Below are 60,948 nucleotides of genomic sequence, written 5' to 3' on the forward strand. Positions count from 1 at the left end.
CAAAGCTTGAATTTCTAACAATGTATTCAGTGTTCCAGTTAGACTAAGACAAATCCTCCCAACAAGTTGACATGGTACGCAATAAAAAAATATCCTGCATTCTCCAAACTGACAGAGAATAAAGGCATGTGACATCCAACATATAAAACACTGTAACTTTTTTATATACATTTTATTGAAAAATAAAGATGATGCCATAGTTGGACTGCTTGTATCAACAGTATTGGACATGAACTGCTTTTATTGCAGGTACTGTTGGCCAGAAACATACAAAATTAGGAGGGAAATAATTATTCAGCCATATGTCCGGGTCTCTTTTCAAAAGCATTTAATATGCCTACAAACAACCTGTACGGTATGTGCCAAGTTGGCATAGGTTTCTCCTTTTCTATTAATTACACACGTGTGTTGTCAGTTATTATATGACTATGTCTACCTTCTCCAGATAGTATAGAAGATTTTGTTGAGTTCCCGCCCCACTTTGGGTTCCATGTGAACAAAGTGAAAACACCAGTATTTAGATTTCACAATATCACACAGATGGCATGTAAAACATTTTTGTTTCTGCTGTGAGAAATAATAACACATTCTTTTTTTTAAGTGAGAAAAAAGCTTAATTATTAGAAATAGCTTAGTTATTTTAAAGACAGGCTTGTTCATTTTTGAGAAACTAGTAAGAGTACATTAAAAAAAGTATCCAACAGTGTTGCCAACTCTTTTCCAATACAAATAATTAGCAGCACTAGCTCCAAAAGTTACTAAACCAAGCAAGAAACGTATAGAAGAAAGAAACCAAGATGACAACGCCAATAGTTACATAAACGTACACATCGAACATGGCTATTTGTTAGTACTCACAGCTGTCAAGCTAGCAGCTTGTGGAAGGATGTGGTGAAGGGCAGCGAGTGCAAGGGTCAATATGTGGTGGCAGGCAGGTCGCCTGTCCAATCATTACATTTGGCAGACTGAAATAATTGGACATCCTTATTACAGCTCTGCAATAGCCACAGATGGCAGATTTGTTTCCCTTTTCTGTGAGTACCATTTGATTCATCGATTACTGTCAAGGCGTAACGAGCATTTTAACAAAAATAATCAAAATGTTTTTTGAAGAAATTTACCAAACCTGCCTTTGAATACTTATGTTTGACTTGTAGGATGTTGTCACTTCCTTTGTAGTGAATTATTATTTATGTTATGTGACTGCAATAGTCCATATTTGTTTATTTCCTTCGTGAGTAATACCACTACTTTTAGTTATTACATCTGAGTCTCCTGCAAGTATTTTTTTCCTCAGAACTGTCTGTAATTGCTGCTCTCTGGGGCAAATCCTTGACTCAGTCAGCCATCTCCCAGAGGGGGTTCTGCTATAATACTATATTAAATAAGTGCTTATTCTGTTTTCTGGCTTCCTGGGGTGGTGAGCCAAGCGGGTGGTGTTCTCAAGCTGCATCGCTCACAAATGTTCCAATCACAATGATGGGGGCATAGCTTTTTACATTTTAACATCAAGTATAGATTGGTAGAGGTTATGGGATTTGTGAAAGGGGGTTAAGGGGTTTAGAGGTAGCGCAGAGTGTATAGTTAGTAGTGTTATTTTACATGAGGCTGCAAGTCACATGAATATTTAGAAATGTGTCTGTGAGCATCCACGAGAAGCTCAGCTTTTATTAATGGAGATCAAAAGGAGAAGCTGTATCGAAATAGACCCATAATATATAGAAAGGTGTTAGCAATGTTTGTGTGTAATATGTTCAAAGGTATCCTGATATTTACTCTAGACTGACAACTGTCAGCTCGTCAGAAACAAGTCACCCCCTGTGATGTAACTGACAATATAGCATCAGTTCATTTTCAAACCTGACCCAATTTGTTCACCACATCAGGCATCCATTTATAAAAGTTTTATTATGCCAGCAGACATTTTGCATTGTTCTTCTAATGTCAGATGTATAAAAACATGTTCCGTCGCTGATGAGCATCTATAATCAACATGGATTTACAAGGAAGACAGAACAGCTGGAAAATACAAACCAGCTTGCTACTCTACTTCCAACCCTGCAAAACAGACAAGCCATGCTGTACACATTTCCCCAGGCTTCCATTTATTCTTTCTTTTTTATCACAGACGAGTGCACAATCAATAACTGCTTTCAGCTGCTGTTCATTGTTAAGCTTGATTTTTGCACACATGAAAAAAGCAGTCATCTCCCCATTTTGTATTCATGAGACAGTAAGATATCCAGAACTCTTGATTTAACCAAATCAGGTAATACCACACCTCACAATTAAGTTTAAAATTCACCCAAAGTGTTGAATGTAATGTAGTAGATTAGCAATGATGTATTGCTGCTTGTTGCAACTGTGTCGGTCACAGACGCTCATTAATTTGCACTAGACACACAAGCAGTGGGTTTTGATTGTTTTGAAAGGGCTGGTATTTGATAATGCATCACGTGTGCCCTTTCATCAGCAGGGCACCAGCAGAGTTTGGCGTGTTTGTTATATAGAGGTTCTCACTATTTTGTACTGTGGCTTGAAGTCAGACTTCTTTATCAACTGACAACCATAATTTGTCATACATACACTGCCTTGAGCCAGCGTTCTGCTCATTCATAGGAACTAGTGAGTTACAGTGTGCAGCCAAGGGGACCTGAGGATGATAACCAATAGTAATGGCTTCTCCCTATGGAGTCTACATGTATTGACTAAATTGATCCCAGCTGCTGCAGTTAATAGATCAGGGACAAGTATGCTGAGCTCCACAGGGAGTATAGATAGGCTATATTTCAGGTCAGAAGCTACCTTCAGCAGGGCGTCTTCTCATTTGTCACATACTCACAAATTTAACACATTGTTCGAGCATCAAAATGTGAAAGCTTTAGTATTCATCAAAATGTCACATTATTGAGATAATTATCCATATAGCGGAGAAGAACAGTCTTTAACATGATATTGGGATTGTTATGGATGTGTTTTCAAACCCTTTCTACAATGTGATTTAACTTTCAAAGTTATTTTGGCTGGTGGTAAAACACACTTAATGTGTAGCTGAACAAAGGCTGTTGAGTGAGTCACATTATGTGGCAAGGTTATTTAATTATGTCCATAACAATTTGCAAAAGTTAAATACGGTGTTTTGTACAAAAGCTCTACATGGGACTCGGGTGAGTGTACTTTCATTCCACCCACATTTGATGCTGTGGTTTGTTCTCTCTGGTCACGGCTTTCCTGTTCAAGACATCGAAGATCTTGCTGTCCGAATGTCATCACATGTGGATCACCATATGCAGTTCTCTGTTAAACAATGTTACATTGCATAAGATGTTCAGCACCAAGGACAGCAACATGGTCCAGGTTTATCCCATGAACCAATGGGGGTGATCATGTCCAAATGTTCTAATAATGAGAACATGCACCTGAACATACCCAGGACCAGTTCCCTGATTACCAACACAGAGGCTTTAACCACCTCTCTCTGTAGGAGCCAAGTATCTTTGCCCTAGTGGAACTCAACACTGTGGAGACCATACATGAGAATGGACGCTGCAGGCGGTGGGTAAGGGCACGCTAATCAGCCAAATGAGCGAGGAGGTGGGAGCTTTGTTTGTGGTCAGTAACCAATGCATCTCTCACAAAGTCTCTCTTACACCCTATTAGTACTACTGTAGCTGATGTGGACTGGTCTTTTCATAAAACGTGGTTGTGCAAGCTTATGAAACTCTCCTTGTCTGTGACCTTTCTTTCACTTTAAAGATACAGAACACACACAAGTAGAGAAAGAAAACAGAATAAATACAGAGGGAATGAGGGTTCATGGAGAAAAAATGACAGAGCAGTCTGGGTGGCTTACGCAACTTATCCATGTCTGTGTGTACTACATTTCACCATGGTTACAGGCTCTTTTTCAACTTTTGTAGTAATCTAAACAAGCTTAATATAATTCTAATCAGATAAAATATCTGCAGATATGTTTCACATATTCTCTAATGTTTGTAGTGGAGTGTATATCTTCAGCAGTTTTTTTTATCTTGTCTTAACAACGGATAAGGAGGAGTTGGTTTGTATGTTTGCATATCAGAAATGTTTCATGATAGCAATGAAGCTGTAAGATACACAGTAATGAACACAGTACATCATACAACTGTGTTGTATCGTTTGACTTTTCCTTCCACAGAAATAGTAAATAGCTAGATAACACCTATAATACATTTCCATAATGTGTGGCAAGATTGATGAGGCTTAATTACACCATCAAAACAAATTGAAATTCTGCTCTCCATCTCCAGTAATGAGAGGTGTGCCTTCCAAAAATGCATTATTGACACCAGAAGGAACAAGCTGACTCATATATCAGCTTCTGTGTGGGGCTACAAGAAAACAGAACAGGTGCCAGAAATACAACACAATAGACCAATGTGTTCATATCTGTTTCCATGCAGTATATGTCTTCCTGTTTTTAGACAAATGACAGTGGAAAAAAACACGGGAAAACAACATGAGAAGGTCTTTCCTACATTCTGGAGCTTGAGACAGAATAACTGTCAAAAATGATCAGCAGGCCACAAAACTTGGTTGGAAACATTTTCTCTCTGGACCATCTATCAGATCTCAGACTTATTAGGTCTTGAATATTGTGTGTTTAATCATCACCACTAGTCTTGTTTTCTCAGTGTCATTTTGACAAATGAAAAACAGAAAAAGCAGACCGTACTTTATTGTGATTAATTCCGCTATTGCTGCTTATTTTCAGCTCAGCATTTGCTGACTGAATGATTCCCGGCAGGCAGTAGTGATCACAGTATTTCCACTGTTTGCTCACTCATTACATGTGCATACTTCACCTCCAACAGTTCGTCACAGTGAAACTAAAATAAAGGTACAAATGAATGGTAATTACTGAAGAGAAATATGATAGTTTAGTCAGTCATTAGAATGTCCAAAATGCCAATTCAGTGCTAATTGGTGAAGTACTTTTTCAAGCGTAGGCCGACAGCAAGTAGCATGTGTTTATCTTATAATCCTTACTGTAAGAAATAGATGATGCAAGGAAATATCAGCTCCCTCCATCTCCTGTAGCCCTGAGCAGATGTTGCCTCTGTTGCCTGTGGGCCCAGACGGAGCCTCAGGGGGAGGAAGTAGGATGCCACAAGCTTTAGCTTTCTCGTCTCCCCTCCTCACTTCTCCTCCTTCCAACCGTTCCAGCGCAGGTGAACTGTGGTGAAATCATATCCTCATTACTGGCATGTCTATACGTGGGTCTTGCAGCATCCTGCACCAATCTACACAAGTGATCAATACTTTCAAACTGCTGGGGAAGGACCAAAATAAGGAACATCGGGGCCTTTCTGGGCTGATTGAACAGAAGCGAAAAATGACTTTCATAAAGCAGCGACACAAACAAACAGTCGAACGTGCTTCCACTGCATGCAATTAAAATACGTGCACAATGTTGATGTGATTTTCAAGATGTGGCAGTCTGTCGCTGATATTCAAAGGTGAGAAGTTGTGATTGCAGTGTTGTTGTCATTCAACAGTTCTAACCAAAACACATTGTGTGCATACATGAGGCTTAATGAACAAGTCGACCAGATGATGTATCATAAACCTTTAATTCCTCAAGCAATGCTTTGTCACTAGTGGTTACAATCTTCACTTGGAGTTGTTGATCTCTATTCACACTATGGATTAGCTTTTATTAGTGGATCCTTGTTTTGTTTGTCTCGTGCACATGCACAATCTGTATTCACATGGGAGAAGTATCACCGAGGTCTGACACTCATCCACTGATCTGCAGGTGGAAGTCAAGTCGAGAAACACAGCCAACAAAGGCAGAGAAAAAAGAAGACTTAGCGAGTAAACAAAATACGTTTGAAACTGTGAAGAAAACATAGCGCTGTAAAAACAAAAGAGATTGTTTCAGTATTCATCTGCTCTGTCAATCAGTGTAAGGGACAGCCAAACCTCCTCGATGAATCAACATCCAATCAGTGATCTTTTTAAGGCACGTGATTGATGGACAAACAAGTGAATGAATGAAGATGGATCAATCTGCGGTCCCATTTCAGATCCATCTTGGGGAACAACACATTACAGCAACCAATTGAAGGCATGATCTTGGGTAACACAGTATGTTTGCTAAACAGACTGGAGACTTGGAATAAAACACATTGTTTAATAGATTATTCAGAGACACCAAGCTCTAATTTGCTCCCTAGGATGAAAACAAAAAGAAGGGGGATAAGAACTCACTGGACAAAGAATAATTGGCTTTCAATAGTTTGGCTCTGAATAGGCACCTCATTACATCTCATATATGATTTGCAAAGACACAATATAGCCATTCAATGGCTGCCTTTGAGAATCGTTAACACTGAGGTACAAAAAAAGCTCTCAGGCTTGTCACAGGGAGTCAACCCAAAGTGGTAAATTCATTCTGCAGCAAAATATTCCCAACAGCAGCAGCTGTGCAGACACACCATATACTGAATGCGTTATACAAACAGTGTACGTTATACAAACGGTGCGAGACAATAAATCATTTTCCATGGCACCTTCAACAGGTCACCTAGCTATCTGGAGTTGTTTGTGGAGGACGCTGTTTCTTCCCACCTTTGTGTGTCCTTAGAAAAAGTGCAATGCTCTTTTGTATGGGGGCCCAATTTATTTATTTTGTTGTATCCATGGCAGATGGAACCTTGTCTGTATTCGCTGTGTTTACTGCAAAATAGTTTATTTGGAAGAGACACATGAACTCCAGACATGAAATTGATAACTTTCAAAACGAATGGGTCTAGACTCGGATATTTTTAGGAAAAATAGTGACAGAAAATGGCGACAAATGTGAATGGAATTGACACAGCTCTTCAACTTTTTTCAAGGACTCGCCCAACTTGAACCATGACAGAAGAGCACAGACACAAATACAGCAGATTGTGCAGATACCGGCTGATTAAGAAAAGGCTTTAATGCTTGTACCTGTTAACAGGAGCCGGTGAAGGAACAGCAAAGAACAACCATGATGTGTCTCCAAAGTAATAGAGTGACAGCCTTTTAAGCCAGTTCGGCGCTTGCTTTACTGAGCAGTAATGTTGTCACTTCATGTCAACCAAAGACCAGCAGAGTAAGTCAGGAGGCTGTGATTTCAATCTTTGAAATATGTTGATTAAGACGTAAACTCAATGATGGAATCATCCTCAGTGATATCCAGTATTTGAAGTATGTCACCGCTGTGCCCTCCAGTGCTCTCTCCGTCAGAGGCTGCCAGGCTGCCGTTCCATTAGAGTCCAGCCCGGTCAACATGAAGAATGAGCCCTTTGCGGTGCTGACCACAGCCCGGTCAGTGCCACTGAATTATCCTATTCATCATTTGCTCAGGAAAAAACAGTCTGGTGATTAACTTTTGAATTCCCTCCGTCTGCCTCTCTCCATCTATTTATTTCTCGGACGTTTTCTATTTTCATTAAAAAAAATGTTGACAGAAACAGCACATGCAGAAATTTGTATTCCCTTTCTTGCTCTCTTTCTGCTTTGAAAATATGTTTCTGTCGGTATAATTGTTTGCGTTGGGTTTCAGTGTTGTTGAGCAGCTGACTTGAAGGTTATGACTGTTACCTTGAATCCTGAAGACATAAATACAGCATAATAAAACGTAACAACAGAATGACCAGAGAAACTCCCACAGCCACATTTCTAACCAAGCATTATAGTAATCGAATGCATGGCGCAATTCTTTTTGACTAAATTCAAAATTTTAAAAATAACCCCAGAAGCAAAGCTCCTTAAAACACTAGCATGGCAACATGTTTCATTTTCACCATCTTGTTTGTTATTAACTGGATTGCTATCCGTCATAGTAATTGGAAATAAACCAAGATGATCAGAGCCAGCTAAGGTGTTTGGTCTCCTCTCCGCTCAGATACTTCCTGTGATTACATTTGTTGGACCTGTAGCTCAGCAAATGAAATGCCAAGTCTGGGCTTCATGGAAGCGTCTATATATTCTGAGACAGTGGTTAGGATAAAATGGGCTTTACTTCGCACTAATTTAATCCTGCCAAAAGCTGCTGTCACACAGCATTTCAATTATTCATGGGAAAAGGCCACAGGAAAAGGTCAATTTACTGAAAGAAAGCACCCATTGATTATTTAAATGTTACATCTAAATAGTTGATACAATAATACATTTTGATCAGTCCCCCAAAAATAACTCTGAAGTTCATGTTTAAGATCTGCTGTCTAGTATAATTTAAGTAAAAAACAATCTGGATTAAGTTGATTAAGTATCTGATTGACTTTGACTGGATGAGGCCTGATCATTCTGAGCCAGAGCCATGTATTCAAAATGCAGCATTCCTGAAGGAAACACTCGCTCTTCTGATTGTAGTGTGTCATCATTCTACTGAAGAAATATGACATTATGGGACAAAAATCACGAGCATTATTTAAGACCCATAAATGAATTGAAGTGCAAATATACAATGGTATTATTAAAAAACTGGATGACAAAGGATTCTTGGAGCCTGAGGTCTCAACAATTGTGCCTACCTGATTATTCACTGAGGAAGAGCAGGACCGAGAACCCAATTAGGAGGCAGAAGCGTCTGTACAATCAGAAATGTATTAACTAAAAACAATCTGAATTGAAAGCTCTGCTTTAAGCTGTTGGGAAGTTAGAGATGAAAGACAGAAAGAGACAAAGACGCTGAGAGTTAGAACAATTTTCCAGTGTAGGAAAAGTCTGATAAGAGACTGAAGAAATAAATTGGAAAATACAAAAAAGCCACATGAACTAAATCACAACAGAGATGACATACATAATATATTACATATCCAGCCATTCCTCATCACCTGTGTCATTTTCACAGCTGCAGACAGATTGCCTGCTATTCTGCTGATAATGCTAAATATGTAGAATATGTATATGGTATGAGTACAAGGATGATTGTGTTTAGTGTATCAACAGAAAAACACACAGAACTAAGGAGCAAGATATTGATTTATCCTCTCGGCAAGCGTTTTCATCTTTCTCGTTTTTCATCTTCTCATTATGTGCGAGTTTATGTCCGCGCCCACGTACACTTGCTGGGATTTCTGTGTGTGTTTATGTACACCTTGAATCACTTTAAGACAAACCATAAACACCTTTATGGCAGATCTCGATGGCTAATAAAAGCTCAAACCTGTCTTAGGTAGGCTTAATCACGACATGAATCACCCAGATATTGTGAACAAAGCAGACAAACAGCCTATTCACACAAACAATCCTGATGGATTAGCACAGCCTCATTTGAGAGGGCCATACATATTAAAAAAATTATTTCATACTTTGTCTAACCCCACCTGGAAGGGGTTGGCTCTGTGAGATAATGATAAGAGCCCAAGGGGTCCCATTAAGCCTCTGACTAATTCCAATAAATCTGCTTGCCTCTGCAGTACAGTTCAACTTGACTCATCTTGCTCCTAAATAAAAGTGACAGCTGCGGCACCAAGACATTTGTCCTCGTTTCCTCATTTCCTGTCCGACCTGTCACTCATAGAAGGGATTGCGCAACCCTCGGCGTGAAAAGCACACGAGGGGCACGTCTGTTCTTTTCACGCCGCGTGACACCGCACGAAGCAGGTTTCAGCACATTTGATAAGATCACCATATCGGTAAAACAACCCAGTCATGAGAATGTGTTCAATATGACGCTGGACTCACTTTGCTTTGCTGCAACAATAAATTCAATTTCCATCGACAACCTTTTTATCCGAGGCTGTATATTTTTTTCTTTCCCGTCACCTTAGTGAATGTTGATGAAGCATAACAAGAAAAAAAAGAAAGTGTCTAAATGTGGAGCGATTTGCATTTTTCATTCATAGTGTCATACACTGTGGCGGGCAGGAGGATTTATATTATTCTCAACAGACGCGAAACTATCTAATGTGACACGTTAATCCTCTCAGAGGACGACTCAGGAAGATCAAAGAATAGACTCGGAGAATTTCAAAGTTTCTTCATGTTGTGGCGACAGTCTGATGCTCTAATTCTGGGAGTTGATGAGTGAGGCATGAGGTTGTAAAATATTGCTCAGGAGACATTAATACCATTGTTTAGATATATTCCTCCGTACTAAGTATTTACATCATAGCAAGTAACCTTTTCCTCTAAATCCACACATCAGATCATGTATGAAGACCTATTTAAATGACAATTAATGTGACGGCAATGTGTTTTATAATAAATGATATTAACATAACATTCAGAATAATGAATCTGTGTCTGACCCATGTTTTTCTTTATTGTGATAAATATTGTATACAGATGGAAGAAGAATATCAATTGGACAATGCAGTTACGTTTGACTGGAATACATGAGAAATATAAAGACCTGTAAAAATAATGGTTAAAAGGCTTTTTTTAAATTCCCAGTTCTCAGCATGGACTCCCTGCTAAGCCTTGTTACAACGAGGCTCTGTAGACTAACTATAAAAAAGAGAAACTTGGCTGAATCCTGAAATCTCACTGTATAAACTCCCTTTGAGCGGTACCACAGGGTTTAACGAAACTCAATGGAGTGAAGGACTTGCTAAGATCCTCCACAAATATATTGTGTTACGTTTACCAATAGTTTATGTTGTAATCCACTGTGCGTTAACGTATTGGCTTTGGAGGAAAGTGCTACATAAATGCACTAAATTTAATTTGCCTACTAATCTATCAAAAGCATGTAATATAGCTGTATACATAAATATTAGAACCTGGTCGGGCATTTAAGAAAATGAATGAACAAGTCCTGAAAATGCAGTATAATATTGTCTTTTATGATATTTCTACTGCCTAATAAATATTTCTACCAACTGTAATGATCTATGTATTACTGATCTGCATGTTGATACACAATTCCAGTACATCTTAATCTCATATTATATTTTAGAGAGACAAAGTCTGGACACCAAAGATGAAAAATAATTGTATTTGGGTTAGCGTTCGGCACATTTACAGCATTGTGTATTAATGTGTACTCTATATACAAATAAATGAAAAACGCATAAATAAATAAACAACCTTGTATGTATAGTTTGGCAGGCAGGCAAACAATGTTATATATCACTGAAACCTTTACAAACGCGTTGACTGCAGGGGTCCAGCCATCAAAACAGTCCACTTGTTTTCAATTAGTGGATGTCCTAAAATGTGCACCATGACAAAAAAATGCAATCCAAATATCACAAAAATGTGCATCCCTCCTCAAGCCAAATTACTAAACGTTTTGTTAAACTGTTTTCTTCTGCTTACATCTTCACAAATCCACACATTGTGATACAAGCTCAAGGAAAGAGGGAGACAGAAGGAGAGAGGCATAAATTACCCACATTTAAGTGGAGGCGGGCTTTGTGTTGCTAAGCTGAACATCTGGCCCCCAGCTTCCACATGGCAGCCTCTACGTCCTGGTTGGCTCCTTCGCCATCTGTGAATCCAACTCTTCAAGCTATTTATTACCCCGTAGTGATTAAGAATGGGTTATTAGAATGCTTATGAAGGAAGCCCAGCATGGCCTACATATACCAGCCCTGGTGAGTAACACTTAAAAAGATGTAAGAGTCACCAGTGGTAATTAGGGCAAGTTTGTAAGACATGGCTTCTTAAGCTGTTAAATGTGAGAACACTTAATATTCGCTGGATGCCTATAACTTGCATATGTATATATATGAGTGTATACCAAATAAAAAATGTAAGTCTACATTTGCAAATGACTGCTATTAATAGAGCATGGAAGCACATAAGAAGTACCAACATTGGCCCACTGCAGGCACGGTGTTGTGGCAGCAATAACATTTTATTATTTTTATGTGGAAAGATGTGTGTGTGTGTGTGCTTTTTAATAATCCCATGACAAAAACTACAAGAAGATCGAATATATGTATTTGTACAAGACTCATAGCTGACTCCACTGCAGCACTATAACCCTTAGTCTGAACACTTTTATGCACTCTCATTTTTTGTCCTACTTGTTTCACCCTCTGCTTTCGCAAAAGTATAACTCTTAACCTATATGGAGAATTTTTACCAAAACGCAGTGAAGGATTGTAAATAATAGAGCAGAGAGATAAAAGCTTTGTGGCAAGGACTACAAAGACAATCTGCTGTGTCTCCTGCACGTGACTGAGGTAAACCAGTTCAGGTGTATACTTCATTGGGAATGATGAGCTCGTCAGGTTTTATGTGATGAACGATTTGACATGAAATAGAACAATGATTTGTGAGCTTTCATACAACTAATTATAGTATATTAATCTGAGTTTTTCTCACACACACACATATAGTCAGAATACACTAATGTCTTAAACACTCATTACTTATCCACCACATAGTTTGATGCCATAACAACAATGCATGTAAAAGAAGATCTTCATCCTTTTGGAATGGCTTATTGATTGTTTTACCTGTTCATGCTGCTTTTCCCTTTTTATGTTTTAAGCTTGTGTAAGACTGAACGCCGGTCACGTCTGAGGTCGTAGTGACCTAAGACCAGTGCAATGAAAGGGGTACACCTTCACACTTACTGACACTGCTGTATCACGTTTTTTGAGCTGATGTCTTCAACGTTATCGTCACTTTGTGTTCTTAAGTGGTTCTCTTAACAATAAACAATTTGATAAACTGCACTCCCTTCCACCATTTTCCTTATTTGAACACACGCTGATGTGTAAATGTGTTGCGGGGTGGTAAAATAGAAGAGAAAAATGCACAATTCAGTAGAGCGTCTTCCTTGAGGCTGATATGAAGTGTTACAACAATGAATATGAGTCTTTATGGTGGAGCCAAATTGCTTCACTTTAAATTTTGACAGCTTAGTATTCTGCTGAATGCTCTGACTGCAAGCTAAGCCAAAATGCAACTCTGTTTAGACAACTGATCTGTGTTCACCTGGGGTCTAAGACAACAGACCTGAATGGAGAGTGAGATAAATGAATAGCCAATCAAAGATGTGTGTGTGTGTGTGTGTGTGTGTGTGTGTGTGTGTGTGTGTGTGTGTGTGTGTGTGTGTGTGTGTGTGTGTGTGTGCTTTTTTTGTAGGGGCAGGTTTTTCAAATCATATTGTTTGATTTACATTTTAATGATCATAATAATGCACTCTTACTCAATTATAACTACGTTAGTGTTTTGGAAATGTATGTAATAGCCTATGCACTACATTCCTGCACTCACCTGTAATATGTGTGATTGTTATACATTGGAGCACTTATTCAGACCTCTCCTACCTCGCTCCTCCCCTGTGGCTGTGTGGGTCAGATAGTGTACGTATTCCTTCGGGAGGAGCTGTTGCTGATGAAAAACGGGTTTGGAATATAAAGGGAAAAATCCTTAACAGTAAGTCCATTCAAATTACATTGAGAGACAGGTCCACACACGTCTCCTCTGGTGTGCTATTTATTCCCAAATATGTTTGGCTGCATTGCATTCATCAAAGAAAGCAATAGACTGTGAATGCTTCAAATCTACCATCTGCCCTGCCAGATTTGTGGAAAAGATTATTGGTGCAATCGCATGCTTGAAAAGGACATGAACAGAACGGGGAAGGCTTCACATGTTTTCCACTACTGATCTTAGTTTACGCATCTAAAAATATAACTGGAAATGAAACTCAATGGTTTAGTCCAAATCAGGGACAACCAAATTACAAATTACAAATCGCAGACCACGTCAGAGGAGAGCTGGTAGCTGACCTGGAGAGTGTGTTCAAGATGGCTTAAGCCACGTAGAAGTAAGACCTCAGACTGGCTGCTGCTTCATCTCCTTAGACCCCAGGTTCAACATGCACTCGACCCACTGTTTGCTTCCCAAGAGAAGGGGTGTGTGAAAATGCCAAAACTGATTCATTGAATGCTTACATGCATACTGTCATAAGGCTGCTGTCACTTACGAGTAACTGTCTATTTATATATATATATATATATATATATATATATATATATATATATATATATATATATATATATATATATATACATATATATGTGTGTGTATATATTTGTTTTTACAGTATTCACTATTCTACTGTTTTATACTTTTTAGGCACCTTTTGCTGGGCTGTAAGTGACTGGCTTTGTTATAGCCGTATGCACATTCTGCATATCTGTTTATATATTTAGTTTGCATTTTATATTATCCATTTTATCATTAGTCTTGCACAGTTTTTCCTTTTTAATTACTTTTTAATCACCTTGCATTTGCAATACCTGATCTGTTAATGACCTTACATCTCCATTACCACCATCTATCTATCTATCTATCTATCTATCTATCTATCTATCTATCTATCTATCTATCTATCTATCTATCTATCTATCTATCTATATATCACAAAAATACTGTACAAAAAGTTGCTAATTACTCTATGCTTGCTCATATTTAGTTATATACTGAGTCATATGAAAAAACTAAAACAAATAAGCAATCACAATATGGTCAGCAGTAATGAAGAGTACGTGATTGTTACTAAACTGTTAAAACATGCAAAATAATAATAATAATAATAATCATAATAATAATAAACCTTTATACAATTAATGCGGTACAAAGTGATTTACAATAAATGAACATAGAATTATAATGAACAGGGATAGCTATTATGCCCGTTACTGCACTACTGATTAGATAGCCTGAATATGTTTCATTGACCCTTGATGCTCCTCGTGCAGATGTAATGTTGGGTTGAAAGGTTTCAGTCAATTCACCACCAGCACATTCGACAAAGGTAAAACCACTTCACGGGCGAAAGTAGGACTCATATAAAAAACATTTTTATTTTTAAATAAAACATACGGCGAAATTAAATTAACATGTATTTTTAAATATAATTATTTCTCATGAGTTAATATTTTAACAACGCAGACAAATTGTCGTAAGTGCGGACTGGATACGCGAGTGCATTTGCTTCCTTTCCAAGATGGCGACAGACGGCACGTAGAATTTAGTTTTGGGGTACAACATTACGGATTATCGTAACATTTGGACCACATGCAAGCTATTTAGTTATCAGAAACCCGTCACTATACTGTAATAACTATTTTATTTCGCTCGTCGTTTGGTTTTCACGAGCAATTGGGCGATGTATCGTCGCGGAGCGGCAAAGAAGGACCACAACAACAAACCCGTGAAGAAGGATGTGAGTGACAGTGATAAATACGCCGACCTCTTGGTGTTCGGATATGCCTGCAAACTGTTTCCAGACGACGAAAGGGCGCTTTACCATGAACATGGAAAACATCTCATCCCATGGATGGGGGACAAGAGCATCATGATTGATAGGTCGGTTGAACAAACTTAGACCGAAACATTATGCTAACCTTTTATCCTTACAGTTGGCCTCAGAATTCAAGGGACCACTTGGAGTTTGTCTAGCGGAAGCTCGGGAATACCTGCAACTGGCGACGAATGTGTCCTTTCTTTGTCTGTTCACTTGCTTTTTTTTGGATGTACTGAACTGACTGCGTGAAGATGCAAACTCCTGATAGTCGTTGCTAACAGTAGCCATGATGCAAAACTATATATACGGTTATGTAGTTACTCAGTTGCCAATGTATCAATCACACCAGCACAAACCGCTGCAGTCCAGTACAACATTGATGCACATGTGGTATACAATGTTTAATTGACTCCACACTGTTTGTTTGACTGTTTAAAACAGAAAGTAAACATTCACTTTATTTTGTTATCTTGCTGAATTAGTTTGTGCTGTGTACCTAATACACTGGCAATGGCGTCTATTTTAGAGACAAAAGCCAAGATATGTAAATTCCATAACCTACCTAAGACTACAAATGTTACCTTATGGTGGGCTTTGCATCTTGGCATGTTGGGGAAATTTTCCTCTGAGAACTTTTAGCCTCGGCACAGGCCTACTTAATAAATAATGAAGTCATAATGAAGTACAACATAGAAGATGTTTCCTTCTCTTTGTCCTTTTCAAATTGAGTTTTGCAAAGCGAAGAATGTGGTTTTTTTACTATGCAGTGCCACAGTCCACAAGGCCAGAGCAAATTCTAACCAAGACTAAAGTTACAGCAGTTAAGGTGATTCAAAATATCACAATGCCAATGTGAATTGATGGGATTCGACTGACTAAATAACGGTTTATGGGTGCTTTTAACATTGCTACAAAACTGTGGCTGCATGCGATGCAGTAATGTTTTATTGCCACCTCCATGCAGAGCACATAATGACTTACTCGAACCTTAAAATAGTGCATTTATCTTTTTGAATCACCTTGATCTGCGGTGGCCCAACTTGTGTTTCATTTGTACAGCCTTTGTATGTGTGTCTTTATCACATAACCCAGTTTTCCCCCAGCAAGGTAGGCTAAGGGGTCCTGCCAAACCCCGAATGCCAACCACAGCACCCCATTTCTTTGTCTTCGTGAAGAAACTGCAACTGAGAAGTGCCGTAGAGGGACGAACCCTGGAAAATGTCGTCCATTTGGGTTCTTGCGGATAGGTATTTATGTGCTCGGGTTTGTGTGAATGTAACTCTCTTTGCAGATGTAGACATAGTGATGTGTGTTACAGGGGGGAATTGAACCCTGTAAGGTAAGAGGCGAGCTGCTTTGTTTGTTTCTTTTTTGTTTGCTTTTCTTTTGCTGTAGGGTTGTTGGTTTGTAAGACTTGTTCAAGAAGGAAATAGCAGCAGTGAGCTTGCTAGGTATCTTAAGAGCACAATTAAGCCCAAGGACTTAAATAGTGCATTATTATATTGTCTGTATTTTTGATACATTTTAAGCATTTTACAAGTATACTCCTTCAAGACAGGCTTACAGAGGTAGAGTATTGTTAATGTAAATTTGTTTTTTTTTTCCTCCCTCGGTAAGTAGGCCCAAATTGTGTATAAAAATCTTTGTTGACTTCCTTCTCTCTAATCCTTGTTATCATCCGACAGATACGATGGGCGTGGTCACTTACATGACCTCTCAGAGTATGACAGCGGGTCATGGAATACATCCTACCAGCTGTCGGAGGAGGAGGCCAGGATTGAGGCGCTGTGCGATGAGGAGAGGTACCTGGCTCTGCACACCGACCTGCTGGAAGAGGAGGCCAGACAAGGTGGGCGGGGTGCTAGTTCTGACAAGTACACTTATGGCAGACATCAATGTGACTCTGCTCTTAACGGCTCCTGCTGGATGATATTGATGTATATATCTGCCTTTATTTCCTGAATTAGTCATCGTTGTTTGATGAAGGCAGCTAATTAGCAGATGATGAAATAATCCTGTTAGAATTATTGTGCGCCCATCAATCATCTGTCATTATGATCATTCACCCCATCATCTCATGACGTGACGGGGTAATAAGCCACAGCAAAGTGCTGAACAAATGTAATTACATGTATTTTAAACACAATGTGAAATAACTTCATTACGCATGCTATGGCTCTATAACTTGTAGTACTAAAATTAGAAATTCAAAGGGAGGTAATTGTGACAGAAATTAAGTAGGTCATGTCTTCTTAAAATGAACCATTGCCGTTTACTGTGGACAATATATTCTATGTACATATACTTATATGAAAATATTTATTCATACTATTCATTTACCATTCAACGGAACTTTATAAATTGCTGCAACAAATCTCTGTGTTGTTTCAGTGGTATATAATCGTAAATATTGGCAAGTGATGCTATTTTCTTACTTGCATAATGTTATGATGCTTACAAATTGGCTCGATGCTTGCCGATATTAAATCCCATTGGCAGTTAAAATGGTCACTCTCTTCTCAGGCAGCCAGTCAGTGCATTCGCGTCCCAAAAATCTTTAATCTCAGTGTCCTCTATTAACACTTTTAAATTGACACCAATTTGACAAGCCTGTCGGTACAGACAAAATCGTGGCAACTCTTACCATTTAGTATATGCTTCAATCTATGCTTCCAAAAATCATGATTTCTAGCCCCCCTTTAAGGCATTTCCAGCTTGTCATCTCCCTAAAAAAGAAGGCTTTGACGCTGAGCTCAACAGCTGTCATTTCTATGGAAATCACTTTCAACCCTTGGATACTTGAATTTCGGTCGTTTTACATTATGATGAAACAGGCTGTTTTGATGACTACGCACCCTTCTGAATGGCAGACTTAATGACTAATTGAATTGATAAGCCACCGTTTCATGTGAAATATAATGTCTCATGTCCAAACTGACAGGACAGAATGAGTCAGCTAATGATTTGTGTCACACATACACACACACACACACACACACTCACTGCAGAAGATTCATCCCCAGGCTAGTTTGCCCTTGAATTTGGAGGCCTGACCCCATTCACTTAGGCTATTACCCATCTGTCCACTGAAAGGACAGCAGGAGGAAAGCATTAGAATATTGATATCTTTTGTGGCAATGTTGCCCTTGCTTCTTTGATAAGATATAGTTTGTCATGAATTTCTATAGGAAAGGGTTAGTGTTTAGGACCAAACAACCATGTCTATTTGTCAACAGTTGTTAGCAGCTTGCCAGAATAAACCGGGGTCTGAGTTGGGCTAGCAACGCAGGAGGTTGCCTTATTGATATTTGGGGAAATGCAACCTTCTTCAGGACCTTCTTCCTCTTTGGCTTTTAGCATTGCTTCTTTTCCTCTTCTGAATGAAAAGATACCAAACCAAGGGGAACGTGCCCTGCATTTAACAACTCATCCACTGATTCAGGCCAAACAAAACAAACTGGAGGTTTGAAAATGCCATAAGATTGGCATCAAACATTTGGTACCAACTTAATAAGTATTATACATAATAACACAATACATACGATAATACATCCTTCCAAATTGGTGGATGTTATGGAGTAGATGTTTTTGAGTTATCCAGTGCTACATCAAAATAAAGAAACACTGTCAATTTCTGCTATCAGATAAAACATATTATCATCAACCTTGTTGTAAATGTTTCTTCGTTGTGTGTTTTCTTGTTTTCCTCAGAGGAGGAGTACAAACGTCTGAGTGAGGCTCTGGCTGATGAAGGCACCTACACTGCAGTGGCCTTCAAATACAGTGCTGACTACTATGACCCCTCTCAGCCCACCGTGGAGGAGGATGCTAACAGGGAATGTGGTGAGAACACATCACTCACAAACGAGTCAGATAGTTCAGTTAGTCGATCTCAGATGAGTATCATTCACTCTCTCACTTTGTGTAGGAACCATGCGACAATACGCAGCTTTTAACTGTAGAGCTAACTCACTGATTAGCTGTTCAATGAAATCATATGACTGTATTCCATAAAAATGTACTTTTGAGAACCTGGGATCTTTGAAAAAACCCTGTGGTGGGATCTGTGCCAACGTTTTTAGCTGCTTGACTTTAATTTTTAGTTTTTTGCTGTGAAGAACAGGTCTGTCTAATCCACTTCTTATCCGTGTCTTCTTTTTTACTATTCTTTTTTTTTTTTAACTATTCTAATCCGTGCGACCGTTTGCAAATATGTGACCTCGAGGGGGCTGCTGAAGTAAATATTTTGCCTGCAGCTGACACAGTGAACGTGTCAAACATATTTATATTTAATTTAATATTACAGAATGATACCATAAAACCTAACTATAACTCTTTGTAGTAACCCTCTATTGAGGCCCTGGAGTTATTGCATAAAAACGTGTTTTTTTCGCCATGAGTGGGAGGAGGTTTGACATTTAGACAGCTAATCACCTGTGAACTTCACCTTCAACTCTGGTTTTCATCCATTCATATCTGACTTGACACACACGCACACGCAAAACACACACGCAACTTTTAATATTTGATGTAGTGATAGCTAGAAGCACTTTGTCTCAGCCAGTGGCCTGACAGTTATGCAGACTAAATGCCTCTCTGGGGAGATTGTAGAGCCATTCCAGAGTATGACTACATCTGCCAAAACTCCCGATGCGAGCAGAATTTGTCCTTTGGGAATAAGTAAATAAGGGTCATGTCGCACTGGGCATTAACTTTTTGAGCTGGTTTTCAAAACATACAGTTTGTTGTCACGTTTCGCGTTCCTTCTTTATTGTCCTCGACATTGTCACAAATACAAAATCATGAAAATATCCCCCGCAACAATGCTAATTTGTAACATCAAAGGGAGTTTGATTTTGATGGGATAGTTGTAATGTGTGATAACCACTGAAGTTTACATAATATGCACAAAAATATGATCAGGGATCTCTAAAAGTTATATTTGCTCTCTTTTTTTCTTTTGTGCTGATCCTATCTGTGATCCGATCCTTGACTCTGATCCGAATCGTGATTCATGATCCGTTGCACCACTAGTCAACCATGATAATAATAATAATCTCATGTAACTAAAGTGGCAATGAAGAGCACGTCTTCTTTCAAAATGGGGACACCATTATATTATCACTAAATTAGAGTGGAGACATGAAATAAGATGCCGTAATCGTGTGGAAACTGATTGGCTTTCTGGCCCTGCCAAAAGCTGATTTTAAAGCTGTACCCACGTCACACCTCACATGACAAGCCAAGTGAAATCTGCAGGAATGATTGAATTGTTCTCATAAATGCTATGTTTTAAAATTGAGGAGCTTGTCTCCTTTCTTGCTTTGCAAACCCCCCCACAGTGCAACACTATAATGTTAATCTAGATTCCACCGAACCTGTATATTTTGATGGAGGGCAGGTGAAGTTTAAGAATAGAGTGTTGTACTTTTCTGTGCTATATTTGAATAATGGATAACATGTGGTTCACCCACTTTTAAAACATTTTAGACATACAAAATGTGTCTCAAGTTACTGCTCAACTGGATTGATATCCAGCAGTGTCTATTTACTTGTCATTACGAATGACTAACACAAATTCATCTCATTCTTTTTGCCCTGCTATCTCTTCACATGCAAAGAAGATGCAGAGCCCGAGGAGAGTGAGGAACCGTTTGTAGCTCCCCCGGGACTCGCGATCCCTCCTGACGTGGAACTGGTGAGTGTTAAACATCCTTACTGATGTTAATGCACAGGTTGTGCGCTTGTAGACAGTTTATTTATACACGACATATAAACATGCATATGAACAGTGGGTATCTACTTGGAGTACGAGCTGAACAAATTGGTCTGATAATTCTTATGAGAGTCAGGATCAGGATGTCTAAAAGGATGTATATATTTCTGTGACTCTCTGACTCTGTAGAATGGTTGGGCGTACAGGGTGTACACCAGAAATAGTTTGAGGTACAAAGCCACCCAGATCCTGACACATTGCAGCATTAGATGACAGTCTAATCAATAGCCATTCAAGCATTTGCTCTGTGAAATAGCACCTCTTTCTCTTTCCTCATAAAATGAGAGGTTTATGTCATCATCATTCTTGTAGGATGTCACCACATCTTTGCTATAAAACAGCACATATTTGCCGTATGAAGAAATATGCATATAGGCAATGTTTCATATTGACATAACATCCAATGATAACAACAGGCACACATCAATAAACAGAAATATTTAAAATGCATTGCTGTTTTGTTCCATCTGGTGTTTTAGTGTCAGGCAATGTTCCCTCTGGACAAAGCCAATCCGCGACCAAAACCCTCAGTGACACTTCAGCTGCTTTCTTATGCATGAGAAGAAAAACAAGTTTAAATGGTTGTATGGATTGTGTGCATATTCTGTATATGGCATGCTGGGTAGGAAACAGTCAATACACCCTTGTGCATACATACAGAGCACAACATAGCAGCTGTACATTAGATGCATATAATATAATAATATATTCATTTATAATAATAAAGTGTTTACTCCCTAGATTGTGAGGGAACATCCTTCTCTATTTTTTATTTTCTTATCTAATAGGAATAGATAGCAGAGAAAGCAAGTGTCAAAGCTCTTTGGCCAGAATCTGACTAACAAGTATGCAGAAACCATTTATTGTTGATACGATATTCTCTAAAATACGATTATTGAAATGGCATTTCGACAAGAAATATATACAGTTTTTTTGCACATTAAAACTTATTTTCAATGGTTATGGAATCAGATATGTTCCATTTATTCATAAATGCTCTTTTTCTTTCCTTCTTTTGTAGCCGGCAACAATCAAGACCAATAACATCATCGAGAGGACAGCCAACTTTGTATCCCAGCAGGGGGCTCAGTTTGAAATAGTGCTGAAAGCTAAGCAGTCCGGTAACTCCCAGTTTGACTTCCTTCGTTTTGACCATTACCTGAACCCTTATTACAAACACATCCTGCGGGCCATGAAGGAAGGGCGATACAAGTTCGTTACCGCCAAGAAGCAAGAGCAGTCGCAGGGTGAGTTATAGAAGAATGATCATGTCCTGTAATGAATTCAGAATCTGTTGTAAATCAGCAATCGAACAGAAACACGATGAAGCAGTAAGACGCTCTGCATTAATTATGATGTTGAACGTTTTTTCATACATAGATTCATTACTTCTTCTTTTTTTTGCTTTCTTGCTGTAGAATCCCACTCTGATGATTCTGATGAGGATGGGGATGGCAGTTACCTCCATCCCAGCCTGTTTGCCCCGAAAAGGTGCTCACGCCTGGAGGAGCTGGTGAAGGTAATGCAAATAGAATGTCGGCCACCCAGTGTGGAACTTTACCTGTTGGACACAGTTGCTACTTTATATTGTGATGATGTCCAAAAACAATGTATCTCTAAAACATTTTAATAAGTCAAGAAAAAGTCAGGCAATTTTTCATGGTTGTTGTTATTGAGATATAGGGGTGGGGGAAAATGTATTGTTATGCTGCGTTCACACCAGCGTGTGAACGCAGCATAACAATATAAGTTTACTCGCCCTACGATTTGTGGTTTATTTGCACCTTTTAGAGTGCCTTATCTCCGTGGCTTTACTCTGTACACAGTTATCATTTCCGCCATCCACCATGGAATAAATAACCACTATTTCTGCTACTTGTTGTGGACATCCCACAAACGTCGTAAAACATCTAACGCCCTTGTGTCTGGGTTCATAACATCACCCGTAGGCTCACACAGCTCTGGGAATTTCACCGACTACTTCTCGATAACTGCCACTTCCAGCGCTACTAGAGCAGCCAGTTAGATTCACCAACGGCACGACGTCAGTGATGACGGGCGGAGCATCTCAACGCTGATTGGCTTTGGAGTTCCATTCATACATTGTCATATTCTTGTAATGTGTTTATGTAACTTTGTAATGCTGTTCATTCTGTACACATGACATCTATTGCTTCTGTCCATCCGGGGAGAGGGATCCTCCTCTGTTGCTCTCCTGAAGGGTTCTTCCCTTTTTTCCCTGTCAAAGGTTATTTTGGGGGAGTTTTTCCTGATCCGATGTGAGGTCCTGGGACAGGGATATCGTATGTGTACAGATTGTAAAGCCCTCTGAGGCAAATTTGTGATATTGGGCTATACAAAATAAACTGAATTGAATTGAATTGAATTGAACTTTCGCACCTCAGCGTCATGTGAATTTTTCGCTTGGCTGTATTCGCGTCTTTCGCCATTAGCGCCTCAATAATCTGAAAAGATTACAGATGAATCGATTATCGTTTTATAATCGCACCTCTGAATCGAATCGTGAGATGCCGAGAGATTCCCACCTCTAGATATGTAGCTTACAAAGTAAAGAAGTGGTTTTCATGGGACAGTGTTCTTCAGCTGATCATCTCAAGGAGAAATATTTTTTAATGTTGCACAAGTATGCTGCAATTTTAACTGTTAGGCGACTGCTGCCTGCCTGAGAATAACATTTACATGCTGTTAGTACAGCCCATGTCTGTTGCTGCATTCTCTTAAAATAAGATAATCTTTTATTAAGGACAAGTGATATACAAACAATAACTTAATAAGTATTTTCTGTTTCCCTGTCTTCATGTTGTTAGTTCTCTTGTCAGTGCTTTTATGTGCATTGTCAGGACAGTCATTAGTTTTTGACGGAAGCGTGTTATGTTTTTAAAAACACAATGAGCTCCTAATAGTCAGCTGTCAGACAGTTGCTTCCCGTCAATAGGGCTTTCCACTTCTCATCAGCCACTCCAATGTTCTAATCACTATTAAATTATGTATCTAATACTTAAATATGACTCTGTATTTCATGGTTTCTGGCTTCAAAGCTTTGAATATTTAGTGTGTGTATGATGATATTACTCTAAAATGCTTCTGTCCCTCCTATAATACGCACAATGGTGTGATACTGTTCTATATACCAAATCAGCTTTCTTCTTCTGCAGCCTCTTAAAGTAATGGACCCAGACCATCCTCTGGCAGCACTTGTACGAAAAGCCCGACTGGAAATGAACGGCACAGCAACAGTGGAAACCAAAGCCGAAGAAGTGACAGACCCAGCTGTCTCCAGCATACCAGCGCAGTACACTGCTGACCGTGAGTATGGACCGGAATTTTATTGCTAGGCAACACCTTTGGTCGATGTTACCTTCTTGACGGCTGATGTCATTCACATACACTGCAACAAGGAATATAATGAAAGAGGGAAGGGTGATAACGTCATTGTGACTCTATTCCAATTTTGCATCGTTGCCAGTTCCATCAAAGTAAATAAGTCCCACTATAAACCATCAACGCTGTCTTGCGTTATGCATTCCAGTACCTAAAAGTGACGTCTGCCCTTTGGCACTCACCCCCATTCTGATTAGGTATTTTGAGAAACACTTAAAAAACAACATCCCAGCCTGCTTGATACTCACCAGTTTACCTACAGATCCACTGAGGATGCCGTTTCCACGGTCCTCCACTCAGCGCTCACGCATATTGAAAAAGTGAGTTGTTTTTGCATAAAGTGTTCTGCCACTGCTGGTTGTTCAATTAAGCTCCCCACTAATTAATGCCGACCGTAGTCTGTTATTGATACGTAGGCATTCTAAACATCTTTCAGCAAAGTAGTATTGAGCTGAGAGGTGCTCCGGGGCAAACGGCACCTTCCGAAAGCCAGAGGACCCGACATAAACCATCTCTCGGGTCAACACTTTCTTATCCACATGGGCTCTGGGTCAGATCAGACTTCAATTGATGCATGCTCTTGGTGTGCAACATTAGCCAGTTTCTAATAAGGTTTGTTCACATGAGCACCATGTACAGCATCTCGACCAAATCACAACAAATTACTGATTTTAACTAATCTTGTTTGTGTTAGAAATTGTGTATATTACATCAAAGGTATAGTCGGGTCTTTCAAGAAATTGAAATTTGCTCATCATAGTCCCACATGCTTTGACAAATGCCTGACATGCATTGTAAGTTAAATGGATAGACAGGAATATGAAGATAAGGCAAAACCCATACAGCTCAGAACTACAATAAGTGCTCCCAACCTTTAACCTATTTTACTACTTGTAAAGGTAAAAGGTAACATAATGGGTTCTATGGGTACCTACCAGTCTCCCCTTTACAGACATGCCCACTTTATGACAATCGCATGCACAAACCATGCTGTTTTTTGCATGCAGTGTAAATGTGTTATTTTTGACTATTCAAAAAAATGTTTTCAGTATACCTGGGTCCCAGTCGATGAAATGCACACATTGAGTATGTTTGTAAAGCTGTGACTTGTGGATCCAATGAGCCCAGTTGTATTCATGTGTGTGATGATGTTAGTCCACATGTATAAAGTGACACGTTGTGACCTCTAAGTCAACATGAAACTTTACAACCACAAACTCGAGGTCGAGGGCATGCAGAGGATGCATGGCTTCCCTATGTATATTGATAATAAGGGGGTTTCTACGACCTCTTTCCTAAAGGTTTTGGGGTGTTAATGTGGGATTTTGGATAATTTATTCAATCATTACCTGGTCCAGAAAGGTTAAATCTTGCAGCAAATACAATCTGAATCCTGAATACACACCTCGACAAAACGCAATGTTTATTACGGATTCATGACACATTTGGCACACAGTGCTGAGCTGCAATTTAATCTCCAGATTACCAGCTTTCCAATGATGTATAGCACTTAGATGTTGAAGTTGAAGAGGTTGCAACGTGAGTTTAAAATGCTCAAGTCTAGGAGTCACTTCTTGTACTCACTAAATACGCGTATGATGAGACGCATCCTCCCCCCCCCACTTTACATTATTCATCACACTTATGCTTAAGTACTTATTTCATTTATGACTCCATCCTCCCCCAAAATGGTTGCTTAATTTTACCTATGGCCATTGGCCCCTGCTGACCTGTGAGTTTTAACTTGTCCATTACTGCAATGTATTCATCCCTGAGACAGTTGTGGAGGATATCCTTTAACCTGATCTTTGCTGCAGGTAAAGGGCTGTTGATATTAGTAAATTGGTTGTGGATGACCTCGCTGCTTAATGGCATTGATATGCATTGTTGCTCAAATGGGTCAGCTGATTGGCCCATCCACTGTGCGGTGCTTGGTCCAATGAGAACGCTTTCTCTTGTCCTTTTGAGCGATTTTGTCTTGCCACTTATGATGTTAATAGAGTTGCTCCATTATCTCTTTTGTACTAGATATTCTCTCTTAATTTACTGTATTTAATCACTCACTCTGACCCTAATAAGAGCAGCTCCAAAGAAACTAACTAACTTTAGCATTAAAGTCAATCTATGAAATAAAACTAGCGATCTGATCATCCATCTATGTGGCCATCTATCTCTCTGACAAACCATTCAACTAAATGTCCTTTGATCTCAACTGTAACGCATGTCAAGTTTGTAAATGAAAGCTCCTGCCGTGGTTTTCCATTTTCCTTACAGGAGAAAATTGGATGTGTCATTAAAGTCAACTACCTCAGTGACTAATGTGTTAATATCACACTGTCTCCATTTTGACACTGACCATTTCTTTTGTCCTTGACCCTGTATTTCACCCCTCATCCGCTTTTCAATGAAGAAACTTTGTAAAACAAACTCACTGATAAGCCAGATGACCCTTTCCCACATAGGTCACAACTTGATTTATGGTCTCGCCCCACTGATATACATTAATTACTGCGACAGACGTATTAAACGCAACATAACAACAAAAACGTAGCTTGACACGGAACAGAACAAAACACAGAAAGCTTCAGCATAATGAGCACGTCTACACCATTTAACTAACCACACGGATGTGCTCCAGTCCTGTGGCCAATTGAAGCCGCTTACATTTTGCCTCCACTCTTAGAAACATGCAGCTCCTGCAGTAGCACTTGAGGTTGTCGGCTTAGTTTGATTCATTTGTCTCACTTAGTTTCATGTTAAATTTGCAGTTTGTGTGCCAGTGTACACAAAACACCACACACATAGCTCACTTTTATGTTTACAGTAAGGAGAGAGAAACCATGGGTGTGAGGTCAACTGAATATCTCAAAAGGGAAACCTTGCTGCATCATAAAAGGCTGTATCTTTGCCATGCGATGTCATTTCCAGTGACAGATGACTTTTCCTTGACCTGTTGAAATGGATACAAATAAATAAAAAGATTGCCATGTCACTCCGGAATGAATTAGTAAATCATCAAAGCATAGATGGCCCCTCATACAACCTTGCACACACAATCCCTTTCATGCTTTGTGCATCAGGCCCAATTAAAGCATTTATGGAAGGAAATTCATGTAATACTGTCCCCCTCATGTCTTTACAGCAAATGCAGCAGCAATTTACTACGGGTACTACATGCTTCCTGATGGAACGTTCTGCTTGGCTCCGCCTCCCCCAGGGATAGATGCCAGCTCCTACTATAACAGTATGCCTGCAACTGTCATGGCTCCCCCTACATCTTCTGATTCCTTGCCTAATCTCGGAACTACACCCACCCCAGCTGAAACTATGGCCACGGCACCGGCAGCGACATCCCCCGCTCAGGTCGCCAGCTCTGCTGCTCCTGCTGCTCCAGCTGCTCCTGCTGCTCCTGCTGCTCCTGCTGCTCCTGCTGCTGTACCAGAAACCAGGTAGGAACTAATGGACTTCCGTGTGTGATACCAATCTCTTCTGATAGATTTTGTGAGATTTGTAGATTGAATTTGTAGGGTTTTTGGTATTTTGCGTGGTCAAGTACCATTAACCTTCTTTTTATAGCATACTGTGTATCAAAACGGTAATTTTATTGAAGAATCTGATCAAGACAAACTAGTTTCCAGTGAGCTTAGTCAATATATTTGACTAAAAAACCTAATTTGCATTATTTTCTCTAAATATAGGGTAAGATATGTCACTGAAATGAAACACTGTAATGTCATAGAGCAATTAGAGAGGTGAATACAGATTACATGTGTGATAAAGGCTGAAACGTCTCCCTCATCTTAACATCTTGAATTCCCCCCCAAAACAGCTCGAAACCCGAAGTTCAAGTGTCCACACCGGCATCAGCAGCCATCATCCCCCCACCACCTGACACCCAGCCAGTCATAGACAAGCTGGCCGAGTACGTCGCTAGGAACGGTTTTAAGTTTGAGGCCAGTGTCCGTGCCAAGAATGATCCGCGGTAAGTGTCCTTACCAGAAATAAATCTGTTGCTCCGGTCACATCTTGGTCTTTAGGAAACTCTTAAACTGAAACTCAGTAACTTTCCTTTCAGATATTGCAGAGCCTCTTCATCATCCTCTGGCTTATCGTTTATGAGTGCTCATCTTATACAGTATGTGTTCTTCCCTCTGTCTCCTGTAGGTTTGACTTTCTGCAGTCTTGGAATCAGTACAACACCTATTATGAGTTTAAGAAGAATTACTTCTTGCAGAAGGAAGGAAGAAGCTTTTCAGAGGTATTATAAGCTTTATTTGTGTGTGTGTATATGTGTGTATATGTATGTGTATATATATATATATATATATATATATATATATATATATATATATATATATATATATATATATATATTGTGTGTGTCTGGGGGCGGGTGCATATGAATCAGATAGATCCCTTCCATGTGAACCACTTAACATCTTGTCCCCATCTTGACAACTTTGAACACATCTTGTATTTTTGACACTTGAATAAGTTTAATACAGTTGACCAGTACAGCTACCACGTCGCCATTAACTTGTATGAGTGCTCACAGTTTAATTCATTCTAACGGTCCTTGTGTTCTTACCACCACAATATTATCACTGCTGCTTCAGAATCATAAATGATTAAAAAACCCTAAATAGGTTAAATGAGATTGGCCAAGTGACAGATGAGTGTAATTAGTCTTCTATCAATCTGCCATTAAAACCAAAATAACCCAAATTGCATGCAGAGATGATGAAATTAAATGATATCTGTGTTGTGCAATCAGATGGCAAAATTGTTGGAGGACCAACAAGCATGTATGAAATCAGTAGGATTTCGTGGCTTTAGTGAAAACTGGGGTGGAAAAAACATCAAATAATGAATGTAATGAATAGTTTATGCAATATTAAGGATACCCTAACTTTCCGAGAGAGAGCTATTCTTCATATCTTTATTCCTGACCGACATAGTATTTCGTCATTGTTATACTAGTGTTTTCTCTTAGTGTTATTTTCTACTCATCATTTCTTCATTACATTCTGTTGCTCAGTCGATGCTCGGTGTGAGCAGATACAAACCCCAGGCTGGCCTTCACACCAAGGGGAAACACTGCTCTCCCATTTGTCTCCTGTCATCGACCTCGCTGTTCTCTACACACCTATATGCAATTAAGTTTAACAGCATTTGCAGCCAACGTTAAGACGTGAGAAAAGGTGGTCTCAGCATTCACCGCACTGACAGTCAACCTTGAAATTAGCAGTTTTATTTGTTCCTGAAAAGCGAGGACCTGCCGTGCTGAAGTTAGAGGTATCCTGATCTAAAATATTGACGTGGAGGGTGAGAATGACAAAGAGAACAAGGAAGGGATTAATTAGCTGAGGATTGTTAAAAGCTAGACCTCCGCCCCTCAAATACCCTGCAAAAAAACAATCTTTTAATAATAATATTACAGTCCCTCTTTCTACCATCAAGACTTTTAAGGCTCAACATTCTGCCTGTTAAGTAATTCCAATTAGTCCAACTTGAAACAAAGCAGATTGCTGCACCGCTATCAAAACCACTTTGTTTTTACCAAATTGATCAGTTTACTGCTCTTCAGACATTTCACTTGTTGTTGTTGTTTCATGTGTCCAGAGCTGCAGTCTATTGCTATGTGGACACCTCGTGGTGCATCAGAAGCTAAATGACATACAGCCCTCTCACTGGCTCTGCTGGTCGGCTCGCTCCCCAGTGGCACACACCTTATATGCAATATAACCAGTAACTATTTCCAACAAATCCCCTGTGGTCAGGCCAGAGATGATTGGTGCATTCCCCTTGGCTTTTAAGGTGCCCCCGAGTTCATGTTCATGCTGTTCATCATTCTGGCATGAGCTAAAATATGATTTCCTCTCTGAAATCATCCGTTGTAGTTTTTCCTCTCCCCTTCCGGTTGAGTTCAACAGCTGTTTTTTTTTTTGTAGTTTATTTAATATTTACCCTTAAATTAAGCATTTGTTCATTTATATACTTGTAATTTCTCTAATTGAGGATATTACACATCCCTGCCAGCTTCTTGAACTATAGATCCCTTATGCTGAGTTGTTTAGTAACACACAATAGTAACACAAAGAAGGCTTTTTATAATAAAAATGACTGACTCTAAGAAGATATCCACTTAATCAGACTGCTAATATAATAAAGCCTCAAATTCCTTCAGCTTCACTAAATAATGGCCTGACTGGGTTGCTTTAAAATGAACTCTACCACAGGCACCACTAATTTAACTTGCATAGACAGATGCAAGGACAAGTGATACATCGTATATTTTCTCTATATTGATGATAACTGATCTCGAACAAAGCGCAGTCTGTTTTTCTGCCAAGGTCCCTTTTAGAATCTGATCTCATGACACCGTTAAAGATGAATGGACCATGCGTAGTGTAGTGCATTCACCGGGTATCGGAGCCGTTTCAAGGCTTTTCGACATATTCTTATTATTCACCCAAAATAAAAAAATAAGTGGTTCATAGTTATACAATTATTGCTGTTGCCTATCATTTGAGAAAACTTCTCCTTTGAATAATTAAACAAGTTCACTTTCTGAGGGAAAACCTTTTTCTAACAAGACTGCCAGAATGTGTCGGAGGGTTCACAGAGAGCGTTGCTGTCATCTGTATTCAGTCAGTGTTCACAAGTTTACAGGAGCCACATCAAGCCCTCATCCCTCTCAGACAAGGGAATTATAAATGATTGCAGCGTATAACTAGTTGCCTAGATGGATGAATAGATTTATCCCACATATTTACATATATCCTATGTATGCTCTCATATATTCAATGTGTGTCTAGTCTGCTTTGTGTGAGAGTGAGAGAGGTAGAAAGTGAGAACGTTTTGTGAGGAGCAATTTGTCTTCTGATGAATCAAATCCATTAGCTTTTCAGGGTGCAGAGGAGTGTGGCCCATTATGACACAGCTCAGGCTGCCCCAACCAGCAGCTGCTCAGCTTTTCTATCAAGAAACCTGCCCGGCATTTGTGATCTGCCCTGTGGATAATGGGATGCAGATTTCGCTGCTCTCATTCTGCGCTATTATTTATATTTTCATAGTTAATGAAAAAGTGAGAAAGAGCGAAGAGAGAAGTCAGTCGAAGCGTAAAGCAGCAGCAGCAGCAGCAGCAGGAGGTGGTGGTGCTGCTGCTTCACAATCTTCGGAACAGGGCAATTTTGTAACGGAGAAATAAAATAAAAATGTTTATCTAAAAAGAAGCATTTTGTAAATCCGTCCAAATCATCAGAAGATGTGTTTGCTTCCCCTTTGGAGAGATCGGCTCAGAAGTTTGTAGTCTTTGATGTTCTAATAGAAGTCCCGCTCCACTTCTGGGAGCCCCTCGTCCTTTTGTTTCGTGAGCATTCAACAGAACCGATGTGGGTTCGACGGTGCGTAATTCAGCCAATTTAAAGATAAACAATGAAGTTAATGTGAACTCACATTTCTGAGAATATCACAACAGGGAGACAAGTTTGGTTACTAGAGGCTTTCAAATGAAGTCTCAACAGGGCAATTGAATTTGGCCACAGCAGAGCAGTTTTCATCCCATCATGTCCGATTATTCCTGAATGAGTCAATGTAACACAATGTATAATGTTCTACTTTTGGCAGAGCATTTCACCATAATTTAGTTATTTTGTATAAACGAACTGTAACAATGACACATTATTATTTAATATATTTTTTTAATTAAGCTGCCAACTAAAAGTAGTTTTTGAAGAAATCAAAACAAGCATAAATTCAGTTGGCAATGTAAAAGTAGGATTATTTCCTTCTGAACTAGAGTGTGTGAGTGTGTGAGTGTGTGTGTGTGTGTGTGTGTGTGTGAGTGAGTGTGAGTGAGAGTGAGTGAGTGAGAGAATGAAGTGATCTAAGGACTCTAAAGACGAAGCTCAAGGTTTGTACAGTATGTGAGCACAAGAACATTCCTGCAAACTCCAGCTGGTGAGGTTTGTCTAGAACGGATTCTGATTGACTTTCTTGCTGCTTCTTCTCCTGTGAGCTTTGATTCAGCGTTTACTTTTTTCAATTTTCTCAGCACTTATATTTTTAGGGCCTTGGTAAAGTGCTTTGACTTTTGAAAGCACTGTTAAATAACAGCTGCCTTTGAAGCATCCTTCAAACCGGGTAAGACATACCTCATGAGGCAATGGCTTCATCACCACTTTAACCTTTCACTGCATCAACAGTTTATGTTTGGGATAATGGCGAAGGGCACTCAGTCCTCAGGTGTCACTACGGAGGGCTTGTGGTTATATGGCACGTGCACACAATGTAGCTCTTGTGAAAACATTTTTGATAGACCGTACGGTGGAATTTTGGAGAGCTAATTTGAGGTGTTTAAAGCTATTTGAGCAACAAGTTAGATTTTTTTTCCCCATAATTTGCCAAAGACTAATGGAGGTCCAGCAAAGGGGTGTGTTTTTCATGTTGACGTGTGAGTGACGCAAAGATCTACAGTCCAACCTGAAATACACATGAAGAAAGGCAAAATGTGGACCTTCCTTTAGCGACTGCTGCTGTACACAAATTAATCATTTTCATTGTCTGCTTCTTTTCTTATTTTCCATTACTGTCCACTGACGGTATGAAAATCAAATCTTTCATCTTAGAAGATTGGCTCGACTCTAAAGAGTCATTTGCTAGTGTTAATGGTGTTCTGGCCTTTTCTCTTGCGCTCAGTTGCTCTACTTGCTTCCACTATAGCAAAGTGCTTAAAGATATTAGGCCACAGACGGAGGGTTGTGTTCGTCACAGTTGCTGTTGGCTTCTCCTCCACGGCAACATTTTGTGTCGCGCAGTAGGGAGCCAACTTCAGGGACGCAAACCGTAATGGTGGCTAGAACTTGGGAGATGAGTGATTACATTACTGAGACGCAACCGTTTTAGTTTAATTTGAAATCGATGCAGAGGAGTGACTCATCCGAACATTTTCAGATGCATGTACAACAAACAAGCATTCACAACATATTTTTGGGGGAGAAATAACAATGATGTGTCTTTTGAAAACATCCCTAACACCAACGTGCACATATTACTGCTGCACCCATCATGGAAGTACATCATATTAACATGAAGAACAGCAGGTTTCTATGGAATCGCAATCTCATCTTCTCTTGCCAAAATCCGACTGGTGAACCCATGACGTGGAGATACGGTAGAAAGCTTTAGATGGTGTGTCTACAGTGTGTCCTCACTGTTACTTGTTAACGGTGTATAGAACTAGGAAACTGATACAGATACGTTGACAGTAATTATTTATTCTCTTTCTCTACTTTCTTTTTGTTCTTCCAGTCCGTAGATGATGGTGACGATGATGCGCTTCAATCCGACACGTCGGTCCAGGATTCCATGCTGATAAAAGGTAGGAAGAATGCTCAGAACATACAGTACTACTTTCACTTCCTCTACTTTAGTTCACTCATTCAATAACATAGTTGCAATTCCTTTGGGTAAATGTGTGTTTATGTGAGTACACATGCACATATTTATTCGAGTGTGTATCTTTCATATGTTGGTGTTTACGCACAGCTGCCTGTGAGTCTGTTGGTATTTATGCGAGCAATTTTATTTGGTGATATCAGGCCAGAAATGTCTATGCAAAGATGAAAGTCTGCTTAGCACAGCGCCGGCGAGACCAATAAACATCCACATATATGCAAATTAAGGCGTGCGGTGACCTGTGGGGCCACAAGTCACAGAGCAGGCCGGAGAAAACCAATAACTGCAGAGAGTAGTACACAAGTAAACTATCCAGCCTTCTACAATACGGATCAAAGTCTGATTTAAAGGTTATCTCTTCAGGGAATGAGGCACACTGTGTACTCTGTACTGTCGACACTTGATTACACAATAGAAACCAATGTGACACAACATCGCAGCGTCAACTCTCACTGTCTTTCTGTTTGGCTGTCCATTTGTTTGTCTTTCTTTATTGTATTATGCCTCTTGTCCAATTTGTCCGTCTGTTTTTGTATCTCTCTCTCTCTCACTCCCAACATATTCTTCGGTTCCCCTTTCCTGCTTATTCTCCTCTATATTTCCATCTTTTCATTAATCCTTTCTCCAGCCTCTCCGTTCATCTTTTTCTTGTGAACATTTAATGCATTTGTCATTTACAAAAAGCAGCCTAATTGCTTTATTAAATGCATTCTTTTTAAACAAAAGATTTCCAGGATGTACTTGTCTACCAGTTATAATCGTCTGAATACTCCTCCTGTCTCTTTGTGCCAATACAGCCTCTTTTGCCCCCATCTGTTTTGCCATCAAAGCGAAGGAAAATGATATGCTGCCATTGGAGAAGAACAGATTCCGATTGGACGACGACTCTGATGAGGACAAGGTCTGGTTCAGCTTGCTCTGTACAATGCATGTCGATCAAGGGTTGATTTGGTGTGGAGAGAAAACTGGCATTAACGATAAGTTATCATACATTTTTGCCTGAAGTTGCTGGAGGAGCAGGGGCTGGAGGCTCTGATGGGTGGAGCTGAGGTGGTTGATAAGGATCCTGCTGCAGTCAATGCACCAGAAGAGAAGAGACCCTCCCTCAGCTTGGAGGAGTTGGAGGCAAAACAAGGTATCAATATTAAAAGATTGTTTGGAAATTGAAAAGCATTATTGTAAAAACAATATTGATCCTTCACTGCTTTGGCCACTGTACCTCTATAAACACGAATATAGTGAACATTTTCCAAGAAAAAAAACTTTATTGCTTCTATCTGTTGGTTTGTGCGTTCAGACAACTGCCAGCCTCGTTCTTCCTGTGTTCCCCTCAGCCGCGGCATTTAAATGTGGGTGTGCTAGAATTAAAATGCTCTGTGTCAGCATTGACTCAGTGCAGGTGCTTACAAGACATCTCTGTCACACCACTGGCATGCTGTTACTTTCTGAGAGGGTTGGAATTTGAGTGAAAAAACAAAAGGAAGAGTGGAGATGAATAAATCCGTTGAGCCTGAATTATATATTCTCTCAACAGAGTGTACCCTGCAGTAAGACATGAGCAGTGTGGCACAGCAAACAAGAGCATATATCTCTCCAGAGGTCTAATGGAGATGTATTCTCTCTATTTCTGTCTCTCTCCTTTGTTCACTCGTGGCTGTACAGTATTGCACACTCGCTCTCCTCAGCCTTTCCTTAACTAAAGTAATGTATCGGTGAGTTTGACACATTCGTCAACGTAAGAATGTATTCACTCAATAAAAGCATTCTTTGTCCTGTAAGAGGTTTACACTCGCTCTGATCAGGGTTTTTATAGGACCTATGGCATCTAACTCAGCTTATCTATTGGGATCACGCTTGGTTGGTCATCGTGCCTTTCTTTTTCTTTACAGAGATCTCCTGCATAAGGGACTGAGGAAGAAAAAAAAATATTAATTGTCTCATGCATGTTTGCAATTTTTATTTTCAAGGTTAGAGTCACATCTCTAAAATATTCATGTATTGTAATGTACACCGGCTATTAATTTAAATTCAAAACTAATAGGCTGTTCTACTGGAAGCTGGAGGCTATTGCACTTGAAGTTGATTCATTGCATCTTGTTGTACTTGTGTACACCCCAAAATATGCAATTGCATCCTTTTGAGCATTACAAAATTGGAAACTTCACCTTCGTCTGCAGCTAAAACATAAAATTATTTTCCAAAGGTACATTTTAACATCTCTGTCCAACAATAACTGACAATCTGCTGTTGCAATTATGATTATCAATAACCCATTTGACCATAGTTGTTAACCAGTCGCACAAGCCTTCGATACTAAAGGTGTGAGTTGATCATTGCTAATGACCCAATAATTGCTTGAGCAGGTGCCCTCAAAGCCTCCATGAAAGCTGAAATACTTAAAAAAACAAAAAAGCAATTCTAAAGGTTTTCTCTTTTGCCAGACATTTCTGTGGATCTCTTATTAAAACATTGAGGTTGAACTGTACATGTCCAAAATCATCTTTGTGAATTTAGTATTTTTCTCTGTGCGGTAAGCATACTAATGCTTTATTGTGAAATATATTAAAGTAATGTAGGTACAGTATGCAACTTAAAGGAAATGAAAAAAATGTCCACAGTCGTCTTCTCATGCTATAAGTGATGGAGTCCTACACAAGCATTTTTGTTTATTTTAGATGAAAGATTCTTGTATTTATGTTTTTTCCGCTTAAGGTAACGCTATTTCTTTCAATACTTATGTGCAACTTTAATACACACTCTCTTCCTGCTGCGATGTGTCATGAGGCTGCCATGCAGAGACACGCGTTGAGGTGGCGGGCCTCTCTTGAGTTGTTGTCATATTGCAGTGTAGGTCTTTAAGAATGAAGATTTCAGCGTTTCATACGATCACGAAGGATGGAGCAAAATGGTATAGAATCTCCCTGAGACCAGAATAACACCTTATTTCTACTACATGTTTTGGTATTTTCAGTAACAGAATGCGGTTACTTGTTTTCGGGTCCTAACCGCTGGATCATGTGTTCCGTTACTCCCCAAGCATGCTGACTGGTCCCGTTTGGGTTCAGTGGAACAATCTCCGAGAGTAATGTTCTCTCTCTGAGCTGACAGACAGCCAGAGAAAGAGGCTGGCAAAGCCTAATAAATAGCTGACTGAATTGGCTTTGCTGTGAGGCAAAGTGGCTGTCACTCAGCAGGCCGAACTTGATCCCATAGCAGGAGAATCAGTGGCAGACAGCAGAACGCTAATCTGTAGTGATGGTCTGGAAAGCAGCCATAGATAAGTACATGAATCGTTCAAGTTTCTGCAAACATGTCCCAGTGTATATATTTCATAGTGGTGATGGGAGATGGAAAATACCAGTATATCTTAAATCAATGTGAGAATATGTTCAGGGATGTTGTTTGATATGCTGCAATTATAGATACTTTCAGTAGTGAAGATAGTCTCTGTGATCATTGAGGAGTTCACAGCAACTATCATTGGATGCCGTGTGGAGCATTTAGGAGCTAAAGAGCCTGATATGTTGGTTGAGACCAAAATAGAGCTAAAAGGGGAATGACTGACACACCATGAACAACTTGTTTTTGCTGCCTCCACTTGGCTAAATTGCTGGTTTAACTAAGGATGTTTCATTGTCAATGTATCAATTACTTTTTGGATCCATTGCTTATTTGTTAATTTGTTGTCAATAATGCAAACATCTGCAAATTTCCACAAATAAGAAGCTGGAACCAGAGAATGTTTGGCATTTTGCTTGATCATTTACTTAAATGATCAATCCGTTATCAAAATTGTTGTGAATTAATTAATTTCTTTGTTCATCAGTTAATCACCACATTTTTTGAGCACTGTACTGGAGGAAAAAAAGAAAGATTTCCCTCTACAATAAAGTGAGAGTGAGATTAGTCTATAAATACAGCAGTCAGACTCAGCCTGGCCAGCACGGTATGTTGCGTCACTGTCTGGGGTACGGGGGGGATTGTGCTCAAACTTTGCTGTTTCCACTATACTCAAATATGATTGGCCTCGGCAGCTACTCTGTTTAACCCTGAAGAGATAGCTGTAGACCCGACGATTGCATAACTTCAACAACTTGTTTTCCGCAAGCATTTCCTTTTTATACGTCTTGTCTTGTCCCTGTCGCACTCATCCTTTTGCTCACTGTGACTCATCTCATTCTTGCGCTCTCTTTACTTATCTATCCCCCACCCGTCTCTGTCACTTCATCTCCTTTCCTCATCTTTCAAAACCATGCAATTTTTTTTCATCCCCCCCAATTTCACTCAGATGTCTGTCTCTTCTTCCCCACCCACATCTTCCCTCCTACTTTGCTTTTTCTGTATAAACCTTGCGTTGCACAAAAATACCCACCATGTAGTGAGGCCTTTTAATTTAAAGCACAAACGCTTGCATTTTTCTCTTGAGGGAGTTTTCATCTGCTGTGCATTGACAATGACATCATCTTAGTGAGATTACTTTGTTCACATCCTTTCTTTATTGTCTTTCACTTTTCTATCCGTCTCTATATTTTCTTGTTTCCTACACTATTAAAATGCATGTGTTCCTCTCTCTCCCCGTGTTTTCTCCCTCTTCTCTCTCGGTTTGAGTTATTTGCCTTCCAAAGACCATTTATGTGGGGTCAGAAGGAGCAGATCATAATCACTCTTCACAGCCACTCTGTCTTTTCAATCATTTCCTCCTCCCTCATAAGACTATAATAGTATCTGGCTGCGGTACAAACAGACAAGGACCATCTCTCACCTGTTTTTACCCCCCCCCCCCCCCCCCCCCCCCCCCCCTTAGCCAAGCAGAAACTGGAGGACCGTCTGGCCGCTGCAGCCAGGGAGAAGCTGGCCCAGGCGTCTAAGGAGTCCAAGGAGAAACAGCTACAGGCGGAGAGGAAGAGGAAGGCAGCGCTCTTCCTACAGACCCTTCGCAGCCCTTTCGCTGGGGAGCCTGAGGCCAAGAGGGCTGGGCTGGACTCGGCTGCACAGCTTGAGGTGGGTGAATGGTTTATGACCTTTGATCAGCCTTTTGCCACGGGTTTATGTGCCAATCGTTTTGAAACGAGAAGCTTAATCCTATCATTTTCGCTCAAATCATGACACAATCCCGAGTGGTTGGTTCTGAAAGTCCCAAGTGTCATTTCAAGTCACATGTGGATCAGGCACTTGGTGTCATATTGCATAACCTTCAGAGCTACAACAGTATAAACAAAGTAGTGCTATGGAGAATGTATGCATTTAATTACTGTAGCTCCCTATTACTCTCTCATGCCTGCAATCATTTTAAATTCATCTATCTGTTGGCAAGATGCAATATTCAGCAGTTGGTAACATGGCTGACTCGAGTTATACTGATGAATCACGACCTAGGGAGGGTGTGACTTCACACTGTACACATTTCTTGGCCCCTCATGCAACGAGTGACATACGTATACACTTCTCTGTATTTTAAAGAGTTGTTTTCCACCTGGCCAATGTAACATGTTGTAACATTGTTTTTATTTCCATTAGTACAATTTAAGAGCTCTACTGTATGTGATGCTGAGAAAATGGCAAAGTGCTTCATGTTTGATTGCAGTTTGGGATCTCATGTCAAGGGTTGAACCATGTTGGGCCTCTAAAATCCCAAAGGTCATGCCAAGGGAGACGTGCCGGCCAGGTGTCACACTTGTCCATCTGAAATCAGGGCAAATAGGGTGCTGCGAGTCACTTGAGTCCGGTAACTGCAACAAGTTGCCGTCAGAATTCAAATAGAAGTCGTCTATGATGTCAGGGGAAAAGTACTGTGTCCAATAATTGCCTATTGGCCCAGTGGCAGTGGATAGAGAAGCACACATTTGTCAGTACAATGGAGCCTGCCTCATCAAATTGTTAATGTCCACAGCCCTGGCTAGACACATACACCCTGAGGTCAGTGGCAAATTTGAGCTGGCTCTGCTTTTTCTTTTTAGCCTCTTATTTTTTGAACTGCAGTCAAGTCTTTGGTCATAGAAGAGGTTCAGTAAATATAAAATTACATTTAGTACAGCTGGCTTAGTAGCCCATACGAAAACAGCCCCGGTCTGTATGCCTGTTGATACCAGATGGCATATTGTGTTTTCTTTTCTATGATGGTTCATTATGTGCAAATGAAGTTGCAGGAACCTACAGCTGTTAGGAGCTGTGTTTGGCTGTATTGATGGCAGTTTGTAACCATGCAAAAAATCATTATGGGATGAATGTCTGGTTGTTGAGGGACTATCTTTGTGTACATCCGTCACATATATTGTTAAAAGGCATACATTGAAAGGTCACATTTCTCCAGGAGATGAAGTACATCACGTATTGTTATTGAGCTGAATCTCCAAAGACGGAGCAGCTTTAAGCCTGGACTGTGACAGCAATTCCAATCAATCAAAAAGGTGGGATTTGTATCCTGAATAAGTTAATCACTACGCAGCTGTTCACTCTCAACAAGAAGCCTAGTTTATTTTCCTCCTTGGCTCATAATGTCCTGTTTTAAATAAAAGATTGAGGGTTGAAACTTTCCCAGGATCTAGTGAGCTTGTTTTGTCATCTTTGTTGGAGCCATGAGTTTATTTTTCCTGATGGTTTCATCCCATAGGATTCAGTGTGTTTGTGTAAGTATTCTTAATGCCTTACTGTTGTATGATTTTATTTATATACACAACACACTTGTGGAGTGGGCACTTGGGAAAGCTGGTAAACTAACATGTAGCAATACAGAAGGTAGAGGAATTGAAATTGTATGTGAAAAGTGAAGTGACAATTATTTTTTATTTTGTTTTGACGTGATTTAACTAGGGTTCAAGCAAATACATTTTTAGTATTCCAATATATTTTCATATCGTCTGAAAGTGCATGCAATGGTGCAGCCCTGTGTCATATTAAACACAGACAAAGAAAGGCAAGAATACTTTAGCGTTAATCCGACTCGGCGGTGGTCATCTGATGTGTAGATGTCCTGTCCACTTGATGGAGGCTTCATTTCAGCTCCTTGTGTGAGCTCAACTGAAGCGTGGTGAACTGGCCTGTTGCCGGTTGGGCCAGGTGGCAGTTGGCAGGCTGCTGTCAATGTTGCGCCAGCTCTGTGACTCTTTTCCAGATGTTCTCTGACCGCTGCGGTCTCCATCCGAGCTCATGTACCCTGAAGGAACTTCTAACATCCAGGATGGATGGGCAGCTGGAGATTGTGAGCTTGTGTTGGTTGGTGGTCAGTCTACAACGTGCTGTATGTCTTAAAAGTCTTCATAGGTTGTTGTTGTTTTTTGAGGGGGGTTCTATCTAATCAACATTTGTTATTGGTAAGCATTGGACATATTAAAAAGAGATTTTCTAGCTGAAGCGATTGGAGTGCATTATGTGCTGGGACGGTAAAGGGGAACGCAACATGGGGAATGACATTACAAGGTTACTTTTCTTCTATTTTTATCCCTTGATTCTATCAGCTGGCACACGGATGTGTAATGATGTGTTAATCATTGATCCGCACTTTGAAGAGATCACAATGGCTTTAAGGTCATGAGCCATAACTTCTAGTTGTGGCGAATATTCTGGCTTTGATGCTGTATTTTAGAAAGCCGGAGAACATGCTGGTTTAATATTGTGTGTGTGTGTGTGTGTGTGTGTGTGTGTGTGTGTGTGTGTGTGTGTGTGTGTGTTTGTGTGTGTTATACATTGCGTAATGATTTACTGTGTGTATTGTTTATTTTTGGTCAAATTGAACTTTGATGGTTACTGTACCGCCAACATGCATGCCGCGCACACAGTGGCAGCCGTGGTACACAGTACAGTCACAAACACACACACACACGCCCACACTGTCGACATGACGTGTGTGTAAGTTCCTCAGCATGAGTGAAAGAGACATAAGCCATTTGTAAATCCTGTAAGTCCAAAATAATTAGTGGAGGAACAACCTTAAACACATTTGAAACAACTGACTTTTTTTTTTAACGTACAATTTAATTAAGAAAAGTAACAAAATGTGTGTGCATGCATACAATTTTAGTTACAGAAAGAAAGAAAATCCCAAATCGGAATCGGTAGGTCAGACTTGTAAGTAGAACGTGGTGAATGAGCTTTACAGGCCGAGATTCTGCGTTTGTAAGTCACTCTTTTAGGGATGTGTTTTTGAACATCAGCTGTCTCTTGGTCAGTGACTACAATGACTAAGTAACGTCTACTTTGAAATGCTGACATTGGTAATATGCATAAAGCTTGTGTTTCAGTACTGTTGTTGCCGTATGGAATAATCCGGTTATGACAAGGAAGGGTAATGGGTGGAAATAGAAAAGCCAATACCTCCAGTTCTGCTGGATCAATTTTTATTTCAATAACTCAACAAAGCGCTCTGGCATTGCTGGCTTCATCGCACTATTAACGTGGAGATTGTTTTTGTCAGGCAAAGATGACTAACATAAATGTTTCTCTTGTGTTTATTCAGACATGACAGAACTGTCGCTTAGAACACAGATGATTTGGAGAATAATGACATGAAGGAATACAAGCGTTCTGAGCCATCACTGATAGATTTTAAAACGTATGCAATCGAAGCCTTTGATTATTGACCATTGTGAACATGAGGGAGGCTAGCCTGCTCCTCACACTGAAGTTCCTCAAACATTCTTCCCACCAATTTCCGTATTAATTAGTTAGCGATGTTCTGCTGCCCAGCCTATTCTTGATGTCATCATGTCAGACACTGCACAATCGAATAAAAAAAATATGTTGTTTCTTCGTATTTGATTATGTGCCGTTTATAAAATACAGAGAGGCAGTGCTGGTCTGATAATTATTGGGACTACGAGCAGTTTTTGTGTGTGGAGACTAATTTAACGTAAAAAAGTGTATCTTTCACTTTATGTACATGGATTTTATTTTCTCTGAGCCTGGGAGATAATAATGAAGTGATATATTTAGTACTGTGATTTGAATCAAGCCAACATATATATATATATATATATATATATATATATATATATATATATATATATATATATATGTGTGTGTATGTTAAACTCTCTCTGTGAATTGTTTTAGCTTGTGCTGGTGTAGTTTCTTTATTAATCTTATGGCATTCAGTTCAGACCTGTGCTTTGTGGAAAGTAAGTAACACGAAGCGTAGCCGAGTCCGACCTTTACTGTCCGAACTTTCCTATCTTGCCAGAGCAGTCGTGAGAGGGCAGACATTTTCTCATTCTGGTATTGGGATAAGCTTCCCAATATGTCGGTCCTAATTTTAAACCAAACCTTGCTTCCTATCATTTCATTATCTCTCCCTTAGCCCAAGCACCAGATAGTGGGCAAATAGAAAGGTGTAATAAATAGTCTACCTCTTGCCTGCCTGTTTATAGATACGTATTGATCGTCTGTTGTGAGCACTCTCTCTTTGTGTCTTTCCTGCCTGTACCTCTTTACCACATTTGCTTCCTGCTTTCATCTTCTTTCATCATCATCATTTCCCTCTCTACTTCCTTCTGTCTCTCCCTGTCTCTCTTGCTATGCTCCACCCCTTTCTTACCAATTTTAGCAGATGGGTAGGAGGTGGGGTGATTGAATTTGAGAGGGCCTAGATTAATTTCCTTGCTGTCTTCCATATTCATCACTTATCACTTGGGTAGTCCCTCCATTTCCGGGAATGTTAACACATAAAATGTGCCATTTGATCTTTTTCTTGATCTAATTGGCCTTTAGGTACCATGAAATCATACATATGTAACAAGGGTAACCCCAGGAGCAATCTAAGACCAAAGATAAAATCTGACCTTGAAGGATTTACTGTCGTGTTTAATCCACTGATGGCCTGAAGCCGTCTTTTCAGTGGGAATCCAGCAGCAGGTCAATCTCACATGAGCAGACGGACCCACATTGGAGTAATTAGAGGCACTTTGCAGCTGACGGTTGTAACTCAGCATGTAGCCAGAGGGCTGCACTTGGTTGTGTAACTCACACATTTTAATCAGCTGAGTAAGGATTTCTTTTTTTTATGCAAGAATATAAGCAATCATTTCTCAGAGTAAGGAACTGTGACTTTGCCTCAGCCAGCTGGTTATGATCCTATTCATGCCCCTTTTAGTGCATCTAGTTTTTTTTTTTTGTGGGTATATCCTTATTATTACATTATACCACCACCTTCTTTTGTTGTAGCTACATCAATACTGCTCAATAGAGAGATCAATCATTTGGGAATTCATACAATTTCCCTAATGATAAAGAGGGAGACTGAGTGACTGTTTAATATAATCAATACCTTGCCAATTAAAAAGAAAAGGTCCAGTGTCCTAATGTTTCGGTTCCAACAATGCCTTCACTGACGTCTTTGCTCTCGCTCCTCTTCTTTCTACATTTTGCTTCTAGATGCAAGAAGCCCTCTCGGTCCTGTCTGACCCTCCTCATGTGTCGTCTGCACCACCTGCGCATCCTCAGGATCAAAGACCGGCCGTGGAGAACAAAGGAGCCCATCGGAGCAGGGAGCCTCCGTCCTCCTCATCCTCCCACACGACCTCCAGAGGAGCAGCGCGAGATCGAGACCGCGACCGAGACAAAGACAGAGATCGAGACAGAGACAGAGATCGAGACAGAGACAGAGAGCGAGAGAGAGAGAGAGACAGAGAGCGAGAGAGAGACAGAGAGCGAGAGAGAGAGAGGGATAGAGAGAGAGACAGGGAAAGAGAGAGAGACAGGGAAAGAGAGAGAGAGAAAGAAAGAGAAAGAGACAGGGTTAGAGACAGAGACAGGCACAAAGGGAGGGACAAAGACAAAAAGAAGAAAAAACACAAGAGGAGGTCGAGATCGCGGTCAAAGTCGAAGAGCAAACACGCCCTTCCCAGTGCCTACAGGAGATCCCGCAGGACTCGGTAAGACCACCAGTGGCAGGACTGGGAATCTCTAAGAATCAAACCATTACATTTGATCTTTATTCAAAGTGGTGTGCACATAAATATTCTTTGACTGTATGACTGTCACTTTTCCGATTTAGCAAGATAAATGAGTCTTTTTGGACAAAAGACTGATGATTGGTGCAACTGCTGTATAAGACATTTAATGTGACAGACTGAGAAGTGATTGAACAACCTGTGTTCAGAGGCATAGGGAAGAGAACAGAATTTACGACAAAGAACATGTGAATTAAGAATGAACTAAAGGTTGATGTCACGTGATCAAAGGCCAATATTGACCAGCCAGCACAAGCTGACATTAACCCTGCTGTTCTTTCCTTTTCGGCTTTGTTTTTAGAAAAAGGGGTACTAGCCAGTAGAGCATTTTAATCTATTGCAAAGAAATCTGAGAAGGGAATTTATCTCATATATATACATATAGTACATAAATATGTAATACTGTTTTCTTTTCGGACTAGTTTAGAAAAACTGTATTTACATATTTAGTCCATGATGTATATTAAAGTAAATTCACAGAATTGTGAAATGTGTTTTTGTTGCACTGCATTGAGACTGTATTGCCTGACCGTGAATTGGGCCCCATCCACCTCGACCAGTAGTCTAATGGAATCATTGCAAACCATCCTCTGGCTATTCCTAGTTTTAAGTTCCTTAAAAAAAAACACCCGGATAGCTTGCTTTATTTCTTCCTCTTGCACATTACCTCGGTCGTTGTCTTATTGCCTTCTTTTCACCTACCTATTCACTTCATCTATTTGTGTTCTTCATTTCAAATGCAGCAGCTCATCCGCTAAAGGCTCCGTCTTGTGTAACTCAACGTCTTGTCCTCCTCTTCTACTTTCTTTGTCCTCCTGTCGGGCCAGATCCCGCTCGCACTCCCCGGGGAGAAAGGACAGGAGGGGCCCCTCAACCGAGAGGAGACGTGACGAGAGAGAGCGGGAGCGCTATCATCCCAGCAGCAGCGCCAGCCTGCCCCGGGGGCATTCGAGATCCAGGTAAACCAAACAGCAGATGTCATGAGTCTGCATTGAGAGAGAAAATTATGGGTCTCTTACATAGAGCTGTGTTGACTTTATCACTGAAAGCATTGATTATCACACCCGTCAAGGCAGAGAGGCGCTATGACTCCCACAATACAGTAATGTGTGTGTGTATGTGTGTGTGTGTGTGTGTTATACATTGAGTAATGTTTTAAATTGTGTCCGTAGACTACTTAATCCCCAAATGACCGCTGATGGAAACTGCGATGGACAGATTGTCCTTGCATGACTTACACGAGCACCGTTTTCAGACAGTATTCCACGCCCCTGATAAATTGTGTACTGTATGGTGTCACTGCTTGAATCTGCAATGTTTCAGTTCCTTCTCACATTTGTCTCCAAGGTCCCCTCCTGAAAAAAGAAGGGGCTTCTTGTCATCTTCAGGACAGATGCAAATTGTGGGTTCCTCTCTCTCCCCATATTCTTCACCCGGCAGAGTTTTGTCCCCATCAGCTAGCCCCGCCTCCAGCCTGACCCACTCCAGGTAACTCTCTACACACGCCTGTCAATCAACTGATTCTTTTTTTTATATAACTGAATGTCTCTTCACTAAAGAAACGAAAAGCCTCAGCCTTTTAGCATGACATGAAGTACGTAGCCATTAGAGTTAGGACCATTTTAAGATATTCTTAAAACAAGTGACCTGTAAAACGTAAGTAAGCTAGAGCTTTTAAAACATTAGATTGATTAGCGTCATTTCAACTGGAAACATCGATAGTCGCCATCAAGACATGAGAAGCCTACTTTTATCTTCCCCCGACTGAAATCCAGCACCAATTCTTTCAAGGAATGAAAAGAGGAGGATAGGATGGAGGGGGGATTTTGAGTGGTAAATCTGCCACCTCCATTGAACACCATGTTGCTGCTTTGCAGAATGGAATCTTCATCATTTTGCTTCAGAATGATGAATATTTGTATTCTTCATCTCGATGTATTGGGCCATCATAGGTTGGCAGTATTATCCCAAAAGATGTCTTGAATACAACTAATACATCAGAACACATATATGGGTACCTCACAAAACACCACGCCCCTTTTTAAGGGATAAAAAACCTTAAAAGGATCTTAAAATAAATAAATAAACGCTTATCGCCGTCATGCCACTTTACTCTTTCCAAGTTGAACACCAAGGCCGGATATTGCCTATCGAGGCATCGATACATATTTTTGTCACCCAATAGGGAGCGCGGTCTTGTGGATGACGCAATTCTGGTCTGGTCTATGGTTTGGAGCCATAAAGCCCTTCTTCTATATCTTTTGTAGGAAATGGCAGGGGAACAAATTGAAGATCATCGTCTTTGGAATGATTCTTGCTGAAAACCAACGACACAGCGACTCCACATCATAGCGTTATAAATTCATACCATTCTGTTTAAAGTAGAACTTTGGAGACATGGTCACCTCCCGCAAACGCCGTCTACGAAGGACGTGGGATGGTTTCCCCCTCCTGGCGTGGTGATCAGAGCCCATGACATATTTTATACTGGCTTTGAAAATCTAGTGGGTAAAACAAAGTTCGTCCAAGGAATTCTATATCCAGCATCGAACAACGCGGTGAGACTGGCTGAGAGCCAACATCTTTCAGCTTCAAGGTCGTAAGGCACAAAGGTTCTCACGGCAGCGGACGCAATCCCCTCTGAGATCTCGGGGTTATTGCTTTGCTAGTACAACAAAGAGACAATTAAAGCTGCATACATTAATTTAGGAATATTAGAGGGAAATATGTCGTGCTCTATGGGCTGCAAAATTAACATGAGGCTAAATCACTTCCCGTCCCTCTTTGTTCCCAAACAAAACATATGGCCACTGTACTACGGGAGCTGAGGGAAGGCAAACGAAGCACCAACAAATACAAATTCAGAGGTCACCGTTTAAACTTTACAGGTGAAACGGCACTGAATTTTACTGAATATTAGGTGTAATTTGTTCTTTTTGATTCAAATTTGTACCTAATCCAGCAGCATACTTTCAAGAATGGAGCCGCGTGCGGAGAGTTTTTGTTCAGTGCGGAAAGGTCGGTCAACAGAGGTGGTGATTAGCGGGATGAAGTCGTGTTCGACATCAATCTAGCACAGAGCAGAAGAAAGCTGGCTTGTTAACGGACACAGAAATGCTGCCCTGCACGTCGCATCGGGTCATATCGCCTCAAATGTTAAATCATGCAGCGCGCACATCTTTTTTACGGGCTGAAGCCGTCGGTGTCAGATGTCACATTGGAAATGCATATCATTGAAATCAAATATGCCATGTATTAGGTGGTGGAGCCTCAGACCATCCATAGAAACGAGATACTTTAATTTCCTCGTTTAATCTGTGTGGTTCTGTGTCTGAATCCCGTCGCTTTCTCTGCATAACAGTTTATTTGTTCGGTGTCCCCTCCTGTTGGAGTTAAGGAAATATTTTCACTACCGCAGAATGTCAGGTTGGATCCATGGTTTGCGTTCACTTTATAACGTTTGCATGCTCAAGATTCTTAGCGCGATTAGCAGTCTTATGTTCTGCAATCCTCAGTTTTAGAGCCTGTTTGGTTTGGCCGACATGGAACCAGTCTACATTTAAGTGTATAGATAACGTTGAGTGCTGCTGCTGCTGCAGCTTATGATGACTGGACTTTGAGTTTCTTCCCCATGCGTGAGTGCTTAAGCCCCTTTTGCATCAGTGGAGTTCGAGCGGTGAGCAGACCCATAAAAGCTGGTGGGGGCAAATGATATCCAAGTGGACGAGGATAAAGTCAGTAGAGATTTGGAGAATACATCCCTCATAGGCGGATAGCTCTGGTCGGAAGTGCCAATGTTTGAGTATAGTTTGTTTTAACTGCACAGATGCTGGATTGTAAATAGTAAATCATTTTTTTCAAAAGGGAATGTCTATCTGTGGTCATTGCTCTCTGATAAGCTGGCTCTGTATATGTAATAGGGCAGGGGTCACTAATAGATCGGACGCCGATCTATCCGGACCTGTAGATAATAGAGAATTCTTACATTTTGACGGAGCGCCTCTATTTTAACTTTTCTAGCCTTTACGGCACTCGTTCAGACGGCCAGGAAACACACCGCCCAATTCCATGCGTTGTAAATTACATAACGTGATGCTACTCGGCCAATCAAATGTGTGTATCACAATAAACTTCCCAACTTAGGGTACATCCCAGGTCTCTTAATTGCATCCCTGTTTCCTCGCGTCTTAGTCCCTCCCACCAGGGGTGCATGGGGAGTCGCAAGGAAACCATGCAAGGAGAGAGGAAACAAGGAAATATGTTTTAAGAAAAATGAGACGTCATTTTCCTCTAAGGCGGCCGCTGATCCAGCTGTTTAACAGCTGGAGAGACTTCTGAAAGAGTTGTTGTGTTCACACATGATCAGTGTACTTCTATAATACAGACACAGTTATCATCACCGCCACATTAGAGAAGCGTTCTCTCTGTAGCCCGTTTCCTGTTAAACAAACTGCATTGTCTATTTATATCCAGTGTGTGGTATTTCTACATTTGTCTTATTTATTAATTCAATTCTGATTGTGACGTCATTATTAAATAACCCAGAATATGTTTTAGGTTTCTCTTGAACACTGGGCTCAATTTATTAGGCTCAGTGTTTCGGGGAAATTGAAATTGCATAACTCATGAAACCCGGCGCTCCGGAATGATCAGCTTCACGTGACTGAATGGAAATGATAATGAATGATGTTAAAAGTGCTTCATCTCTCAGAATTTCATCCTCGCTCGTGGCTCCTCGGAGAGAAAATGACAATTAAGAGACTTGGGATGTACTCGGGGAAGACGGGTCCAGAAACGAAGTAGTCGGAGAATGATAAGCCAGTCAGAAGTTATTTCACATGGCGTTCTCCAAAAAGAGAGAACTGTGGACAGCGAGAGCTTTTAACCAGACTCTGAAATGTTAATTCTTCCTACGGGCAGTTCAAAACCAGTATGTCTCATATGTTCAGAGACCGTGACGATTATTACATGCGCCGCTGTGAAGTTCCACTACGAGACCAAGCACAACTCTTTTGAGCAAATGTACCCTCTCGCATACAAAATGATTTAAGAGCCCAATATGATCAGAATCCCAACGCATTACTGCACTGCCCAACAATGCTGTAAACAGAGAGAATAGAGCTGAAACAAGTGGTCAGCGATAAAGTCCCTGCATATGTATCTTATTAGAAGATGAGATGAATGTAATATCGTGGAATTTTTGGGTGGCATCACTTCACAAATAAATTAACTGAATTTAAAGCTGCAGGGCAAAGACAAAGTGAACATCAAAGAAAGGGAATGTATTTTGCATTTTTCTAAATATCTGTTGTGTCACACGGGAAAAAATCACGAGAACATATTTTTTTATTTTTGGGACAGAGGTTCAATAAATCCCCAATACTAGCCAATATTGGGGATTTATGTATTTTAGACGAGCCATAAAAGGCTTAACAGATTGGATATTTTATGCAAAGAAACAGCCTATTTTGAAAGCACTATAAAATAAAATTGTTGACCTCTTTATTGAGGTCATCTGTCGGGTCATTGTGAAGTAAATCTTTCTAAATCTAAATCTTTATCACTGTATTAAAAGCATGATCTTTCCAGATCACACTTTTGTAAATCACTTCCACACACTGACTGACCACAAAAACGGAAATACTTGGAGGCCAAATCAAAAGCAATATAATAGTGCTGAAATATCCAAGGTTAACTCCTCATTTCTCTTTAAGAGGGACTTATGAGTGTTAAAGAATCTGCAATGGCAGTTTTTGGATGTTATGAAAGATGTCTCCCCAAAAAGTTTCCAAATACAAGCTGTTAGATTTGGAGGTTAGTAAATGTGCAGCAACTACTGAACAGTGTAAATATGTGATTCGTGGAACCCATACTTTTAAATAACTATGATATTTTCCCAAAAAAACATTTATGAATGATGACACTGGAAATATGTTTTCCTTTTACATACATAAAGGCTGTTTTTTGTGCAGGGAGAGTTTGCTTACAACTACGGTTTTTCATAAACCTTAATTTCATGCTTTTTAAAATGCTTTTAAAAACAACATCCCCACATGATGCACGTTGTTCAGGCCAGAATGCTTTTTTTTTAAATAATTGTTTTTTGTTTTTTTCTGAGAGCACAATTATTTGAGTGATTAGTCGTGATAAATAAATAAAAACAGCATTATTCACAGTAAAGTAATTTATTTGGTAAGATGACAGGATGGATTAGAAGATGTGAATCATTGCTGTGGTTATCGTCTTCCTGAAGGGAGATTTACAAATTCATTAAGCGAAGGACGTGCAGGGTCCTGAACTATTAATATTGCTTTCCTCCTCCGTACTGGACTGTCTCTCGGGGTTCTGTATATTATTAATGGCAGTGGGAACTATTCTTGTGAGCTTTTTTTTCTTGCTCCCTGATTTTACGTACTAGGAATTTATACTTTCCACTAGCGTGACTAAACCCTCCTCCAGATTTTTGGCTCGCATCAAAGCTATTTGATATCCCTAAAAGAAACAATCGGCATCGCCTTTGTAAAGACTCTTGAGTGTTCATTAAAATATAAGTTGGTGTCTGAACTCATTCCTAAATATGTAAATATCTACAGTATCCTCTCAGCAGCTTGGCCCCCAGTTGTAATTGATCCGGCTAATATAGGAACTTTCTAACTTTCATTACCCTGAAATATTAAAACGCAGCATTACCTAAAGAGACTAAAGTCTCTGTTCTACATCTGCATCTCATACATAGACAACGTGGAGGAGATGAAAACAGTCCGATAAAGAAAGATTAAAAGCTTTGGACAGACCCAAGAAGTTGAATCTGAGGCCTGCGATCGTGGCACTTTCTCCTTTTTGTCTGCGTCATTATAAACTCCTCTGCGTTTGACATTGTTGTTGTGGTAGTTTGGGCTCTGGGTGGATATTTAAAGTTTTCTTTACAGATCACACGTCACCCCTCTTTTTACCTCTCTGTTGTTTTCCCTCTCCTCTCCCTTCTGCAGCTCTTGATGTCTGTCCAACTTTGAAAATGTCAGAAGATATTATGAATTTTGTATAGCCTCTCCTGTTAACACAATTGTTTTTTGTCTCCTCTATCCCTCTATCCATCTATCCATCTATCCATCTATCTATCTATCTATCCATCTCTCTCTTCTCTTTACAGGGGTGGTTCTCTGGAGAAAGACAAGACAGTGGCCTCATCCATTGTATCCTCCGTTCAGTCCAAAATAACTCAGGTATTGTTCTTTGTTTTCAACCCAAATATGTCCTCTACTGAACTTTACAGCCCACCAAATACAAGTATAGTGCTTTTATGTCTTTCCATCATGCGATGGAGGAAGAGCAGAAAGTGCTGCCTTGTTTTTGTCTCGGACCTTCTTGAAGGGAAATGTTACTGGAATTCTTTTTTTATACCATCTACATCTCCTGTATATGTATACAACACATCAGTGTATTTTATTTATTTATTTATTTATTTATTTTTATATATATATATATATATATATATATATATATATATATATATATATAAATATAATTTCTTTTAATTTTTTTTTTTTTATCTTTGTATTTTTGGAATTGGTCTAGCGGTACAAATTTCTCCCCCTGCATCTTGTAGATTAGTGTACCTATTAGCTGTTACCTGAAGTCATTTTCTAGTGAATTTTAAATGCGATTGACTGAGTTTTTTCAAGCTTGCTGTCTCATCAGCTGGAGTTTTCTCAAGCAGGAGTTTCCGGGGGTTGAAAGGTGTTTCCGGTATTGTGTCTACCTCTAACAGAGTAACATTGGGATCATCACCCATACTCTACCATTTCAACATTCTGACAAACGTTTGCACATCCGCCCCCCTGCACTCCTTCTGGGAGCGTAGCCAAGACTTTCAGAAGAGTGGATGCCAGCGGAGTGACATGCAAAGACAGATACCGTGGCCAACTTGCCCCTGACAACAACAAAAACACAGTCCCTTTGGAAGTGGGATCTCACCTCTCTGTGGAGGACGGAGGCAGAACTAATGTTCCGTATTCCAGCGCTTGTAAATTCAGACAAAAAAAGAGCAGGTTACCACTTCTGCTGAGGTGCTGGAGGTGAAGTTAAATGCGCTCCTCCCAAAATCTATGAATATGTCGACCTCTCCTCTTCACAGACGTCCAACATCCTTTGATTATTGTGAGCAAGAGTTATTTTGTTTGCCTCCTTGGCTGTAGACTGCACTGTTTTTATTTGGCTTTAATCTATATTTTTATAATGTGGAAGAGTTTGCTTGCACTTATGCTCCTACAGAGAATTATTCCTTTGATATGCAGCTTCACACGGCTGTAAAGTGAGTTTCAGCACGTCCCTTCACTGTTTGGGTTGCTGTTATCTGCTCAGCACCAAAGTACAGCTGGACACAGTTAGCAACTAGCTGCTGAGCACAGCGGGGGCTGAAAGACCGTGAATGTTGGACTCGTCATTCATCAGGTGTCCAGAAACACGACTCCACATGGGTGCTCATGTTTCTGTGGAACTGCTGGATGTGTGAATAAGCCACTTTTCTGATAATATGTATCAACTTAAAAGGTAACAATGTCAGTGTTGTGTTCACAACTTGTTTCCGCTGCCCCGCAATTGGCTAACAACTCAGTTATTGCAGGTTTAAGAATATAAAAAGTGGGGACATCATGGTTGGTTGGTAAAATAGACATGGGTGTTTTTTTACTTAAAAGAGTAAAATTAAAGTACATCTGCTCGAGTGCATGAGCAGCGGCAAACAAGCACCAAAACTAACGCGAAGCAACGCTTCAGCACTCGAGGCTCATTAAAGACGGACCACGCGGCCCCATGCGGAGTTAAAGCTCACACCATGGGGTGTCAACCGTAATTAACCTTGATCCGCGTCTCAAGCCATGCCACGTTGGGTCCTTGAATTTGTGGGAATTGTGCCGGTAAAATCATTGAGAGGTCCTTGAATTTGAGAGCGCGGGAACCCTGTGATATGGAATCGGCCGTCGTCGATGGCTCACAGAAGCCACGACCTCCCGTTGAGAGTTAAAGACGGCATCGACACTTCCATCTATAAAAGTACAGTAATCACACTCCAGGCTCTGCATGCAGCCCGTTTCTCACAGTGTGTGCACCGTGCTCGCGACATCTGTGGGTGTGCGATACATTGAATGGGATGGCTCTGTGGAGCTTCGGGCTCCTCATATGGGTGTTAGGAGCGCACGATAAAAAGGATACAGCGGTACAGATATATTAATCAAAGATGTAACATCACACTTTTATATTCTGACCCCACCTTGTTTAAAATAACAATGTGCAACGTGTGAACTGTTTGTCATGTACACTCCCCGTTCGAGAGGGAAAGAATAGGCATGAAGCTGTTCGCTGAATAGATGACAGGAGGGTAAGGAGAGTGTACAGATCACCAGATTAATTTAATCAAATACGTATTTGAGTTATTTTTCTTTCCCCGTAAGACGTTTGTGTCACTGTTCTTTGTTAAATGACCAAAAAAAGGCTCCAAAGTGTTGTCAAGACAATTTTGACTTCAATCAGTTCTCATTAGGACAAATAGTCACGACTGCGCTCTCTTCAATTTAAGTTGTTTTTTCTTTTCTATTTTTGTCTCGCTCGTCTCTCTCCACCAGCACTTAAGTGAAATACTGTGACACACTGTTAATTTGCTTAATTTGGACTGCTGTTGAAAGATGGAGAATCATTCCTCCAGACACATTTCAAAATGCATCTCTTGATTTGACCGAAGCCGTGAATCAATTCCAAGATGAAAGACATGTCGGCAACCGTCTCACGACCTGAACTCTATCTGATCTAATGATGTATATCATGTACATCAGGTTAGAGCACCATCTTTGATTAATACTCCTGAAATGTCACTCATTTAATTTCTACTTGCATGTGATGCAATATTTTTATGTTTTCTGATCCTCATGCAACCTGTGTGCAACTACATGCATTAAAGGTGTGTGTGTGTGTGTGTGTGTGTGTGTGTGTGTTAGTAAGTATTAGCTTGTGGGGTCCAGACACAGGGAGCCCACCCTCCTCCCTCGTGGGGCCCCACACCGTTTTGGATTTAAATGCGCTCAGGCGTGTGTGTGTGTGTGTGTGTGTTAGTAAGTATTAGCTTGTGGGGTCCAGACACAGGGAGCCCACCCTCCTCCCTCGTGGGGCCCCACACCGTTTTGGATTTAAATGCGCTCAGGAGTGTGTGTGTGTGGCACTGAATGTAGAGAGCTTTGCAGTCAAGGCCAGAATCCAAGAAGCAGTGGGACTCGAGTTAATGGAGGTCAATAGAGTGAATGGAGGCAACACTGGTACAACTTGCACAACATTTGGAAAATGTTCTCTCCTCTGGCCGTGAGCCTGTGTGTGTGGGAGAACGTGTCTCAGAGCGACTGTCCGGTGTTCACTCCCCAGATGCACCACGGATACAAACCCACACAGAATTCTCGAGTCTCGGTGCATAAAACGACACATTGAATTTCCTTCCCCCGCGTATTCAAACACAACTTCGTCTCCTTCCTTCATCTCAACGAAGCCGACAGACGCGAGCTCATGAAAACATGCCGTTCGCCGCTGTTGCAACATGCACAGATTCACAACCACTAACTACTTATACCCCATCTGTGATGTTTTACAAACACATGTTGAATAATTCAGCACATCCTCATCTGCCTAATGGTCTCCTCTTCCCCGAGGGCGCCTGGTTGCTATTCGGCCCAACCGGTCTCTCATTCGCCTCCTGTTTGTCTTCTTTTACATTTGTTTTGGGTTTACTCATCTGATGGATGCTTTGTTTCAGACACACTTTGAGACCTGCCTTAGGTATTTTTATTGTTATTATTTTACTTTGAGATGGTCAGGTCTCATCGAGGTTGTGATAAAGGATAAAAAGGAAAGTGGTGGAGAACTTATCCCAGGCAGGGAGAACTCAAGATGTTCAGCTTGCACTTTTATTTTGCAATTACAAGCACATCTGTGAATTGTCTTCTGTGCGAGATGATGTTTTCCAGAGTGCGTTGTTTCTCAGCAATATATTTTGGACTATTACATTTCAAATTCTAAACTCGTATTTATGTTTCATAAACTGTTGGATGATATAAGGAATATTTAGGTCAACATCCCATGCATTCTTTATAGGAATTCTTCTTTGCGAGTGGGCTTTATCTTTATTCAGTGTAATCCAACCAGTCGGCCATCCCCTGTGCGAAAGCTGCAATGCGACTTGTGATCATCTATTAATGTAAAACAATTCCTGCTGCACTTTCATCGGCAGAGACGAGAATCAACCGCGGAGCAACTTCCAGCTTGGCCGTCAATAATTTGGGGCATTTGTTTTGTTTGTCACGTCCCCGTCGCACTTCGTTTGTGTGCGCGTGCTCGGATCCACCGGGGGTTAGAGAGAAAGAGGCCTCTGAGTGATCTGATATGACAGCTCATTCCCTTCGTGATTACAGCTGTTCATTTGTCTCGTCTGTCAGGAGAGCTCAAGGGTGGATCTGTGTCCATGTGCGTATGAATAACTCCCGGGATGCAGATTAACACGTCAATGCGAGCGTTTGACCCCCGGTCGGCCAACTTAACTTTTCCACCTGGAGTGGAATTTGGAATTGTGGCAGTTCCTTACTTGCTACAATCTATGGTGTCATAATTGGCCCAAACTAGCATTTGAATATTCTTCCCGAGAAACACACGGGTTTGAACTATATCGAATACCTTTCACACAATATGCTTTTTTTCCTGCGCTTTGCGTTTCCATTTCTTCTTGTTGCTTTCTTTGAAACGGCTGATCCGTGAAGTTGAGATGTATTTATTCAAATATATTTTTTCAGGCGCTGTTAACAGGCTCCTCTTTTTCTTTACATTTCCGTTCATCAATTTAACGAAACCTATTTAGGTGAAGTTAACATGCTTCTTTTTTTTTTTCTCGTCACTTAAAAAGAAATGTACGCACGCCTTTCATATTGGATTCAATGTTGTCAGTTGTCTACAACTATCACAACAGTACGAACATTCAGCCCCTCATGCGGCTCAAAGGTGTATTGAAGAAGTTCTGCGACCCTAATAAAATCTCTTGCAACCCACCTGTGGGTCCAGGACCCAGTGTTTGGGAATGCCCGACGCGGATCTACATGATACCTCTCCATTTCACTACAAAACCACAAGAAAGGTTGCAGCTGGCCGGAGGGAGATTGTTTGCTGCTTTTTTACTTGTGTATATATATTGTATTTATAACGTCATTTATAGAAAACACGCCTTTTCTGTTTAGAAGTACGAACATCAAAAGAAAGCCAGTTCTACTCACCCAAGTGGTTACAAAGCACACCGCTGATAGGGAGGTGTTTAAGACGTTACATTTCATTTCCAGTTGGAGGAGACGTTGTTCGATTCCCGTCGTGCGGTGCATTCAGTGTGTGTGCCAGGCCCGCCCCCCCCCCCACACACACACACACACACACACACACACACACACAATGGAATATACATTTTCGTTTAAGAAAACCTTTCTGAAGTCATAGTGAGTAGGTCAGATGTTGAAATGGAGGATTAAGCGACTGTAGATATAAGGATTTGGGGAGGAGAGGAGGCATCTAATTCTTAGTGCTTACAGGGTATTATTCGGTACTTAAAATATGTTTTAAGCTGTATTCAGGAATTCCTGATGGCTCGAGGGAGGGAAGCACAGATTAATTCAGAATACAATACTTGTCGATGTGTGGAGACGTACGTTAAACTCATCCCTCTCTTCTCTGTTTTCAGGATCTGATGGCCAAAGTGCGAGCCATGCTTGCCACCTCCAAGACCTTCCAGCCTCCCAATTCCTAAAGAGAGCCGTGCCGGCTCTTCACTTTGACAACATCGGCCAATCAGTGAGCGGCATTCTCCGATTGCCTGGAGATTCGTTTTGGCCTGAATCCGTTTCACCTCCCTGTCTTCATCCTCGATTTAGAATTTGATCTTGATTTGAGCGTTGGCAGATTCAGTTTGATTATTTGATGTCCTCGTCAGTGTTGTGAGCTGAGACATCCGGTGTCACACCTGATCTGAGAAACACAGCTCATCGCCTCAGAGATCATGTCAGCAGCTGGTTAGTTTCAGTGCAAATGTGGAAATAATCCATTTGTTGTTTTGCATCCCGTTTTAAAACTCTACTTTTCTGACAGCTATTCTTGCAGCGTTATGTAAAGCTGCCGGAGGTCTGTATTCTCTCCTTCTATGAAGGGCTGTGTTGTTCCGATGAGCTCGATTCTCTCCTCCCTCATCCACTATTCTCTGCCGTTGTTTCCCCTTTTATTTCCGCCCCCAGCTGTCTTGGCTCTCCAGCACCTCACACATCTGCTTAAGAAGCCCTTTTAATTTTCTCCCCTGTCCCTCAGCTCCAGTGCGTGGCCTTTTACTTCAGTTCCTGGTTTGTACTGTAATGGAATTAAATGCAGAACAACTTTGTAATCCAAACTGTTAATAAACTTTCAATTATGATTTACTTGTGGCCATTCCTCTTCTTTTTTTCAATTTATTTTTTATTTTTACTTTGGGACTTCTTCTGCAAAAAGAAATGTTTTTAAACCAGCTGAAACTATTGAAAGCAAAAGCAACGGCAGTCCTCCTCTTCACCGTCCTTCATTTGAGATGCACTGATAAGATTGAAGAGACGATGTGTCCCGCCCCCAAACCTTCACCTCCATCGACTGTACTGACTTGAGTGTCACAGCAGCGTTGCTGATAAACCAGACAAACATAACTGTTGACCGCTGATATCCTTTAGCTGTCTGTCTGCTGCAGCCGAGACGGCCCTCAAACCATAGTTTGCAGACATGACCTTCATCGTCGCCAATATTCTCATCGTGGCACCTGGACCACAAGCTGTCAGTAAAACTAAGGAGTCTTATCCTTCACAAGTCTTCGAGGTGCTCGAGGTCTACCTCGCGTATGAACCGACGCTGAAAATAGCAAAGAAGGCGCACCAACTGCTCTTTCTAAGGAAAGTCAATATGTTCGAGCCCTCAACATCTTGAACATTAAGACCTGCACCAACAAAGCAAAACGCTGCTTCCAGCCTCAGGCTGTGAGAATGTGGAATATTCTCTCAGCCTGATGAACCTAAACGTCTGTTTCTGTTTTATCATTTCCCTACCCGATATTGACATGTCAGTAACCTACTGGAGCTTACGGGGCTTGTTGGGGGGGTCCTCGTGGTTAGCTCATATAAGCACGCAGGTGGCCTTAGAGTTCAACTTCCTTTGGAGGTCTTGCGCGGCCTGGGGCTTGGAGCCCCCCTGGCAGTCCGGGGTCTGCTGGCTGTGGCCCGGTCCATAATTCAGCTAATGCAGCCCCTGAAATTGTTTCCCTAAATGTGCTCCCACCACAGCACTCAGACTGAACACAGATTTATTTGTCTCCGCTTGCGAGTACAGAGGTTGAACACAACTGCATGAACACCAAATAAGTAATTAATTGAGTTTTGTTTGAGAATATATATCAAAGAGGTTTCAATAGTGGATGGTTTTGTGTATTAGTTGCATCATACTTTGTCTGGCAGGTGGATAAAAAATAATAAACGTGTCAATAAAGAATGCACTAGTGAGTCGAAGCATTTTCTGTTTCTTTATCTACCACAATTCCTACTGATACTACTTCACTCAAAATATGTGGGTTAGCTTGCCAATGCAATTATGCACCGTCTCAAAATAGTAGTTATTAATAACATTGGTAAATAATAAGTCTACAGGAACCGTTTTACCAAAGAATAAATAAAAAGAAGAAAATCGGTCATATGGGGAAATGAGTTGTCGATATTTAGAAAAAGGTCAGGTTACAGGTCCTTGAGGGTCACGAGTCAAGTCTAAGGTCCTAGAATAAATATGTAAACGTGGATGAGGTACTGTACTATGCACCCTGCTCTTCACGGCAATAATAATGTTAATCGAAAATGACAAAATACAACAATTGCATCACATTTGCAACAATTGCCAAATTAAAAAATTGCCGAATGCATGCATGGCCGCTCATGTCACAATGCGCGCCTTCATTGTGTCGCTCCCCGTCCATTCTGCCTCTCTTCAGACCACTGTCCGCCGCACCCCTTGAGTGTCTTTCCTCACCCGTCCACCGCACCCCTTGAGGCATTCCTGTTATTCCGGCTCCTGCTGCTCCCATCGACCCTGCAATCACCTCGTATCCCCTCACCCGAGCCGAGCATCCCCACCCAAACCTCATTTCCTCATCAGCCCTGCAGCACATACACCGGCTCCTTTCCCCCGGTTGTCATTCGTTAGTTTTCTGTGTTTCTGCTTCTGTGCCGCTTACACATGCGTCTGCCTGCTTGTCAACCTACACATGCGTCTGCCTGCTTGTCAACCTACACATGCGTCTGCCTGCTTGTCAACCTACACATGCGTCTGCCTGCTTGTCAACCTACCTGAGTCGGCTTGTGAACCTATTTGTATCTACCACTTGTCATTAAATAATTTAACTGTCCTTATCTACCTTTTGGTTGTTCCCTTGCTGCCTCACACTCACACTCACCTGCCTGTCAGATAGAATGAGCCTGTGAGCATATCCAGCATCAGTAAAGCAAAGGTAGCAGCATAATTGCTAAAACATGCAGACTATAAAGCACGAAAGGAAACGATTAAGGAACTTGTTTTATTTAGTTCATTGATTTTCCTAATACGACCTCGCTCAACAGACCTACTAAACAAGCGGTGGCTACAGTGCTTTCACATCCTTAAAAAACAAAGTGTTCTCTTATACTTATACCAAAGGAGGGGATTGTTTTAAAGTTCTGCAAAAACAGTTTTTTTTTTAAATTTCACCGTTTACACCGTGGCACTGATTTGTGCCACGGTCTTAAAATAATTTCTTAATCAGGTGTTTTCCGCCAGCTGTCATAAACAAAACACCTGCTTCTACTTCGCTGATTTTGGGGCCGTTATGGTGTTCACAACATCCTTGAAACTCTCATCAGATAATGTGCAGCAACAGCTTCCTGCTGTGCGTGACCTAATATTTATTGTATTGTATTGTATTTTTTTTTCAAATGAGACCCCATGGCATCACTTTTAGTTGGTCCTTTATTTCTAAGATTGTGCTTGCATTATCACAGATTAGATCAGTTTAGCACATTTGGGCAAAGACCATG

General features: G+C 40.5%; 1 protein-coding gene across 2 annotated transcripts; it reads left to right on the forward strand.

The window, feature by feature from the left end:
- Positions 1 to 14,921: 14,921 nt before the first annotated feature.
- sfswap (splicing factor SWAP) lies at positions 14,922 to 58,290 on the forward strand. 2 transcript variants are annotated; one of them, XM_034546414.1, is made up of 19 exons: positions 14,922 to 15,297; positions 16,921 to 17,084; positions 18,947 to 19,078; positions 20,857 to 20,933; positions 22,033 to 22,258; positions 22,430 to 22,530; positions 24,188 to 24,338; positions 27,556 to 27,862; positions 28,243 to 28,395; positions 28,578 to 28,671; positions 33,726 to 33,795; positions 34,670 to 34,773; positions 34,878 to 35,007; positions 38,677 to 38,873; positions 44,238 to 44,737; positions 45,643 to 45,774; positions 46,163 to 46,303; positions 51,966 to 52,038; positions 57,567 to 58,290. In XM_034546414.1, exons 1-19 carry the CDS (start codon positions 15,098 to 15,100, stop codon positions 57,630 to 57,632), a joined length of 3,018 nt encoding a protein of 1,005 aa, XP_034402305.1. In that variant the 5' UTR covers positions 14,922 to 15,097; the 3' UTR covers positions 57,633 to 58,290. The 2 variants fall into 2 exon arrangements, with proteins under 2 accessions (XP_034402305.1, XP_034402306.1); XM_034546415.1 differs by having other exon boundaries at positions 27,631 to 27,862.
- The last annotated feature ends 2,658 nt before the right edge of the window (positions 58,291 to 60,948 follow it).

This window comes from Cyclopterus lumpus, chromosome 12 (assembly GCF_009769545.1).
Source record: "Cyclopterus lumpus isolate fCycLum1 chromosome 12, fCycLum1.pri, whole genome shotgun sequence".
NCBI lineage: Eukaryota > Metazoa > Chordata > Actinopteri > Perciformes > Cyclopteridae > Cyclopterus > Cyclopterus lumpus.

What these genes read in the sequence shown, in the direction of transcription:
- sfswap (XM_034546414.1), top strand. Translation starts at nt 15,098, where the DNA reads ATGTATCGTCGCGGAGCGGCAAAGAAGGACCACAACAACAAACCCGTG. An exon ending in GGATGCTAACAGGGAATGTG is followed by an intron (nt 19,079 to 20,856) that starts GTGAGAACACAT and finishes TCACATGCAAAG; the next exon opens with AAGATGCAGAGCCCGAGGAG. An exon ending in GAAGCAAGAGCAGTCGCAGG is followed by an intron (nt 22,259 to 22,429) that starts GTGAGTTATAGA and finishes TTCTTGCTGTAG; the next exon opens with AATCCCACTCTGATGATTCT.